A 62634-nucleotide genomic window follows, 5' to 3' on the forward strand; every position below is an offset into this window, starting at 1 on the left:
CATGATGTCTTCGATTTCTTGAGGATCTGTTGAAATATCTCTCCTTTCATTTGTGAATCAATTTATTTAGGTGTTTCCCTTTTTTGTTTGAGTCTTGCCAGCAGTTTTTCTATCTTGTTGTTGTTTTTTTTCTTTCAAAAAACCAGTTCCTTGTGTCATTGATTTTTTTTTTTTTTTTTTTTTGGTTTTTGGGCCACACCTGGCATTGCTCAGGGGTTACTCCTGGCTGTCTGCTCAGAAATAGCTCCTGGCAGGCACGGGGGACCATATGGGACACCGGGATTCGAACCAACCACCTTTGTTCCTGGATCGGCTGCTTGCAAGACAAACGCCGCTGTGCAATCTCTCTGGGCCCTCATTTATTTTTTTGTATTTTTCTTTGTTTCTATTTTTTCTGCTCTGGTTTTATTATTTCTTGTCTTCTGCCTGTGTTTGGTTTTCTTTGCTCCTGTTTTTCCAGATTTTTAAGGTGTTCATTCTGTCATCTTGCTCTTTCATAATGTAGGCCTGTATTGCTATAATTTCCCTTAATCACTGCTTTTGCTGTCTCCCACAGATTTTGACTCTTCATTTGTCTCTTCATTATCATTCGTCTCAAGGAATCTTTTTATTTCTTCCTAGTTTCCTTTTTAATCTAGCTGTTGTTGAGTAGCATGTTGTTTAATCTCCAGGTGTTGAGTTTTCTCCACACCTTCTTTTTACAGTCTATCTTTATCTCTGTTGCATTGTGATTTAACAGCATGCTTCTTATAATCCTTATATTTGTGACTTTGTGCAAGTTAGATTTATAGCCTAAGACATGGTATATTCTAGAAAAGGTCCCATGTACACTTGAGAAGAATGTGTATTCTGCTTTCAGGGATTAAGGGCCCTTTATAGGTTAATTTTTCCTGGTTCTTCTAGTTTCTCATTTAGGGCTCTTACGTCTTTGTTAATTTTCTGCCTACTGAATCTGTCTAGTGGTGATAGTGGTATGAAGTTTCCTACTTCTATCACATTTCCTTCCATATGTTTCTCCAGGTTTGTGAGCAGACGCCTTACATATTTTGCTGTCTCTACATTTGGTGCATAAATGTTGATCAGAGTTAGTACTTGTTGGTCTAATATTTCCCTAATCAATAAGTAGTGACTCTTTTATCTCTGAGTACTTCCTTGAGGTTGAATGCAATTTGGTCTGATATAAGAATGACTGTCCCAGCTTTTTTGGTTTTCCATTGGCTTGAATAATTAATTTTTATCTTTTTATTCTAAGCCTGTTTATATCCTGTTCTTTTAGATGTGTTTCTTGCAGGCAGCAGAATTCCTGTTTTTGTTTTTTGATCCAACTCTCTACTCTGTCTTTTAATGGGGGAATTTAGTCCGTTGACATTTAAGGAGATTATTGACAGAGAGGCTTGTTGTGTCATTGTATTGTGTAGGGTTATTGTCATTACAATAAGTTGTTTGAATTGTGTAATTTATCTCTGAGTAGTTCATTTACAGACGGTTTGGTTAGCGCAAATAGTGCGAGTTCTTCTTTGTTGAGAATGTTTTTAGTCTTTCCTCCCATATGAATGAGAGTTTTCGCTGGGTAGTGAACTCTAGGTTGGAAGTTTTTTCATTCAGTAGATAAATATGACATTCCACTGTCTTCTTGCTTGAGTTGTTTCAAATGGGAGATCTGGTTTGATTCTTATGTCCTTCCTTTGTTATTGAGATCTTTTTTCTCCCTTATTGATTTAAAGAATTCATCTTTCTCTTTGTTTCAGCCATTTCGGTTACTATATGTCTTGGTGTTGTCTATTAGGGTCTGTTTTATTGGGAACTCTTTTCACCTCCTGGATTTGTACAGGTGTCTTTTTCCAGAGGGTGGGAAATTGTTCTGCTATTATTTCTCTCACTGCTTGTTCTTCTCCTATCCCCTCTTCCTCCCCTTCTGGTATTTCTACAATTTGTAAATTATTTATTTTGTCTTTTTTTATTAAGTACCACACATTATCCTCCAATGTTTTGTCTCTCATTTCTTTGTTGACTTTTTTGTTGTTGTTGCTGGCTTGTATTTATTCCTCAAGTTCATCCATATGATTTTTATGTTTGTAATTCTGCTATTGTGGCTTGCTGGCATGTTTTTTAGTTCCCTCAGTTCCGTTTGTATGGACTCTCTCACTTTCTGATAGACTTTTTCTTTGATTTGGATGAAATGTTCATCAATGGATTTCTTAATTTCTTTAGTTAGTGATTCTTTGAATTCCACTTTTAGTACAAATGCTGAATTCAGGTCGTCATCTATAAAGTTTGTATGTTTTGGAGGACTTGAGAATCTATTAGAATTTATATATATATATATATATATATATAGAATTTCTCTCTATATCCCCAGATGCTAGTGTCTTTCTTAGTTTACCCATTGTTCTTTATATAGGGTGGATGAGGGTACTGGGTTTTCTGGCTTTTTTTTAAGTGGTCTATTTGGTTGTGTAAGAGATTCTGGAGGTAGATATATTTTAGGGATTATTTTCTCAGGGTGCACATATTTACCCACGTATGGTAGAGGTGTTAGAATCTAGTTAGGTTTTGGAGCTATATATTTTCAAAGGGAGAAAAAAGTTGGACCTGCTCTACCTACAACTGTCTGGTATAGTCTTAAGTGTCAACGGGGTTTGTAGTACAGTAAGGGTACGACCAGGGTGTGTATGTAGAGCCATAGTGGTGGAGGCACAGTGATGGAGTCATCTGAGTCATCCTTATGCATGCCCTGGCAAGGTTGGATTTCTCCTCTCTATTTCCTGGTTCCACACTCACTCTATACCCATAGCTGTAGGGATCAAGGCACCTAGATGGTGTCACCCACATGCTTCCTCCCAGCCTTCTCTGGAAACTGTGTTTTGGTTTCAGCACTCTCTCTGTCCCTAGAGCTGTAGGAACCGAGGCAGTTATATGGTACCCCTTGCATGCCTCCTCCATGCCTTCTCAGGCAAGTTTGGATTCCCATCTTTTCCTTGGTCCTTGAATTCACTCTGTCTCCAAAGGCTATTTAATTTTTAAAGCAAAACCTATCACTTTATTTTTCTAAAGTTTGTTTCTCACTGATTTTTCCTTGACATCCAGGCTATCTTTTCTTGGTTGAATATTTCTAGTATCCTCAACTATGTTTAAGTATTATCTCCTCACTAATAGGTTACTAATGGTTGAACCCAAAATTGTTAGAAGTAATATTTATGTAGGTTATTTGATTATATTTAATACCAGGGATTGATGGAATAAACTATGTGCAATGCAAATACCTTACCTGCATATTATATCTCCAGCCCTACATAAATCTCCATATATAATAATATGAATATATGATATGTTCTGCACAATAAAGTTTTTTAGAGGTTTATGAGTGGAGTGGCCAAGTCCACTAATATAAAGAAATCATACAATTTATCACAACCTTTGTGATGGAGGAATTCACCACTCTTTCTTTTTAAATAAAATATACTACTAGAGCAGAAGAGTTCAAACTAGCTACAACTCACTTTCTTACTTAATCACAGAATAAACAATAGACCAGAAACTAAAGTCTCAACAACACTCAAGGGCTTGTTAGGGATGCAGAGACCATCCTGAGTATTTCCTAAACTAGTATCTGATTAGAAACATTATACAAAGTTGATCCTGGATTATATAAATGCACATTGTAATTGAAGAAATGGTGGTATAAAATAGACAATCTTACATTATCTGCTGGATATGTGAGTGGAATAATTGTGTTGTATGTGTTCAGTAGCCCCAGGAAAACATTATCTGTAATCACAGATAGACACACCTGAACTCTAACAAGTTCCTTTGGATATAGAAAATGAGCAGAGAATTTCCATTCTGCTCAGACTAGTGACCCACAGGGAAATCTATACTTCGTATTGATAATAACTAGATGATAATTTTCCCAAAGAGCAGATACCAGCAACTATAGAAAGTTCTTCTGATCAGTTCCTCAGCTTGTTCATCTGAGCTGCTCATGACATGATTATTGCTTTCCATGCTGAGTATGGTGATGAAACAGTGTTTCTCTCTTTTCTGATGTCTATTCTGGGCTTTAGCTTCCACCACCAAATGCCTGGAGGGATCTTTTAGAAACCACACAGAGGTCTTCCCCTCAAAAAGTCAGGATAATTAAGGCAAAAATATTTATCTCATGTAACTTTAGAGTCTCCCATCTTGGAGCAAATACCAGAGACACTTTTTGTGATGTAATATGATTAATTAATATGTCATTTATGATGATCAAAGACAGTTTATAAGTGGCTCAGTGATCAATTCTTTCTGAGCAAGGAAGTATACCAGAATAAGAAAATACTTCTTTCATATGCTTGCAGTCAAAATCCAGCAACACCCTCAGACTTTCTGACTCAATCCTTACTGAGTGGCTGAGAGATAAGAGTACCAGGAATCTCATAGTAAATATACAGAAGAGTTAAGATCAGAGCATTCTCCTTCAACCCAACTCACACAACCTCTTCCAACTACTACTTCCAATGCCTGAACCCCCAGAAAAAGGGTTTGAGATTAGGATGGACAGGTTTTGACCCACCAAAAAAAATACCAGGTATCCATTTACTATAAGGAAATTTAGAAGTAGCCATGCAAGTTTAGACTTCTGCAGTAAAAGTACAGCCCCAAACTAAAGGTCTTTGCAATTATTGAAAACAAGTAAATAATGAATTTGCTGTAATGGGTAAAGCAATGATGATATTTTTTGTTCATTTTGTTTGTTTGTTTTGGGTCACACCCAGCAGTACTCAGAGTATGTGGCTCTAAGCTCAGAAATTGCTTCTGACAGACTCAGGGGACCATATGGGATGCCAGGATTTGAATCACCATTTTTTTGCAATGCAAGGCAAGCACCCTACCTCCATGCTATCTCTCTGGTCCCTTTTTTGTTCATTTTTAAGATTAAACATAGGTGAAGTTCAACAACACCATATGTTTATTTTGTCAAATTTTTCCTATTTAATTATTAGCCTAGGTTCATATCATTACACTGTATCTCTTGTTGCAGCTGTCACTGTTCCACTGGATTCAGTGTTGTGAAGATATGTTAATACAGACTTGGATGTGAAACCAGAAAGCTAAAAACACTGATGATAACATGTACAATAGCCAGTCCATAACACACAATACATTCAGATATTCATCTCCAACAGTAACAAAATCAAATTAGTAAAACAAAAAATTAAAAAGCATCAGCTGAAATTACATAAAAACAAATGCTTTCTCACAATGGGTTGTTTTAAATTTATTTATTTAAATGCCAGGATTTACAAAATTGCAAGCAGCCGATCCAGGACCAAAGGTGGTTGGTTCGAATCCCGGTGTCCCATATGGTCCCCCGTGCCTGCCAGGAGCTATTTCTGAGCAGACAGCCAGGAGTAACCCCTGAGCATCGCCTGGTGTGGCCCCCAAAAAAAACAAAAACAAAAAAATGAAAGTGTCACACAGCCATATGCAGCTGAGCATTCCACGAGTTTGAAAATCTATGGAGCTGTGTTGATTATCTAAAATGGCAGCAGCAATGGGTCATGGGGCTGGTTTCTTGTAGTTTCTAAAAATATGAAGAAAGAAGGCAGGTTTCCCTACCCTGATTCAAAAGGACTCTAGAGTTTCAGCTCCAAAATCAATATGTATGAATATTTTGCAATCAGGTGTCTCTGCAGAGATCAGAAGAAAAATAGAAAAGTTGAGCAACTGGCCTGGCAGTGGTTGTATGTGCAGCTGCCTAGGTTTAGCAGGTTTGGGAACTTACCATGGTTTCCTCCCGAGTCTATCCAAAACATACTATTTAAAATAAAAAGTAATTTTATTACTTGAAAGAAAATATTTGCACACCATATTTCTGAGAAAAGATGAATATCCATGATATTTAAGAAACTTGAAGGCCTCAACACATAAATTATATCCTTGTTTCTGGGGCAATAGGACAGTGAGTAGGATACTTAGTTTTGCATGCATCTGACTTGGGTTTGATCCCAGCACCCCACATGATTCCAAACATACCAGGAATAATCCCTGAGTGCAAAGCCAGGTGTCTGCTCTGGGCACTGTTAGGTGTAGGATCCCAAAAATTAAAAAATAATGGGGCCGGCAAGGTGGCGCTAGAGGTAAGGTGTCTGCCTTGCAAGCGCTAGCCAAGGAAGGACCGCGGTTCGATCCTCCGGCATCCCATATGGTCCCCCCAAGCCAGGGGCAATTTCTGAGCGCTTAGCCAGGAGTAACCCCTGAGCATCAAACGGGTGTGGCCCGAAACACCAAAAAAAAAAAAATTAAAAAATAAGACACTCTCTTAAAACATGGGCAGAGAAGTTGCAACATACACTTCCCCAATGGGGCTAACCATTAGGCACACAAGGCTCATTACTAGGGGAATGCAGATTAAAACAATTCCTTATGTTTAATATAACAGGAACAGTGAACAAATAGCATTGATCATTGAAAAAATTAATAAAGTATGTGAGATACTTCATTGAGTTGAAGGAAACTATCCAAAAGTAAGATGCGTCTGATAGTTTTCATACAAAGTGAGTTTTCACACATTCTCTGCACTGATGCAGACATGCTCACATTGATACTCATCTCATCTTTCTTTCTTTCTTTCTTTCTTTCTTTCTTTCTTTCTTTCTTTCTTTCTTTCTTTCTTTCTTCTTTCTTTCTTTCTTTCTTTCTTTTTCTTTCTTCTTCTTCTTTCTTTCTTCTTTTTCTTCTTTCTTTCTTTCTTTCTTTCTTTCTTTCTTTCTTTCTTTCTTCTTTCTTTCTTCTCTTTCTTTCTTCTTTCTTTTTCTTTCTTTCTTTCTTTTCTCTCTTCTCTCTCTTTCTTTCTTTTCTTTCTTTTCTCTTTCTTTCTTCTCTTTTTCTTTTTCTTTCTTTTTTTCTTTCTTTCTTCTTTCTTTCTTCTTTTTTCTTTTCTTTTTTCTTCTTTCTTTCTTTCTTTCTTTCTTTCTTTCTTTCTTTCTTTCTTTCTTTCTTTTCTTTCTTCTTTCTTCTTTCTTTTTTTCTTCTTTCTTTTCTCTTTTTCTTTCTTTCTTTCTTTTTGGTTTTTGTTTCTTGGGACACACCTGGTGATGGCTGGCCATGTGCTCAGAAATCGCTCCTGGCTAGGGAGATCATATGGGATGCCAGGGATCAAACCAGGTCTGTCCTGGATCTGCCACGTGCAAGTCAAAAGCCCTACCGCTGCACTCTCACATGGCCTGATACTTGTCTAATCTTATCAGTTTTTTACTGGTCACTTGATGTGAAGCTGGGAAATATGGAACTGAAAAGATTGAGTGTTAATTTATCATGCTAAAAATATAGACATCAATAGTGAGAGTAGTACACTGGTAATGCAATGTATACTGGTAATTCATTCTGTGAATGAAACTCAACAATGAACGATTTTGTAATCATGGTGCTTAGATAAAAAAAAGAATATAGACACTTAAGGGGCAGAAGTGGTGATGCAGCAGTAGGGCATTTGTCTTGCACATGGCTGACCTAGAACGGATGTTGGTTCAATCCCCAAGCGTCGCATATGGTCCCCCAAACCAGGAGTGATTTCTGAGCGCATAACCAGGAGTAACCCCTGAGCATCACTGGGTGTGGTGCAAGAAAACAAAACAAAACAAAAAACAAACAAAGAAACAAAGGATATAGACACTTAAATGAAGGCAGGCAATTTCTGTAAGATGCTAAATTTAATTTATAGGACATTGAGATATATCTGTATTTAATTATAAATTCAAAATTGTATAATGATGAAAATTTATAGTTTTGAATGGATGATATAGGGTAATACTCCTCATTGTGTAGACAGTGTCCAGCTTCTAAACAATGCAATTAAAGCAGGCAATTAAATCCACAAGAATTTATATCAAAGAAACAAAGTATTTGCTGTAGTTAAAAAGAGAGAGAACATGGTTTGATTTGATAATACAGCTGTAAGGTGCTTGTCTTGTATGAGACTAGCCTGGATTCAATCTTTGGCATCCTATCTGGTCTCCTGAACAACAACAGGAATGATTCCTGAGGGCAGATCCAGGAGTATCCCCTGAACAGTGTCTGGTGTGACCTAAAAAAAATAACAAAAGAGAGAGAACAATTTTCCTAAAAATATGGATTGTGTCCCAAACACAATGTTACGAAGATGCCAGGAACATCAATTCCATGCATTTCTCTGTGTTAGGTTTTGTAAAAAATGGAAATTAATGTTGGGATAAAGTGCTGTTTGGCTAGATTTTGGAAAACAGTATAATTAATGGAGAAAGAATAAGAATAGAAGCCACTTGACTCCTAATCTCCTCTCTTGGGATAAAGTTATTAGAAGAAATTTTTCCTTTGTCCATAGAAGTGACCCACAGGGAAATCATGCACTTGGCAGTGATGTCAATGAGCCTAATGAATGAACAGAGGAGCTACAAATATCTCCTCTGCTCTGCCCTTCATCCTTTTCAACCTGATCTGGATTGGACAGGTTGTTCATTTTGGAGTCCCAGGTCTGGTTAGAGGACCAATGCATCTCTTTTTCCTTCTGTCTTGTCTGAGCTGTAGACTCCATCATAAACCAGCCAGGGCAGAATTTGTGTTTCCACTCACAGGTCTTCACTTCAGAAATTCCATTCAGGTGAGTCTACAAGTCACATAGTCATAGCAGAATTTTCAAAAGCATCTTATCTGAGGTCACCTGAGACTTAACTAAAGTCACCTGAGAGCCCATTCTGGTTTAGATTAGAGACTACTATGTGAGTAATGGTCGGATGAACTATTTCATGACTGACTCTGATAAATGTAAGATAAATTATTACTAAGAAAGCAAAATGTTGACAATTTAATATAGAAAAATTATAAGCTGAAACAAAGGTAAAAGTAGAGCATAAACTTAAACAACTTTAGAATTATGGACTATTGGGGCCAGAGTGATAGCACAGTGGCATGGCATTTGCCTTGTACACTGCTGACCCAGGACAGACCTAGGTTTGATTGCTGGTTCCCATATGATCTCCCTAGCCAGGAGCGATTTCTGAGCACATAGCCAGGAGTAACCCCTGAGCATCACCGGGTGTGGCCCCAAAAACAAATAACAAAAAAAACCAAAAACAAAAAAAGAATTAATGGTCTATTCTTGCTATGCATACTATAAATGGAATTCTTTTTACTTTTGAGATGAAACATCACTGTAGATCAGAAAGACCTAGGCTAAAGAAGTTTTCAAACACTATTGTAGTAGTTCATGACACATGGTATATACTCACTGTGGATATTGTACGAAATAAAATTATATAATGTGTAAAAAATGTCTGTGCTAATAAGCCTGGAATTAATTTCCCATATGCAGGTTCCCGAATTGCAGGTTTACTAGATGTGAACTTTTGGGAAATTTGTTTTGTTTATTGGGTCAAATCTGAGCTGCTCAGACTTATACCTTGCTCAGGGATCCCTTGTGGCAGTGCTCAGTAAACCGTAAGTGGTATTATGATTTGAATTATGGTCAATAGTATGCAAAGCAAGAGCCTTAATCCATACATTATTTCTCTGGCCTGACATGCCCTTGTTATGTAGAAAAATGGTCTGTCAGAGACTCTGCTTTTATTAGTGACATCACAGTGTATTTTTCCCCACATTGGATCAAATTATCCACATAGTAATAGTGATTTTTTTTTACCATCTGAGTGCCTTCCATTGAATCATGTGCATATTTCAGGATAACATGTGCAAATTTATGTTTTATGCAGAAGAATCTATCAATCTTCCCTTTATAGTCCTCTGTAGCTAAACACACAGGGCACAAACCCTGCTTTCCTCTAATCCCCCCAAAACACAGAACTCGCACCCTGCTAATCACTTAAACACACAAAGCTAACACCCTACTTTCTCCTAACCTGATTGATTTAGGCATTAAGTATTCCACTTTCACCTAAACTAAATCAACTTATCTCCTTGAAGTGACTTGTAGATGGTTAGAATCTGAATGAATTCTACTCACCCTGAAGCTGACGTCACCAGCATCATATAGAGTTCCCCATTAAAAGCAGTAATTTAGGCACTTAGTGTTCCAAGCCCAATTCCTCCACTAAAGTTAGCTTTCCTATACCATTGTCCCCAGATTCTCTTATCCTCTTGTCTACCTGAAGCCTTAGCAGGCACATTTTAAGTTTAGTTACTTGAATCTGGGTCCCATGCTTATACTAATGTAGATTCTATTAGCTTAGATATATACAGATATCTTGTCTCTACATTATCCATGTATCCAAGGCTACCGACCTTTGCTCCTATGTCTTTTCCAGCCTAGTTCTTTTTGCCCCCTCCCACTTCTCTCCTAATGATGAGCTTTTCATTTCTGTCATCTAGGTCCAGAGTTTCCCCAATTTTGACACCTGCCATTCCATTATCAAGTTCTTCTTCTATCACAGAGAAGTGATAATAACATCGAGTATTTATCCTTCTGACATACTCCCCTTTCCATGGCATATAGTTCCATTTGAACTGAATGTTTCCTCCTTTTCTTTGTGTGCCACACCTCACTGTGCTCAGGGGTTACTTATAGTGAGTCAGGGGACCATATGGGCATTTAGGCATTGAACCTGGGTTGATCACATGAAAGGCAAGTGCTAGCTTTCTGTACTATTTCTTAGGCTCTTCTACCTATTATTTTTAATTAAAAGAATTAAGGTGTTACTTAATGGAATTCACAGAAAAGTCTTTGTTTTAAACACAAATCTAAATGCAGGGTCTGCTACATACTTAGAACAATGTGTTACCTTCTATTGGGGTGGGTATTAGGACCTCCCTGACTTTGAACATCACGCCTGCTTATGTCCTGCTCTCTTGAGGATTTCCCAGGTGAAACTGTTTGAGTTGCTTTTGGAACTTGATGCTTAGATATTTCTCTGAGCGAGTAGAAATGTGACATGATGAGTGGTAAAGATGGTGGCAGATAGTTACTATACCTAACCAGGCCTGCTGCAGAGCTAACAAATATAGAGCTAACAAGTATAAATAAGAGCTAACAAATATAGAATCTATTTCTAGGACACTTAATACTATTACAGGCAGTAAAATTACTAGTTTTACAGCATATTGTTGAGTCAGAAATAATGTTTAAATGCTTGTGAGAAAATGTCTGGTTTTGAAAAGTAGTTCAAGACCAAGGTGGAAGCTAAAGCTATGACTTAAATATTCCCAAAAAAGTTCACCTTCATTTCGTAAGTCTGGAACATCTAAGACCTCCCCAATTTCCTTTTATCAATATGAATAACTAAATTTACATGCCAATCACTTTTTCACTTTTACTATATCACAGGCCACCAGAATTCTTGGGAAGACATAGATTTGGGGTGGAATGAGAAATTGCTCTTTGCAGCAAAAGGAAAGTCAGTCAAAAGTTCTACCCAGGTTTCCCAAGAATATAGTCTTTTCTGTGATAAAATGTTTCAGGAGGAGGAGAAATAGTAAAGCAAAAGAGTTTTATTTGAAATAAATCACTGAAATAAATGTAAGAAGAGAGGAAGGAGATAGAAAAAAACTGAAAAACAAGCAAGAAAGTAATATGCCATGTTTTACAATAGTCACAGTCACCATTTTAATTGGCTATAACATTAAATATTTTAAATCTCATTGCTACCAATTGCCAGTATTTAAAAATGTTTATAGATAATTGCTTTTAATAATATGTTATTGGGTTCTATTTGTCCTTCATAAGTTTTATGTCTTTTGCTTAAATATATATCTCTTATGAGTTTTATGTCTTAATATCCTTTTACCAAATTGTAGCTTTTATGTAGGCAAATCATCATTACTTTCATACTGAGCTTTCTTTTTTTTATAATTTTATTGAGACCAAGTGAATTACAAGTCTTCCGTGGTTATATTTAAGGTACATAGTGATAGGGAATTTGGGCAATCCCACCACCAGAGTTGACCTCCCTCCGCCACTGTTCCCAGCATGCATTTCATACCTCCACCTTAAGCCTCCTCGACTGCTAGTAAAACAGATCCCTTTTATCACACTGATCTTTCATCCCAATGTTTGTAAAGAGAAAGTATTTTTATTTATTTTGACAGCTGGTTGTGCTTTTGAACAGAGTTCCTTTCCATCTAAATGGGAATATAATAATAGAAAATATTACTTATTCATATCAATTGAGACATAATTACTTATAATATTCCAGGATATTTGAATACAGGACAGAAAAAGATCATAACTACTTATCTTATTTGTCCATTTGAGAAGTTTAAATTAGCATTCCCAGGATCATATAAAGGATAATTCTAATCTTTAAAATAAAGGACATTTCTGTCCTTTAAAATAAAGAATATTTCGGGGCCAGAGAGATAGCATGGAGGTAAGGCATTTGCCTTTCATGCAGAAGGATGGTGATTCGAATCCCAGTGTCCCATATGGTCCCCTGTGCCTGCCAGGAACAATTTCTGAGCATAGAGCTAGGAGTAACCCCTGAACGCTGTCGGGTGTGACCCCCAAAAAAAACAATAAATAAATAAATAAAATAAAATAAATAAATAAATAAAGGATATTTCTATCCTTTAGGGCAATGAGAATGTATCTGACCAACTTCCTGGTAGTCACTGCTAACTAGTTTGGCTTTAAGTTGAAATTGCAGGTCTCTTACATTTATCTTCATTACTTTTTTTTAAAATAAAACTCATTTGCTTCACTATTTCTCCTCGCCTGAAATTCTTTTTACTCAAGGGTTTATTTTCTTCATGTGTGTGCATGCTTTCTATTGAGTGAGAACTTTCCTACATCTGAAATCAGATCTTCCAAGGTGGCTATCACAAGAAAGAGATAAGTCAGCAGATGATATGCCAGAAAGGATCTCCTTCAACTCAAGAGCAGCATATGTGAAAAAAATTAATGACCTTCAAGAAGAGGGCCTGGAGAGATAGTACAGCAGTGTTTGCTTTGCAAACAGCCGATCCAGGACCAAAGGTGGTTGGTTCGAATCCCGGTGTCCCATATGGTCCCCCGTGCCTGCCAGGAGCTATTTCTGAGCAGACAGCCAGGAGTAACCCCTGAGCACCGCCGGGTGTGACCCAAAAACAAACAAACAAACAAAAAAAGAATGCTTACTGATCTTACTTAAACACTAGTTAAAAAAACAACACTCACTATATAGTTTTTTTTAAATAAGTTACCTTTGCATTATAGGACCTCTCAACACACATGAGAGGTCACATGAGATTTTTATCATTAGCTTGTAAATTGTTTTGTACTTTACTTCATCATCCTACAGTCTATATAGACCTGGAGATACAGTTTGCAGTAAATTAATAACCCCAGAGATATAATATTTATCTTAAAAATGGTAGACTATATATATTGAAAAGGCTGTGTATAGGATAAAAAGATTGAAAGACTAAGGAATTTCTTGAGGATACATGACCCATCTGCAAAATAATGAAGTTGAATTATTTTTATAAAATACAGAAGTTAGAATATAAACTGTGTCGTCACTGTCTCTATGTAAAATTCTCATGTTTTCTTTATTTCTTTAAGTCCACTCAACAAGATGAAACCAGGGAACATAACAGGAATCATAGAATTTATTCTCTTAGGATTCTCAGAGGAACCAAAACTGCAGCCCCTCATAGTTGGACTTTTCCTCTCCATATACGTGATCACTGTGCTTGGAAACCTGCTCCTCATCCTGGCTGTCATCTCTGACTCCCATCTTCACACACCCATGTACTTCTTCCTTTCGAATCTATCCCTTGTTGACATCTGTTCCACCACCACCACCGTACCCAAGATGTTGGTGAACATCCAGACACACAGCAAAGTCATCTCCTATGAAGGTTGCCTCATCCAGATGTATTTTTTCACAGTCTTTGGAGTGTTGGACAATTTTCTCCTGACCTTGATGGCCTATGACCGATTTGTTGCCATTTGCCACCCTCTGCACTATCTGGTCATTATGAACCCTCAGCTTTGTAGACTGTTGGCCCTGATGTGCTGGGCACTAAGTTTTCTGCATTCATTATTACATAGTTTAATGGTATTGAGGCTGTCCTTTTGTGCAGAACTGAAAATTCACCACTTTTTTTGTGAACTCATTCAGGTGGTCCAACTTTCCTGTACTGATACCTTTCCTAACACTTTGGTTTTTTATTTATCATCTGTGTTCCTGGGTGGTTGTCCCCTAGCTGGTATCTTTTATTCTTACTATAGGATACTTTCATCTATACGTGGAATCTCATCAGCTCAGGGGAAATACAAAGCATTTTCCACCTGTGCATCTCACATCTCAGTGGTCTGCTTATTTTATGGTACAGCCCTAGGGGTATACATGAGCTCCACTATTACTCATAGCTCCCACTCCAGTGCAATAGCCTCGATCATGTACACCGTGGTCACGCCTATGCTGAATCCCTTCATCTATAGTCTCAGGAATAAAGACATAGAAAAGGCTCTAAAAATTATTTTTGTCAAAGAAACAAAAAAAGCCTAATTGTTCCATGGCTGAAGAAAGTTCTTAATTTTGAAGCAGGTAGTTAGATAGAGGCAGATTTTGGCAATGAGTTCTTGGGAAATAATAAAACCAAGATGGTACTTGAAGAAGCACTATTATTGAACTCACTTTGTTAACACAGGGAATAAGGTATCAAAGGACTAACTGTTGCCAGCACAGGCCCAGAGAAGGCTGAACCCTCTCTGGAGAAAAACTTAAGCAGAAATAAATGTGATAAGGACATGGAAGAAGACCATAGAAAGTTTCAGGTTCTTCTTGTCCTGAGAAGCAACAAGCTCTTATCTAGGTATATAGCCCCAGATGGAAGAAATTTGAGGGGAAACCTAGTAAAAAACTGAGGCAAGTACATACCTAACGATTCTGGGAGTGGCTCACATCTCCACCTAAGATATGGAGTCTCAACTTTCTCTCATTCCTTCTTCATAAGTAAAATTGTATTACTTCACTATTCATGTCCTCCTAAAATTATTTTTTGTGAAGGAAAGAAGATAAACCCAAAAGATCTGGGTAAGTTTTAGAACTGACTTTCCTTTTCTGCAAAGAGAAATTATTTACTCCAGCCTGAGTCCACTACTACTCTCCAAGATATCTGGTGTAGGGATTTTTTCCCACACCATGTAGAACAAGTGGACCTCAGCTTCAGCTTGACAGCAGCCTTGTGCAACTGGCGAGGTATGAATTATGTGCCATGTAGAGCTCATGGAAGACTTTTTTTTTCCAGACTTAAAATTTCCAGGCAGCTGATATGGGTAGAGAAGGAAACAGCAGAATCTCCTCTTTAGTTGTCCATTTCTTTCTTCTCCCCATTATACACAAGTTACCTGCAATAATTTCATGGAGTAGAGGATAGCATTAAGAGTTATGATCTTTTTCCTGAGTTACATATTATCTGTTTTGACATTGATTTGTTCCACAAATTAGAATGGTTTGATTTCAGTTACTCTAAATGTTATGTGATTATCTTTATTTAGCTTTTTTCTCTGGTCAGAAGATTATTTTCTACAATTAATGCTCTCACATTTTGTTAACTTTGAACAAGAATATTTGAAAAGTTACATTTATACTATAGACTGTATATATGTCATATAATTATATTATTCTATTTAAATATAATAATTTATTTAAACTCTAAAATTTAAAGTAAAATTGTTTCCTACTTTTAAATAACAGTCATACTGTATGACTGTTAAAATAAAGATCTGTACAAACTTATTTCTCATAAAGATTACAAGTTTACTGAAGATTACTAAAAATAATAACTAAAACATCAATTTATCAGTATTGTCTTACACTATAAATTTCATAAAAATAATGTTTTGCAAGTGAAGTGGGTACATTAATCTTTTCTAAATAAATGATAATTTATTCATATCACATACTAAATGCCTTCCTTTATTTAATGATTTACTTTCATATTATTCAGGGACTGAAGAAATATAATAGTGTGTAAGGTGCTTCCCTTGCCCATGCCTGAGCTGGTTTTAATCTGCAGAACATCGTGTAGTACCATCAGCATCAAAAGTGATCCCTGAACTAGGTTTTTTTAAACCAACTTCCTCAATAACTCAAAGTATAATAATACAACATTGGCATCCAGAGAAGTATCTTCATGTTTTGCATTTATTATCTTTTCTAATTTAATGATTAATATGATTAACTTATTTTTGTGGGTTTTGGGTCACACCCAGCAGTGCTCAGGGGTTATTCCTGGCTCCAGGCTCAGAAATTGCTCCTGGCAGGCACGGGACCATATGGGACGCCGGGATTCGAACCGATGACTTCCTGCATGAAAGGCAAATGCCTTACCTCCTTGCTATCTCTCCAGCCCCCACTTCGAACTCTTAACATCCAGAAGCGCCCTACGGAAAAACCTGCAGACAAGTTGTGTTGCAGCAGCTGTGGCAGTGAAGCCAGCTTCCAAAGTGTTTTCTGGAAAAAACGGCGGCTGCTATCAGCACAGAACGCCCATCCTGCGGCAGATAAGCGGCAAAAAGCTATGGATAGGCCAAAAGTGGTGACACGTGAGGCCTGGCTCGGCTCAGCTCGGTTCTGCTCCGGTAAAGTTACGTGGAAACAGTGGCGTGGAAGCAGCTTTTTGCAGCAAGCCTGGGACGCGTCCTCCAGATCAGGAGAATGAAATGGCTCAAGTTAACCCAGTTGAAACCCCATGGAAGAAAGCCACGTGGAGACATCAGTGTGAAAGAAGATCAGCGTCTAATGGTTTTTAGGTGAAGGGATTAAGTGGGTAGCCATATGTTTTACACATAGTTGGTGATGGGGTAAGTTCTAGTTAGTGGTGTAAAAAATTAGTTAAAAAAGGGGAGAAATAACAGTAAAGCCCAAATGAACAATCTAATTTAAAAATCACCGCATTTAACTTTGATTCAGGTGTATCTCTTGATTAAGTCAGGTTCTTGCCCATTTAAATGTGTTTTATTGTTTTCCATAGTTAATATTTTTAATTGCAAAATGTTTTACTGTGTATTTTAATGTATTAGTCTGTTTTCAAAATGTATTTTCTGTATTTATGCCTTTGTGCTTGTGTGTAGGGAAGGTTAATAGGAACAAGAAGTTCCCAAAATAATTTAAAGGTATAGGAACAAAAAGAGTTCCAGAATAGTGCTTTGTAGAAAGCATTGAAAAAATTTTAAGTTACAGGTGTATGGTATATTTTGCAGAAATGTTATATTTTTGAAAAATGCTAGTCTGTTAATTTTCTCTTTATTACATTGTTGCTTTGGAAATATTACCCGCCTTTGGCTAAAGGTGGAGTCAGGATTGCAAAAGCTTATTATCATTCATTTATATTAAAGGAGGGGCACCCTGTGTTTAGGTTAGAAGTTCTTTACATTTTCCTATGATTCGCTTATGCAAACAGCCACTCTTATTATTGACTAGTTTTTCCTTTAATAATTGTAGACAATATTGTTTGTTTACTAAAAACAAATGGGGGAATTGTGTATGTAAATATTTTAGGGGATTATTATGTTACTGACCCTACCCTGATCGGTGATTGTGCCCTACCCTAGGGTGTGACCTGGCATTCTGCCCCACCCTAGGATGGTACCTGATTCTGCTTCCACCATTGGGTGGTATCTGATCCCACCATTGGGTAGTACCTGATTCTGCCGGGATAAAAACAAGGGTCTGTGGAAGGCGAGAGGCTTTTGGCTGGAACTTATGCTGAGTCTTTGGACTTCAGTCTTGTCCACTGAATAAAGCTAATATTTCCACAAGCCTGACTGTCTGTGAGCTGTTTACCCACCATTTCACCTCAGAACCGTTGGCTGGACAGGGTGGTAGATGCGTGTTCCAAGCTGGAGGGGAAAGACCTCATCCTCCATCCCTCCATCAGTCAACCTCTTCAGGGGCTGACTTGCAACATAAATGTATAGATTGTTTATATTTTTCTTTTATTTTGGGGCCACACCTGGTGGTGCTCAGGGGTTACTGCTGGCTAAGTGCTCAGAAATCACTCCTGGCATGCTCAAATGACCATATTGGATTCATGGGATCAAACCTGCATTGGCTGCGTGCAAGGCAAATGCCCTCCCTACTGTGCTATTGCTCTGGCCCTGTTTCTGTTTTCTGATGCTACATTTTGTAAAATGTATTTGTGTTAAAGTCATTATTTGATACTTGATTTGATACTTATACTTTTATTTATCTCATAAATACCCTAGTTCTTAAAGTAAGTGCACATACTGTTATACAAACACAAGGGGAAATAAATTCAGAAAATCTACTGCTTTCTAACTCCTCTCTTCAATACAGGAAAGAAGAGTCATTTTCTGGAAATTATGAGTGGGATGGGATCCGATTAATCCCATATGCATGAATGTGTGTTCATGCAACAACACATGGAATAAGGTTATTTAAATCTGCACAGTATATGGATCATATCATCTAAAACAGTTGACATTTCAGAGAGCAAAAATCATGCAATAAATGGTATTTCAGAAAGGATGCTATTCAGTTCATAAATTTTTCTGGTAATAAATTAATAATGAGCATAAGAAACATTGTGAGGGAGAGAAAATTCCTTTTTCTGGAAGTTTCCATAGTAGCAGTTGGTGGATGACCTCCTTCCTTCACACTACTTGTCTATCCCTCATCATACTTCTTCCTGTTTACTACTCTCCTACATTTTTTCTGAAATAAGCTCCCTGTTCTGAAGTTGCTTTTTTTTGGGGGGGGGGTGAGTCACACCCAGTAGCGTTCAGGGTTTACTCCTGGCTCTACGCTCAGTAATCACTCCTGGCAGGCTCGGGAGACCATATGGGATACCGAGATTCGAACCATCGTCCTCCTGCATGAAAGGCAAACACTCTATCTCAGGGGTCTCAAACTCAATTTACCTGGGGGCCGCAGGAGGCAAAGTTGGGGTGAGGCAGGGCCGCATCAAGGATTTCACAAAAAAGTCCTCAAACATCATTATTAACAGTTTTAATTATTTCTTCTGAACATGAATAGAACATAGAGTGAAGATCATGAACAGTTCTTCTGAACATGGCATCTTTTGCCTTTTCCTTGCTGCCAGAGACTTGACAGCGCTTCTTCTAAAAATCTGAACCACATTTGGCTTTAGAGAGGAAGCAGTTAAGACCCTCAGTATGGCTTGAAGATGATCATCATTGTCTATACCTGTACTTTGACTTATTGAAGTTCAATGTGGAGAATAACTTTTCACACAAATATGTGCTCCCAAAAAGGCACATGGTGCGCTTGAACATTTGGGAAAGCTCAGGGAAGCTGAGACATGCCCATGCATGTCTGCTTTTCCACTAATCTCCCTGAACTTGGCTTTGAGATCAGAGTTGCATTGCAGGTCAATGAGCTCCATTTGAAGCACAGGAGGGGATCTTGCACATCAAAGGAAAAAAGGTCCACAAAAATTTGGAAAGTGGCTTTGTGCTTTTTGAAGTCTGCAAATCTGTGATCAAATTCCTTCTCTAGCTTAAAAATAGCATTAACATATTTCTCACTACTGAATGCATCCACAAGTTCCTTGCATGCTGGGAAATGGCAAAGGTTTGTCTGAGAGAGCTGGGATTTCTATAACACAAGTTTTGTGGAGAATGCTCTCAGGTTGTCATAGGCAGCACTGATAAGCTTGTAACATCTTGTTTAGTACATTCAGCTTATGTGTAATGTCAACAAGAAAAACTAAGTCCATGAACCATTTGTGATCACTCAACTCAGAAACAGCATTCCCATCCTTCTCTATGAAGGCTTTCACTTCTCTCAACTCAAAAAAATCTTTTCAGGACATTTCCCCTGCTGAGCCAATGTACCTTGGTGAAGTAGAGCACATCTCCATATTGTGACTCCATTTCCTTTAAAAAAAAAAAAGCATGCAACCTCCTGTGCTTTAAGCCCCTGGATCTGATTTGGTTGATGCATTTCACAACAACAGACATCACATTGTCACATGCAGGCATTTACTGCAAAGGGCCTGCTGATGGGTTATGCAGTGAAGAGCAATGGCCTTCTCTACACCCTCCTCTTCAAGTTTTTTTTTTTGAGCAAGTGCCACCAGTCCATTTTTCCTCCCTGTCATCTATGGCACTCCACCGGTTATTATTCCAACAAACTTCTTCCATAGCAAACCTGCATTCTCAATGGCATCACACAGATGCCGAAATATCTCATTAGCAGTGGTCTGGCCATGCATTGGGATGATTGTGAGAAGCTCCTCTGTCAATTCAAAATTGCAATCAACACCACAGACATAAATTGTGAGCTGTGCAGTATCTGTTATATCTTTGCCCTCGTCAAGAGCAACTGAGTATGCATCAAAACATTTGGCTCTCTCACACAGTTAATGATAAATGTCACTTGACATGTCAGAAATGTGCTCTGCCACAGTGTTGGGAGAAAGGCTGATTTTGCTAAACTGACCTTTCTTTTCCAGACATATAATACTTGCAGCCTGTAACATGCATTTTTTCAACAAACTCTCCTTCTGTGAATGGTTTCCCTGCCTTAGCAATCATCTCACTAATCAAGTAACTAGCTTCGACTGATGCAATGTTCTCTTTGGTTGCTTTCTTGAAGAAATCTTGTTGCCTCACTAGACATGCTTTAAGACTGGCAACCCACTTGGCTCTATCATTTCCTTGATATTTTGCACATTCCTCAGCATGTTTAGTTGAATAATGGCGTTTCAAGTTGTATTCGTGTGCACTGCAACTTTCTCTGAGCAAATAAACATGTGGGGATGCCCCTGTGCTCAACAAAGAAATACTGCGTCTCCCACTTTTCCTGAAATTGTCCATGCTCGTCATCAATCTTTCTCTTCACTGCAGGCTTTGATGAAGTCATGATGAAAGTATGACAAAATCTAATTCTGCAATAAACTTCTCTCCCTTCTCTCCCTTAGGCCTCCGATAATGCAAGGGACAGCAGGCAGGAGCAGCGAAAATGACATCTGTGCTAGGCACAAAGTATTCACGATTATTCGCCTACAAATATTTGCAATAAAAATCGCATTAGTAAGAAAAAATCGAAAAAATCGCATTAAACATTTGCATACCCCAAATGAAACTGCTCGGGTATGCGAATGTTTAATGCAATTTTTTCTTACTAATGCGATTTTTATTGAGATTATTTGGTAAGCAAATAATCGCAAATACTGTAATATTTGAAGGCCAGCTCCGGGCCATAAAATGTTGTACAGAGGGCCGCAAATGGCCTGCGGGCCACAAGTTTGAACCCTGCTCTACCTCCATGCTATTTTTCCGGCCACTAAAGTTGCTTTTTAACTATCCCCTGTGCATTTCTGAACACATAAATAGGTATATCTTCTCCTGGATCTTGTATTTATTTATATTCAGACATGCTGAAAATGTCTCCTCAAAATAGGTATTTTTAGTATTTTGAAATAATAATTCCAATAACAGTAGGTATTCTTTTTTTAAACATGGTTCCTTTTATATAAGAGGTTACTCTCACATTTGAGATGTTAGATAATTAAAAAAAATTTTTTTCCATCATTAGGTTATACTCTTGCCATTCAACTTCATAACTCATGTCCCTGATAGTCTTAGAAGCATACAACCAATTTTTCAACTATTTTTCATATGGCATGAGTTAGAAGAGGAAATAGTATAAAAATTAAAGTTGGCGGGGGTCGGGTGGGGAGGAGGGAGACTTGGGACATTGGTGATGGGAATGTTGCACTGGTGATGGGTGGTGTTCTTTACATGACTGAAACCCAAACACAATCATGTATGTAATCAAGGTGTTTAAATAAAATAAAAAAATAAAGTTGTATGCACATTTGTTTGGTTTTGGGGAGTGTGTACACTTGGTGATGCTTGGGGATTGTTCCTGGATCTACTCATAAATTATTCCTGGTAGTGTTTGGGGGACCATACGGTGTGCATGGACTTGAATCTGGGTCAGCTGCACATGAGTCAAGATCATTTCCTCTATACTTATAATCTCATCAACTCTGGGCAAGTATAAAGAATTTTCCAACTGCATCTCACCTCTGTGCAGTCTCTTTGTTCTATTTTTCAGCCATAGGTATATACCTGAGCTCTGCTGGTACCTACAGCACACACTCCATTATAAAAGCCAGTGATGTAAGCTGTGGGCACTCCCATGCTAACTCACTTTATCTATAGTCTGAGGAACAAAGACATCCAAGGGGCTTCTGAGTATTCTTATAGTTAAAGAAAGAACACATCAGCTTCTTGAGGATAAAGAAATCCAATACAAAACTGCCCTCTGCACTCCTATGTTCATTGCAGCACTATTTTCAATAGCCAGAATCTGGAAACAATCCAGGTGCTTGACATCAGGTGTGTGGTTAAAGAAACTGTGGCATATCTACACAATGGAATACTATGCAGCCATTAAATTTCATATACATAGTTGGACATGGATATTATTATGCTGAGTGAAATTAGCCAAAGAGACAGGCAGTGGTGGGTGGAGGATTGGAGGGAAACAGGGGACATCAGTGGCAGGAAGGGTGAAGGATGATGTACATTGTGAGACTGAAACCCAACAATGAACAATTTTTAACCATGGTTCTTAAATAAAACAATTAAAATAAAAACATTGAAAAAAGTAAAAATATATGGTTTGTTTAAATAAATGAAACAAATAACTATCTTAAAGAGGTGTCTGCACTATCATTTTTTGTTGTTGTTTTTGGTTTTTGGGTCACACCCAGCACTGCTCAGTGGTTACTCCTGGCTCTATGTTCAGAAATCGCTCCTGGCAGGTTCAGGGGACCATATGGGAAGCCGGGTTTGAACCAACATCCTTCTGCAAGCAAGGCAAACGCCCTACCTTCATACTATCTCTCTGGCCCCTGCACTATCATCTTTATGGTGGTATCATTCACACAATTCAAGAATCATGGGAGTAATTTAAGTGTCAATATTTGGTGAATAAATATGGGTATGAAGAAATATGAATTTAGGCTGAAGCGGTGGCACAAGCAGTAGGGCACATGCACATGTTAACCTAGGACGGACCTCAATTTGATTTCCCAGCATTCCATATGGTCCTCCAAGCCAGGAGCAATTTCTAAGCACATAGCCAGGAGTAATCTCTGAATTTCACCCTGTGTGACCCAAAAAGCAACCAAAAAAAAAAAAAGAAATATGAGTTTGCATATGTGTTTACATATGAGTTTCCTTTTATTTACTTAATAGTGAACACCTAAGTATTTCTTTGAGAATGACAAACTAAGTGAAACAAGATATAGATATAGATATAGTGATCCAAAAATATAGGGCATCTTTAAAAGCCAGAGTACAAGAATCAAGAATAGAATTATAGTTTCTACTAACTGGGGTATGTAGGCAATGGAGCTATTTTGGTCAAAATGCACATATAGTTAGCAGATAAATATTCTTTGAATATCTACTTGATATTACAATGACTAAAGTGAACAGTTCTGTATTATGCACTTAGAGACTGCTGAAATATCTCTTACTAATTTCCCAATAGAAAAATTGCAATTGTGTGGGTCATGAAGGAGTTAACTACTCATTGTTTTCAACATTTCATCATTTATATATATATATATATTCCCTCGTATATATTTTTCAATGCTATATGCAATTATAATTCAGTAATAATAAAAACATTAAATATAATGATGTATACAATTTGTAGGATTAAAAGACCTACTAAAAAGTTGAGACAGTGTCTGATTCAGTTTTCAAGTAGTTGGTTGGGTCTTGGAACATACTGGCAGTACTCAGGGGCTACTGTGGTGTCTGTGCTCAGGTACCACTTCCACCAATTCTTGAGAGACAATATGCAAAGCAAACTTTTTAACTCCTCTATTTCTTTTTTCTTTTTATATTTTTAATCTTTATTTAAGCACCATGATTACAAGCATGATTGTAGTTGGGTTTTAGTCATAAATAGAACACCCCCCTCACCAGTGCAACATTCCCACGACCTACCCTACTCCTATATTTGAGATGGGCATTTTACTTCTTTCACTCATTGTTGTTGTCATGCTAGTTGTTAGTATAGTTATTTTCCTAACTGCACTCACCACTCTGGCGAGCTGCATATTGTGAGCTGATCTTTCCGGCCCTCATCTCTATTGTCTCTGGGCACTATTACAATAATGTCTTTAATTTTTCTTAAAACCCATAAATGAGTGAGACAATTCTGTGTCTATTTCTCTCCTGACTTTTTTCACTCAGCATAATAGATTCCATGTGCATCCATGTATAGGAACATTTCATGACTTCATCTCTCCCGATAGCTGTGTAATCATTGTGTATATGTATCACAATTTCTTTAGCCATTAATCCTCAAAGGAAATAAAAAAACCCACAGAATGGGAGAAACTATTCACCCAATACCTATCAGATAAGAGACTAATATAAAAAATATACAAGGTACTGACAGAACTCAACAAGAAAAAACATCTAACCCCATCAAAAAATGGGGAGAAGAAATGAACAGACACTTCCTCAAAGAAAAATATAAATGGACAAAATACACATAATTCTTGTATTTCATTGGATCCCAGTTTTGATTTTTAAATTAAAATTTATTATTTGATAATAAGTACATTATAAATTATTATTTTTACCTATATAAACTTGAAAGTTAAATCCTTGCACTTAGATTTTCTTATTTCTAAATATATTTTGAATTATGAATACATCTTTAGGGATCTATTTGGAAGAAATATGTAGAAATTATTTGCTGAGTCCAAACAAAGTATTTGAGAAAAAGATATGTGTGCGTAAAAAAAAAAAGGTGAGTTTCTATAAATTGTCTTTGAAAATAGTTCACTCACTTATAGGCATGAGTGCATAAATGCATGTGTTATTCCATCTATTTTACTAATTTTTTGCAGAAATTTGTAAGCATAGAATGAATTTTTATTAATTTACTTAAAATAATTTCAAAATCGGGGGACCAGAGAGATAGCATGGAGGTAGGGCATTTGCCTTGCATGCAGAAGGATGGTGGTGGTTCAAATCCTGGCATGGTCCCTCGAGTCTTCCCGGAGCGATTTATGAGTGTAGAGCCAAGAGTAACTCCTGAGCACTGCCAAGTGTAACCCAAAAACCAATATATATATATATATATATATATATATATATATATATATATATATATATATATATATATATATATATATATATATATATATATATATATATATATATATATATATATATAATTTCAAAATCACAAACATGTTTGTAGCTGGGCACGAGTCATAAAAAGAACAGCCCCCTTCTATTAAAGTAACAAATTTATAGAATGTAGAAGCTTAAATTTAATAAAAAGTATTTCTTTTTTAAATTTCATTTTTGAACTACATTCAGTAGTGCTCAGGACTTACTCCTGGTTCTACACTCAGGAATCACTCCTGATGGGCTTAAAGCCAGAAGACTTAGTATAAAAGATAGAATCCCACTTTGCCTTATGCAAGGCAAGCATTTACTATCTCTATGGTCTCAAATTAAATAATTAAGGTTTAAATATCTATTAATATGACATACCATATCTAAATACATCTTAGAATTAACAAAAATTTCCGAATGAGGGACATAGTGAGGCAAATGTGGCCTGAACCAAGCAGTTAAGGGACAAAGATTATTTAATAAAAGAAAATGATTCTTTCCTAGATAAGGGTTGAAGAGCAATTTTCTGTTGCTATGGCCTGAAAACCCAATGCAACTTAATGAAAATCCAAGGAATGTGTAAAAGCATCCAAGTAGCTTCCTTTTAGGTATTAAGGAAGATGCAAACTCATGTTTGGCAGAAGCTTCTCAAGGTGAATCCTCTGGAAGAAATAGTAAGCAGAACTCAATATGCTCAACATGCTGTTCTTCAGTTTCACCCATCGTGAGATTTGCAACTACCTAGACAGACTTGGATGTTATCCTGTTGAGTAAAATGAGCCAGAAGAAGAAGGATAAATACAAGATGATCTCACTTATCTGTGGTATATATGAGAGAATGAAGTATTGTAAAGGGGGAATTCCTAGATAACCCTTGGTACAGAGTACAGTGGGGAGGACAGAACAGGAAAGAAATTGAAAAGGAAAGGAAGAAGATGAGAAAGGAAAGTAACGGGGGAGTAGGAGACATGGCCATGGATACACTGGTAAGATGGGGTAAGTGCATTCTAAATACCAAAACCACAGATGCAATAATGCTGGAAACTTGAGTTTTAAATTATTACAAACACCAAATTTAAAAAACGTCCCTCTTAAGGTTGTAGATTGGGGAAGTGCATAATTGGAAGGTGTGGAAGAGCACCTAAAGTACCTGATGAAATAAAGATGACATGAGTGATGGGGCTGGTATTGGAACATAGTATGTCTAAAACTACATTATCATTAACTTTGCAAATCATACTTCTTTAATTAAATAAATAATAATAAAATCTGTCCTTTTTGATACTATATTCCCTATATACAATAGAATACTACATAGCTGCAAGTAATAATGCAATTATACAATTTACTGCAACATGAATGGAAATGGAAATACTATGTTAAATGAAGTAAATCAGAAGAAGGATAAATACAGAATGATATTACTTATGTGAGGTATTTAGAATAACTACATAAAGAAATTCAATGGTCTAAATGATAGTTGTATAAAAACAGTCTTGGCCTTAGAGTATAGCAAGGAGAAGGAAAGAAACTGACTAGAGGATTAGAAAAAAAAATATGGAAGGATGGAGCCCAGGGGCAAGTAGTCTCAAGTGCTTTGGTGGTGCTAAAAAAAGGACAGACTAAATATCCAAGCCAAAAAGCAACAAAATAGAATCAAGAGGCTTCAACTTTAACAATCTAAAGTTAAAATGGGCCTGTTATACTTGCAGTCTGGGGGGCAAGGGAGAAGTATGGAATGGGATACACTCGGGAACATTGGTGGAGGAAGGTTGACACTGATGGTGGGATTGGCCCTGATTCATTGGATATCTGAAATGCAACTATGAAGGACTTTGTAAAGCACAACGGTTTCAATAATAAAAAAAAAATCCATTTGATTCCTAGCCTTCTCTCTTGGGAATATAAAATCAGGAGAAAAATATCCTTTTGTCCAGAGGAGTGACCCACAGGGAAATTACCTACTTAGTGGCCACAGTCACTGAATGAAAGGAAGCCTATTGAGCAGACCTAGGAGCCATAAATATCTCCTTGGCTCTGTCCCTTAGCTTGTTTAATCTGTGCTGGTAAGATCAGGCCTTATCTTGCTTTGGAATCTAGAGTCTGTAGGTGGAGGGTGGGTTTCAATGCTTCCCTCCTCCCTTCTGTCTTTTCTGGGTTCCAGTCTCCACCATCAAGCTCCCACTAAAGAATCTGCATTTCCACTCAGAAGTCTTCTCAGAAATCCTAGCCTGGTGAGTCCACATATTCAGTAGGTGAAGGTCAGAGAGAACAAAAACAAGAACATTTGTCTGAGGCCACCCGAGAGTCCTTTCAGGTTATACATGAAATAAATATTTGATTATGGTTTGATTATTTGATATATTTTAGTGATGATCAAGCTATGAAATGTTCACTGGATAAGCAATGGAGGGTTCACACTGGGCAAATAAATATGAAAGTTATTCCTATAAAGTAAAAGTTAAGGATCTTTATTGGTGAAAATAATCTTGTTTTTATTGACCAATGTGAATTACAAGTCATTCATAGTTATATTTCAAGATACAGAGTGACAGTGAATTAGGACAACTCCACCACCAGCGTTGACGTCCCTCCGCCCCTGTTAGCAGCATGCTTTCCCTATCTCCACCCTGAGCCCCCTGAACTGCTAGTGTAACAAGACCCTTTTGTGTATAGCTTGTTGTAGTTTGGGTCTCTCGATTCTATTGTCATTGACTTTGGGTTGGGTTCATGGGACTCTTTGGTCCTGTACCAACCATCCACTCCCCCCTAAATTTATTGTCTTCAACATTACCAGGATCCAAGCCTCTACCAGGGAAGACCTACCACTGCTTTGGCAGTGACTTACTCCAAAGAGTGCTCCCAACACCCAGACGACTCAGCAACAGTCTGCATGCAGGGCAGATCACTCCGCATTTAATGGTATGCTGAAACTAGAGGATGCTCCACGTCAGCCTGACATCGATGAAAGAAATGCACAGAATCCAGAGTCTTTAAATATAAGACTCTGATACCAATAACAGCTAAAGTGTGAAAAAGTTTCACCGGGACCTTGAGAATGACTGGAGTTGGATGGTCTGGTTTGCCTGGAACCCAGAGTCTATCTTATGCCAATAAACTGAGGTGAAGCCATTTTAGTAATCAGGTCAAGGATTTTTTTCCATTTTCCCCATATTTTTGGACCTATGCAAACAACGGCTCTTGCTACTATCACATCTTTACTTTTTTTTACTTTTATTCTTTAAGGAAAAAAAATACAACTTACTAAACTTAAAAACAATTGTAGTAGAATGCCTGTCTTGAATACAGTTGAGGGATGGGAAAGGGGAAGGGGGTAATGTTACACTGGTGAAGGGGGGTGTTCTGGTTATGACTGTAACCCAAATATGATCATGTTACTTAAAAAATATATTAAAAAAAAGAATGAATGAGGGAACTGGAAAGCCTGTCTAGAGTACAGGTGGGGGTGGGGTGGGATGGAAGGAGATTTGGGACATTGGTGGTGGAATGTTGCACTGGAGATGGGGGGGTGTTCTTTACATGACTGAAACCTAATCACAATCATTTGTAATCAAGATGTTTAAATAAATAAAAATATTAATAAAAAATTTATGAGGCAGAACAAAATGATTCATGTTCTATGGTTCTGTTGAAGAAACAAAAAAAGGCAGGGAGGAGCCCCTGACAAGAAGCCATGAATATAAATTTAAAAGAAGAAAGAAAAAAAGGAAGGGGTGACTGGTGTGGCAAGCTTTTTTTTTTTTTTTGCATAGGTACAGTAAGTATTGGGAAAATCTTTATTTGGGTTTCTTCTGGGGTCATTTCTAGTGATACACAGAGTTTACTCCTGGCTCCTGGCTCTGTACTCAGGGATCACTCCTTATAGGATTTGGGAGATCATCTGGGGTGCTGGGCTGGCTTTATGCAAAGCAATCAAAGCAATTATCCTGCTCCTTGTATTGTCTCTCCAGCCCCTGGAATTATCCATTTAGCTACTGAACAGAGAATTGTAATATTGAACATTTTTCCTAGGGCCGGAGCAGCGGAGCAGGTGGTATGGTGTTTGCCTTGCACGCGCTAACCTAGGACGGACCACGGTTCAATCCCCCAGTGTCCCATATGGTCCCCCAAGCCAGGGGCAATTTCTGAGCTCATAGCCAGGAGTCACCCTGGAAGTCACCAGGGTGGTCCAAAAATCAAAAGCAAAAACAAACAAACAAAACTAACACCATTTTTCCTTTTCCTCTTTATTTTTCCAAACTGCCTGCATATATGTATTAAACACAATGAGCATTCTAAAAGTTTTTATACGGTGCATATTAAACTATGTAGCCCTAGAGATTAAATGATTAAATGTATACCTAATTATTAAAAAGGCACAGAATATGAATGTTTGAATATAAATGTGCACTGGTAAAGGGTGTTATACACTGTTGACTGAAACTCAATCATGAAAAACTTTGTAATTGTGAAAAAATCCAACTGTATTATGAACAACCTTATAACTATGGTATTTTAAATACTTTAAGAACTTAAAATACTTTCATTAAAGAAAGAATGTTTGAAAATAATATCTTGCAAGAGCCATCCACAAAGCTACATACTTGTAGATATTTATATTAAGAAAATTAGCCAGCGAGGTGGCACTAGAGGTAAGGTGTCTGCCTTGCAAGCGCTAGCCAATGAAGGACCGCGGTTTGATCCCCTGCCATCCCATATTGTCCCCCCAAGCCAGGGGTAATTTCTGAGCATCCAACGGGTGTGGCCGAAAAAAAAAAGTGTTGGGGCCGGAGAGATAGCATGGAGGTAAGGCGTTTGCCTTTCATGCAGGAGGTCATCAGTTCGAATCCCGGCACCCCATATGGTCCCCTGTGCCTGCCAGGAGCAATTTCTGAGCCTGGAGCCAGAAATAACCCCTGAGCACTGCCGGGTGTGACCCCCCCCAAAAAAAACACCAAAAAAAAAAGAAAAGAAAATTAATGGGTAATGTGAAAAGCGAATACAAAATACATAATTATGTAATGTGTAAAATACACAGTGAGGCTTGTATAAAATTATTTTTCTTTGTACATGGCTTTTTATGTCTATTGTTTGTTAGACATACACTTTCTGTCTTGCTCTATTGCAAGAGTCTTTGCTATCTTATAGTTAACTTCAAGTGTTTGGTTGCTAGATTTGATTAATTTTATTCACAGATAATACTGGCAATCATCGTTTATTTTTATCTGGTTCTTATGTATCTGTACAATTAGCTTTGAAAATATGAGTGAACATATTTTGAGCATTTAACTCTACTATTAATCCATAATGTACCACCTTCCCAGTTTTAATCTATTTATTTATCCTCCTACATACCTACATACCTATCTATTACCTATCTTTAATTTAACTTACTTTAGTTTTTGAGCCACAGCGGTAGTACTCAGGGGTTTTTCTACACTCCGGTCTTACTCCTAGTGGTGCTTAAGAAATAATATGATTGCTAGGGATCAAACCTGGTTTAGCAACATGTAAATCAAGCACCTTACCAATATACTTTCTCTCTAGCTCAAAACTTTTCTATTTTAACCAGATTAATTGACTGTGGCTTTAATATTCTTTTTTTGGGAGGGTCACACCCAGCAGTACTCAGGGTCTACTCCTGGCTCTATGCTCAGAAATTGCCCCTAGCAGGCTTAAGGGACTATATAGGATGCCGGGATTCGAACCACCATTCTTCTGCATGCAAGGCAAACTCCCTACCACTGTGCTATCTCTCCTGCCCCTGGCTTTAATATTCTTACAAGAAATCACTTTCTTTGAGCAAAAATCAAATTCAATTTTCTGTAAATATTGACCCAATGTATCAGCCTTTATATGGATTCCACCATGATTTTATGAATTTTTATTCAATTATTCATAATATTTTCTAATGATAATTCACTTTTCTCAACTCTAATAAGCAGATCTATTGCTAAAGGTTTGACATTAGGCCATTCTTCAGAAAAGATATTTGATATAATATTGGTTTATATACCTTATACCTTTATATAAGATAATATCTTAGATTTGTTTTTATCTTGACTATTAGAATGTATTTCTGTATTTTTCCCATTTATTTTGTCTTTACAGTTCTATCAAGAAGTAGAGTTCCATGTGGATGTCATTATGTTAATTTTTAATATGGTAATTTAATTTTTGTTTGGGCATCAAACACAACTGTAATCAGGGCTGATTTTGGCTCTGATCTCAGGCTCTCTACTCAGTGGGGCTCAAGGAACCATTAGCATGGTCAGGGATGAAAGTCTGGTCAGGTCTGTGCAAGATCTTATCCATTGTACTATCTTTATTAAAATTTTTAGTTTTTCAATATAATCTAATACACACAACTTTTAAAATGAGTTTTGAATGAGTACAATTGCAATTTTTTGCATTACTTATTTATTGATTGATTTTGACTACATCTGACAGTTTTCCTTACTCTTTACTCAAGGATCATTACTGATGGTGCTCAGGGGATAATATGAAGTGTCAAACCCAGAACAGTTACATGCACATGCAAGACAAGCACTGTCCCTACTGTATTATTACTCTGGCTCATGTCTAGTTGCATTCAGACTGACACTATTCGTTTCCTATGTTCATGACTCCTTTACAGATAGTGTTTGTTTCTATTTGTGGTACACACATATTCATTCTCTTTTGATTCAAACACAAATGGAATCGATCATCATGATCCTTAGGGTTGTGGGTCATAATCTAATTTGTTTAACTTGTTTTGCCCTTTACTTCCCATCCACATTATGGATATTTCTCTTAGCAATCAGTGTAGCATGCTCTTTCCTTATATTTCATATATATGTTCACATTATTTCATAGTTGGAACTTTAAACCTTTGATGGCATTTCATGTTGAAGAAACATAAATGAAGATATTTTCAGGGGTCTCAAGTGTTCTCCAAATAGTTGTGTAGTTTTTCAATTTATTTTTGAAAAATATATTTTTCAATATTCTTTCAATATTGCGAGATCTGTGATTGCAAGAGATTTTTGGCAGTAACAGTAGCAAGGGATAAGGGGAGGCCAGGGAAGCTCTAAAATCTTCTAACGCACAGGGACCTTAATTGTATCCCACACACCAAATGGGCTTACTCTGCCAGGTGACAGAGGTGTCCACCACCACCGGGTCTGACCACTGAATCATCAGACCCTCATAGCACTGCAGAAAATTATTGAAAGTATCTATGTCTCTTTGAGTATTGCTTTAGAACCCAATCTCCAAATACAAGAAAACATTTTCAAGTATTAAATATTAAAAGTAGGAGACAGCCATTTTACTACATGGTAAGAGGGGTGTCACACATGAGAGAAGGAATGCAATAAAGTAATTATGTCCAAATGCAATGTTGTATTGCCTCTTTATACAAAAAAATATCTTGCATTTTCCCCATTTTTTAGTTTCATCCACCACATGAAACCCAGAAACCTAACAAGATACATGGAATTTCTTCTGCTAGGACTCTCAGAAGAAGCAGAGCTGCAACCCCTCATCTTTGGAATTTTTCTCTCCATGTATCTGATCACTGTACTTGGGAATCTATTGATCATCCTGGCCATCAGCTCAGATTCCCACCTAAACACTCCCATGTACTTCTTCCTCTCCAACCTGTCCTTTACAGACATCTGCTTCACCTCCATCACTGTCCTCAAGATGCTTCAGAACATTCAGACACAGACCAAAGCCATCGCCTATGAAGGTTGCATCACCGAGATGTCCTTATTTATACTCTTTGTAGTGTTGGATGATTTACTTCTGGCTGTGATGGCCTATGACTGCTACGTGGCCATCTGCCACCCCCTGCACTTCACGATCATCATGAACCCTCATCTTTGTGTACTGCTGGTTCTGATATCCTGGATCATCAGTGCCCTGCATTCCCTTATAGAAAGTGTAATGGCTTTGTGTCTGGCCTTCTGTACCAACTTGAAAATTCCCCACGTTTTCTGTGAACTTAAACAGATGGTTCAGCTTGCCTGTACTGATGCTTTTCTAAATATCTTGGTCATGAGTTTTGCAACTGGGCTTTTGGATGGTGGCCCCCTGGCTGGGATTCTTTACTCCTACACGAAGATCGTGTCCTCCATCCATAGAATCTCATCAACCCAAGGGAAGTATGAAGCCTTTTTCACTTGTACGTCTCACCTCATGGTTGTCTCCTTGTTTTATCGTAAGGGCATTGGAGTGTACCTGAGTTCGGCTGTTCCGCACAGCTCACACACAAGTGCAATCGCTTCTGTGAAGTACACTGTGGTCACCCCCATGCTGAACCCTTTCATCTACAGCCTCAGCAATAAAGACATTAAGAGAGCCTTGAGAAGTCTGGGTCAGAAGCAATGAAAGACTAATTGTCTTACAATTAAATAAATATCTCGACTTAGGAATCAGAGTATGAGGAATATAACTTGTAATCCTTCCCCAAGATTTCTTGAATTAAATTTTGATTTCAACATATCCATGATGTAGCATGAAATAAATAACGATGGGGCTGGATGGCGATGGATGGAGGCCTTTGTGCTTAGGCCCCAGCCACGTGGCTTCATCCCCATCCAGCTGGCGAATTCCAGGCCCAGGTAATCGGCGTAATCAAAACTCACTCACAGGCAGGCTTTAGGAAGCATTAACTTTATTCATGCCCTATTCACCACATGTGTGTGGCATATCTCATAACCTTTTAAGCACTAGTTATTCTTGGCCCTGCATCTAAACTCCTTTCAGCCATCTTCCCTTTGGGCTCCATGCTGGTCAAAGACCAGAACACAGAAACCCAAAAGCCAGAGCGCCCAGCAGCGCAGAATGGGCAAAGAGCCAAAAGGGCAAAAAGCCAAAAGGGGCCCAAATTCCCTTGGTTCAAGCCTTATATAACATTTCCCAGACCCCTCCCAGGAATGGGAGGGTCTAGCAGGTAAGGTTACACCTACTATCCGGTTCCCAAGACCCCTCCCAGAAGTGGGTGGGTCTAGGGTCTTAAATAGGTACACCCACATTGTTGTGTATGTAAATATTTTGGGGGATTACTATGTTGCTCACCCTAATCTGTGCCCTACCCTAGGGTGTGACCTGGCATTCTGCCCCCACCCTAGGGTAGGACCTGATTCTGCTTCCACCATTGGTTGGTATCTGATCCCACCATTGGGTGGGACCTGACTCTGGACTATAAGAGCAAGGGTCTGTGGAAGGTGGGGGCTTTTTTGCTGGCTGGAACTGAAGCTGAGTCTTTGGACTTCAGTTTTGTCCATCCGAATAAAGCAAATATTTCCACGAGCCTGACTGTCTGCGAGCTGTTTACCCGCCGTTTCACCTCAGAACCGTGGGCTAGACAGGGTTGCAGACACGTGCTCCGAGCTGGAAGAAAAGGGCCTCATTCTCCATCCCTCCATCAGTCAACCTCTTCAGGGGCTGTCCTGCTACATAATGGCGCCCGGACAGGGACCTGAACCCTGGACCCTCAGAACTGTAAGTGAAATATTTCATTGGAAATTTCCTATGCTGACCATCAGATGGTTTCTGTGGTTAGTCATGTGGATTTTACCACCCTTAGTCTTACGCATTGGTGCTCTAGTATATGAGTGGATCATTCCATTTTGTTTAAAACTAATTGGTTTTGATCTAAGGACAATCACTGCAGTTGGATGGTTGTGGTCTATATTTCAAATGAAAAGTGTAGTGTCTCTAGCCATCATAGTTTGTGGAATTTCTGTGTTGACTAACGTTATTATTATGAGCATAGTTATTTGCTGTTATTTCTATTTAGGAAATAGAAAGTGTAGAAATGGTGAGGCTAAAACCAGTATAGATAATAAGGAAATTTATCTGATGAAAACTCAGACCCAGGTGCAGGCTGACGAATCCAGCCTCACCATCAACAATATAGAAATTTTTGCTGGAAGAAAAACAACTCAGAATGTTAAGCCTGATTCTAGTGAATTGCTTGACAGTAGTGACTCAGATAATGATCTACCTCCAGTGCTAACTCCACGAAGTATGCCTCCTTCTAGTCACAAAATTGAATCGCAGAGCAGAGCAGATTCAAAAAATGAACCACATGCTCGGTCTCAGAGCTCTATTCAGAGTAATTTTGCTAATCAGGCCTTATCCCCTATAGACGGGGTAAATGTTTCTAACTATGTACCCTATCAGATGGAAGAATTAGATCAGTTTAAAATATCATGTAAAGAAAATGGGCCAAAATCGCCATACAGTGTGGAGTTATTAAGACTTTGGAGTCATAACTCATCTTGGACTTTGTATGATTTTAAAAGAATCGCTGAAATATGCCTGTCGTCTAAACAGCGAACTGAATGGGAAATGTACTATTCAGAAGGCGTAAAAGCTAAATTATATAGTCCGATGGAATGAAAAAGCAAGTGGCAGGTGTTACTCTATCGTATGAATTATTGATGGCAGAAAATCAATTTGCAAATATTCAGACACAAGCAGCTTTACCTAAGGAAATCTTAAATTTAATCAGGGAGATTGCATTGTCAGCATGGGAAAAAATTGATTCTAACAGCATTGGTAGAGGAAACTTTTTAAAAATCACCCAAGGCCCTTATGAGTCATTTGCAGAGTTTGTAGGTAAGATTAAAGATGCTCTGAAGTTACAAGTCAAAGATGAGGAGATAAGAAACTTCCTAGTAAAATCTGTGGCCTATCATAATGCAAATTCAGCCTGTAGATTATTATTGAATACATTAAATGAAAAGTCAGATCTGAATGATTACCTTTATGCCTGCCGGAATGTCTATGTGGAACCCCAACCCCCACCCCACTCAGACTCAGTACAAACCTTCCCAGTTACCAAGGGAACAATGTCTTACTCCCCTCAAGGACAGAACACTTTCCGGAAACCAGGTCTTTGCCCAAAATGCAAAAGGGGTCGCCACTGGGCGAAAGATTGCAGATCCAGAAACCTCATTAATAATAACCTAAGTAGAGGTTTTAACACAGTCCCCAGGAGGCAAATCACCTGCTACCATTGTGGAAAACAGGGACATATCAAAAGAAATTGTCGTCTCCTTATAAATTCAGCTCCCCAAGAACACACATACAAGATGCAGGGAAACGCCTACAGGGCCTCCCCCCAGGCCCTTCCAAATCAGGGGCAAAGTTCACAGACAATAATCCTTTCAAGCCCAGCCCAAGAAAATTCATCACGATAAGGGAATTAATCCACTCTACTTCAGGGAGTGCCGGATTAGATATATTATGCCCAGAGGACATTACAGTTTACCCAGGAGCATGCCCTTACATGTTAGAAACTGGCATTGTAGGCCCGCCACCCCCAGATACCATGGGTTTGATCCTTGGCAGAAGTTCCCTCAACATAAAGGGTATATCAGTAATCACTGGTGTCATTGACTCAGATTTCATGGGAGAAATCATTGTAGTTATTACTGTACCAGTTACATGGACCTTTAAAAAAGGAGAAGCGATTGCCCAGATAGTAATAGTGCCTTATGTCAAATTTGGGACTTCAGATAAGACTAGAATTGGAGGTTTTGGAAGCACAGATCCGGGTGCTGCTCAAAACCCAATCGTGGCTCTGGTTACTAAATGTAAAGATGAACACCCAATGATCAAACTTCACTTGGAAGGCAAACCCTTTGATGGAATGATAGATACGGGTGCTCAGGTTACCGTAATTTCTGATAAAGAATGGCCAGAAAATTGGCCTCTTCAGGAAATCCCGTATTCCCTAGAAGGAATAGGAGGCCTGAGTTCCTGTCTGTTGAGTACGAGGACTATACTATTTTACGGCCCAGAAAATCAAAAAGCAATAATCAGACCTCACGTGGGCCCATTTTCACCATCCCTGTGGGGCCGTGACCTACACAAACAGTGGAAAGCAGAATTCCACATCCCATTATCTCCAGAAGAGCCCGAACCATCTTTTGATTTAAAAACCCAAAATTTTTAGTGGGGGCCACTACCGTAAAAACACCAGCACCAATAAAAATAAAATGGAAATCTGATGAACCAATTTGGACAGGTCAGTGGCCCCTTAAAACTGATAAATTAAAGGTGCTGACAGAATTAGTGGAGGAACAGCTAAGTTTAGGACATATTGAACCATCTTTTTCTCAATGGAATTCACCTATATTCACTATAAAAAAGAAATCCGGTAAATGGAGACTTTTGATGGATCTTAGAGCTATAAATTTATCCATGATACCTATGGGCAAATTGCAGACTGGTTTACCATCACCTGTAGTTATTCCAAAGGAATGGCCACTAATTATAATTGATCTGAAAGACTGCTTCTACCATATTCCTATCCACCCAGATGATAAAAAACGTTTTGCATTCTCAGTTCCTTCTCTCAATAATACCCATCCCTGCAGACGTTTCCAATGGACTGTTCTCCCCCAAGGCATGCTGAATTCCCCAACCATGTGTCAGTTTTTTGTAGATAAGGTTTTGAGCCCTGCTCGTGAAAAATTTCCTCAAGCCATGATATTTCATTATACAGATGATATCTTGCTCACAATGAACAACGAAACAGATTTACAGGAATTATACTCTTATGTTACTGACTGTTTACAAACATCAGGACTGAAAATAGCTTTAGAAAAAATACAGATAATGCCACCGTATCAATATTTGGGTTTTATTTTGGACCGGACGTCTATACGTCCACAAAAATTTTCTATCAAAAAAGAAAACCTCAGAACGCTTAATGATTTTCAGAGACTTTTAGGTGACGTAAATTGGCTCCGCCCTGCACTAGGAATCCCAAATGCAGAGTTATCTAATCTGTTTAAAACGTTGGAGGGTGATCCTGCTTTAGATAGCCCGAGAAATTTAACAACAGCTGCAAAAAATGAATTGGACAAAAATCGTTTCTCTCAAGATTCATCCCAGGAGAAAAGGTATTACTGTTAATCTTCCCTACTATAGAAACCCCCACAGGGGCCTTGATGCAACAGTCAGGACCTTTGGAATGGGTGTATTTACATAACAAACAACCTCGCTCAGTTGTCCCCTACTTGCAACTGATTTCAGAGATTATTATCAAGGCAAGACTCAGATCTATATCTTTACTAGGTTTTGACCCAGATATAATAGTTTTGCCAGTACCAAAAAAGGAAATTGAGTCAATATTGCCAATTAATGAATCTCTACAAAGGGCCCTCTCAGATTTCACAGGAGAAATATCCTCCCATTATCCAGCAGAAAAAATTTGGGACTTTTTAAAGAAAACTCAGTTTGTTATTTCTTCAATTGTTCGGGATTCCCCTATCCCCAATGCCAAGGTTTTTACATTGATGGATCCCAAAATGGAAAAGGAGGAATAACTGGAGACAACATTAATATGACCATAGATACCAAATATAAATCTGCACAGAAAGTTGAATTAACAACGTTAATTTACCTATTAGAAAATGTATCTGAAGCCATGAATATAGTTTCTGATTCTTTGTATGTGGTAAATTTATGTCATGTGATAGCCACTGCATCCCTTAATGCTAATAACCCGATCATACAGGACTTACTTAAACAATTACAGCAGCTTCTTCAAAAACGAACTGAGCCCATCTTCATCACGCATATTAGAGCCCACTCAGGTCTTCCAGGACCTATGGCTCAAGGAAATAAAACTGCTGACTTGCTAGCAATGCCTATATTTAAATCACCTGTAGAGGAACATTCAGCCCTACACACAAATGCTCGCCGTTTACATGTGAATTACCAAATTCCATGGAGGCAAGCTAGAGAAATTGTAGAAAACTGCAACGTATGTGCACCGTTAACAAAAAAGACTCACATAGCAGGAGCAAACCCAAGAGGCTTACAGTCTAACGAACTTTGGCAAATGGATATAACTCAAACAGATTTATTTCCAAGGACACCTTATCTTCATGTTGTGGTGGACACTTATTCTCGGTTTATGTGGGCAATTCCCATGTCTTCTCAAAAATCTAAGGCTGCTTGTAGTTTTCTTTTACAATGTTTCTCTGTGATGGGTATTCCATATTCTATAAAAACTGATAATGGGCCAGCCTATGTTAGCAAAACTTTTGAATTTTTTTGTAAGGAATGGCAGATAAGACATCTCAGAGGAATTCCTTACAATTGTAGGGGACAGGCCATTGTAGAAAGGACTCACAGAACCTTAAAAACTCAATTGCAAAAAAATAGAAAAAGAGGTTTACCACCAACGGATTTGCTATCTTTGACTCTTATCACACTAAATTACTTTAACTTACCCCAAGGGGAAAGCTACACTGCAGCGGAAAGACATTTTAAAGAAGATATTCAGAGACAAGAAACAACCCATAAACCTATTTGGATCAAGGAGGATGAAAAATGGATAGCTGGCTATCTTCTCCTAAGAGGAAGGGGTTATGCCTATGTTTCTATAAATGATGACCCTCCCAAGAAATTTTGGGTTCCATTACGTCTTGTTAGAAATCGGGCTAGCACAAATGATCAGGTTCAGACTACAAACTCCCCTTCAGAGCAAAAACAGAATACTTCAGACACTAACAGCAGTAATATTACTAAGGTCTCTGGGGCAGGGAAAGATTTAGCTGTCACACACCATACAATGAGTGAGACTGATGGTAGTGATAAACCCTTACACTCCGAGATGCAAAAGGAAAGACAGGAACCTGTCTTAACTGGGCTCCAAAATATAGGAAACTCTTGCTACATGAACTCAATATTGCAATGCTTGTATAATATTTCAGACTTAACTCAGTATTTTTATAAAGATCATTATAAAAAGGATATTAACAAGAAAAATCCGATGGGGCATGAAGGTAAATTAGCCGAAGAATTTGGTCGGCTCATCAAAACCATGGGAAATGGATTTCATAGATATATTAACCCTGAAAGCTTCAAAGTAACAATTGGTTTACTTAATGACCAGTTTGCTGGACACAATCAGCAGGATCCTCACGAACTACTGATGTTCCTAATAGAGGGATTACATCAGGACTTGCTTACTGTAAATCTAATGACAGACAAAACTACACATCTCATGGGAAATGAAAATTATGAACAATTTAGTCCAGAACACCAAAAGGCTCATAAATCTATTATTTATGATCTCTTTCAAGGACAATTCAAATCTATACTCCAGTGTCTCACTTGCCACCAAAAGTCTGAGGTTTATGAGACATTTGTTCATTTGTCTTTGGCTGTTACATCTACAGATAAATGTACATTACAGGAATGCCTCTCTGAATTTTTTAAAGAAGAAGAATTAAGAAATGACAACAAAGTTCTGTGCAACAGTTGCAAAAATAGAAGGGATTTTTCAAAGAAAACGTATTTATGGAAACTGCCACCAGTACTTATAATACACTTGAAACGTTTTGCTTTTGATGGCAAACAAATAAAAAAATTGCATACTTATGTAGATTTTCCTTTAGAAGACCTCAATTTAGAGGAATTCACTTCAGAGAATAAAAGCAAGATTAAGAAATACAACTTATCATCGGTGTCAAACCATTATGGTAAAGTTCACTATGGACACTGTACTTCATACTGTAAAATTGCTGCAAAACAACACTGGATCAATTTTGATGACAAGAAGATCAAAAAAGTCCCTAATACATTGGTGAAATCCACAGCAGCATACATCCTGTTTTATACTTCTTAGAGATCTACAATGAACACCAGATAATCATTTTACTTCCTTATCAGTTGCTATTAATGCTCTAGGATTCTTTCCACAGGCATGATCAATGAATATAGATTGAAAATCATGAATCCCCAATGTGTTTCCTTGTAGGATGGATTTATGTCTTAATTTCATTATTGCTCTAGGTCTCAGTTAATCATGAAATTTTACAAATTAATTTAGTCAAGGTTCACCTGAAAGAGAAATTTCTCATCATATTAATGTAGTTTTTCTTTCTAGGTATACTCATTTAACGACTTTCACTCTTTTTATTTTAACATCATTGCTTTATTTCCCTCAATTTAGGTTTTAAGACGCTTACATAATGATAATTTTAGGTGGACTTTCTTCACAGTGCTTCTTTCCTATGATTGATTATCATAAAGTTACTGTTATACAATAACTTTGTATATATACTGATATACACGTATAGTAGAGTTGTCCATGTTTGTAATTTGCATGAAATTCTCTTTCAGATCTGCTAGCAAAACCATAAAAAAAAATTTTTTTTGTGAATTTGAAATGATTTATCTAAACAATTGCCGGCTATTACATTTTAAGGAGCTTTTAGTTGATTCAGCTGAATTCTCTTTTCTTTTGCTCTATTTTGGATCCTTTCCAACAAATATTTTTTAGTATGAGTGAGTGTTATGGCCATATTTTTTGTGAAGTCTGTGTGTGTATGTCTTGTTTAGTGTCTGTCTGTTCTGCATATTTTGTATATAGCTTCCTTTTTCCTGATTTTATCTTCCCCAAATTAGTCTTCCTTATCCTTCCTTCTCTCTTCCTAGTCCTTAACATTTTAATTTTCAGGATTTCACATGTGCAACCCATCTCCTTCACCCACAACTACAAGCTTCCTGATCTTGGCGGGAAGAAGAAATCCATGACTGTTGGAGTTTTACACCATATATGCTGCAAACTTGTTGGAAATGAAGCCACCTGGGATTTGTGTCACAATGTAACACCAGAGAAAAGATCCATGGACAAGACCCACAGTCTCTGGATCCCAGTTAAACTGTGCTATCTGAATTTCTGGTTTTCCATCCACATACAAAATGCTATTGTTGACCGTTTCTACAATGGCTACCCCAAGATTGCACCGATCCCAAAGGAAATGCAGAAGCCCAACCAACTTATGATGTAATGATGTAACGCTTGGGGATGCCCCAACACATGGATGACTGTACTGGCCTTCCTTCTTCATTCAGCTTGATGTTATCTCCTGTACAAGGCTTCAACCCGCTTTTCCAGACCCATCAAGTGTCTTCTGCCGGTCTTTTTGGAGTTCCAGACCCCTCATATTTACAGATTGGTATTGAACTCTGTAGAAATTACATCTGTTGTTTTTCCTATAACTGTAATCCTTTGAAGTTATGTTTGGTACTACACTTCTTTTGACTATCGTAATTAATGTTTTTCTATTTTAGTTTTTAATATTAGGAATCGATGTTGTATTACATTAAGGTTTTGCTTTCTTGACTTTAGGTTTGTGAGTTATATATTATTGTCTATAATTTCCCAAATGATATTTTTGTCTGTTCTCAGGGTTTTTTGCGTGGGCGCATCATAGGCAAAATACTAGGTTTATAGAAGGTTCCATCCATTTTGGATGGGCCCTCAAGTTGTTTATTTACACAGGGAGGGTCTCTGCCTTAAACATTTTGTTTTGGTTTGTGACTTAAGCTCCCATCTATAAATAGTCGACATCAATTTCAGACATCTTATGGACTTCAGACTGGATTAAGAACTTGGACTAAGTTCAGATACCTATTGATCATCATTGCAGTGGCTCCCCACTGTGCAGAGGGTGTATGTGCCTCTTCTTCCGAAATAAAGGCCTAGTTCAATGCCCTCAAAGATGGGCTTTCTGGTCTACCTGAACTTGAATGAAAATGGAGCTGGAGAGATAGCATGGAGGTGAGGCGTTGGCCTTTCATGCAGAAGGTCATTGGTTCAAATGCCGGTATCTGCCAGGAGCGATTTCTGAACGTGGAGTCAGGAGTAACTCCTGAGCACTGCCAGGTGTGACCCAAAAACGACCACCACCACCAACAACAACAACAACAAATAAAGAAAAGGTGCTTCTTCTTGCCTGCTACACAACCTTTCTGGTGTCTCTTCGAAAGATCTATGTACGTCTTAGATTTATCTTCTCAGGAGCTTGTAGTTGATTCCTTGATACATGTTTCTGGTTTTAGACACCCTGTGCTTAGGTTAGAAGTTTTTCTTTACATTTTCCTGTGATGCGCTTATGCAAACAGCCGCTCTTTTATTATTGACTAATTTTTCTTTTAATAATTGTAGACAATATTGTTTGTTTACTAAAAACAAAAGGGGGAATTGTTGTGTATGTAAATATTTTGGGGGATTACTATGTTGCTCACCCTAATCTGTGCCCTACCCTAGGGTGTGACCTGGCATTCTGCCCCCACCCTAGGGTAGGACCTGATTCTGCTTCCACCATTGGTTGGTATCTGATCCCACCATTGGGTGGGACCTGACTCTGGACTATAAGAGCAAGGGTCTGTGGAAGGCGGGGGCTTTTTTGCTGGCTGGAACTGAAGCTGAGTCTTTGGACTTCAGTTTTGTCCATCCGAATAAAGCAAATATTTCCACGAGCCTGACTGTCTGCGAGCTGTTTACCCGCCGTTTCACCTCAGAACCGTGGGCTAGACAGGGTTGCAGACACGTGCTCCGAGCTGGAAGAAAAGGGCCTCATTCTCCATCCCTCCATCAGTCAACCTCTTCAGGGGCTGTCCTGCTACACATATAATTTTTTGAAACCACGATGTTTTTTTTAGATTTAATTCATTTTATTATTTAAAAGTTTAACTTATTTTTTTAAAGCACATTGATTTAGAAAGTTATGCATGTTGAGTTTTAGACATATAATGGCTCCAGCACCAATCTTGCTACTAGGATTTCCCTTCACCAATGTTCCCAGATTCCCTTCCATACAATTGCCCCACCCACTCCTAATGTCCCTAGACTATCACCTTGAGAAGTACCTTTTTAAGATTGTTCATTAAGGTTTAGGTCTCATGATTTCCGTGTTATTGATTCTTGTTTGGATAGTTAGGTTTATCATTCCTTAACACCACCAATCCTTTTTACCTCTAATCCCATTATTTCTCATCTGTCTTTGTTCTCCCTCCACTCTATTTCTTCTCTTCACTATACTTTGGGGCCAAGGGTGGTTTGATTTAATTTAATATTCTCTTACTGTTTCCTTAAACTTGAATATAAAACATTTAGAAATTTCCATTTTTTTTTTTTTGGTTTTTGGTTTTTGGGCCACACCCGTTTGACGCTCAGGGGTTACTCCTGGCTATGTGCTCAGAAATCGCCCCTGGCTTGGGGGGACCATATGGGACGCCGGGGGATCGAACCGCGGTCCGTTCCTTGGCTAGTGCTTGTAAGGCAGACACCTTACCTCTAGCGCCACCTTCCCGGCCCCTATTTTTATATAAAATTTTTATTTAGGAATCATAATTACAAGCATGATTTTAGTTGGGTTTCAGTCATAAAGAGAATACCCCTAGCCCCTTCACCAGTGCAACCTTCCCAAGAAATTTCCATTTATATAAAGGACTCTGGTGATCTTTTGGGGTCATTTAAATGCTGTTACACTATACAGTATTTTTTCTGTTTTATTCTAGAATATTAATGATGTGTAATGCCTGAAAAAAGTTCAATTTTCTCTTTTAAAATATTTTACTAAGTCATTATGCTTTATAAATCTGTCCAGAATAGAATTTTAGCCACACAATGTTCTGATCCTAACCTCATACTCAGGTTATCCCTACCAAAGTTATTGAAAGTTTGTTGTTGTTGTTGTTGTTGTTGTTGGCCACACAGGTGGCCACTTCTGGCAGGCTCAAGGGACCCTATAAGAATGCTGAAGATTGAACCCTGGTCTGCTGTATGCAAGGCAAATGCCTTCCCCATTATATATAACTCTGGCCCTGATAGTTATGTTTTAGGCATATAATATTTCAACACCAATCCCACCAGCATTGTCAAGTCTCTCTACCTGTATTCTCAAACTCTATCCTCTCTCCCAACTTGCCTCCACCTATCACTTTGACAGACACATTAAACTTTAATGGTTGCAGTTTAGATCTCACATTTTCAGTGTATATTGAGTCTGTGCTTTGGATATATAACTATATCACACTCCTACATTTTATGGCAGTTGAACTTGAACCAATCTTGCTACTAGGATTTTCCTTCACCAATGTTCCCAAATTCCCTTCCATACAATTGCCCCTTGGATACCCCACTTGGCAGTTAGACTTGAACATGCTCCTTGAAGACCCATACTGTAATGACTGTTGAACCTGGACATGCCCCCTGGCCATATCCCTTGGTTATGCCAGGTATAAAAGAAAAAACTTGGACTGTTGTGGGGGTGCTAGGATAGTGACCAGAGCAGACCAGCTAGTCTGCAGGGGACCAGAGATAAAGCATTGGAGAGAAGTTGCCTGCTTTGTATCTATTCCCTTTTCTTTCTTCCTTGAACTCAGGCCTCCTCCTGCCACCTCTTGCCAGTGAACTTCCATTTAACTTTCTCTAAAACCCTCAGGCAATGGCACCAGGCCTCAGACACCAGGAGGACTATACTTAGTTTCTCCTCTTCTCTTATTCTCCTCTTCTCTCTCAGTCCTGGGTGGGTGGTTGCTATGTGTTGGCATCCCTGGGTGGGCATGAGGGCCCACCCAGCTGCTGGACTCTATGTGCCCCTGTGAGCCGATTGAAGCCCTGAAACCCTGGCAGTGTTGGGCCTTTGCACTACATCACCAGCATTGTTGAATCCCAGACCACTGCTCCCCTATTAACCTATTTCTTATCTTTTTCCTTTCCACAATGATTTCTTTCCTTCTCTGTCCTCCTCCCTAAGCTCTGGGGTCAGAGGTGACTTAGGCATCCCTCCTTTACTATATTAAATTTCCTCATCTAGTTATTCTACATACTACATATAAGTGAGATCATCCTATGTTTTTCTTTTTCTGACTTACTTCACTCTACATATCTTCCAGTTCCAACTGGATTGCAGCAAATGACATGATTTTATTGTTATTTGTATATGAATAGTATTTCATTGTCTATATGTACACATTTCATAACCCATTCATCTGTGGTTACACACATGTATCTTAATTATTCTATGAAGGCAACAATGAATAATGGTTCTGAATGCATTCCTTTTTGGGGGCGTGTGTGAATGCTTTCTGGGAGGTATCTGAGGGTAGATATCCCAAAGTGGAATTTCTGCATAATATAGCAGCACAATTCTAAGTTTACTGAGAACTCTCTGTTCCATTTTCCACAGGGTTTGGACCAGAAAATAATCCCACCAGAATGTTTAGATAACTTAAAATAAAGCATGAGGCACATTATAACTTTATGTGAATTCTGATTTTGTATCACTGACAGTTGTTGTTTTTAATAAGGTGACTATATTAGGTGAACTTGGATGATAGTCCATTGTATTCAAATATAGCACCTCAGGTAACAGAGCAATAGCACAGCAGGTAGAGCATTTTTCTTGCAAGCAGCCAACCAGGGTTTGATCTGCAGCATCTCATATGATCCTCCCAAGTCTGCCAGTAGTAATTATTGCATGCAGAGCTTCAAGTGTGGCTCAAAACCAAAACAAAATAATAATAAAAAGTCTGTAAGATACAGATTTCTAAAGATCCAAGGCTTATTTATAAGAATGAAAGAAATTAATAAATCTGCTTCACTTAAGTCATGGGAATAAATTTTAATGTGCTATTTAAAACACCAGCAACAGTAGTAAAGTTTTTAATTCAATTTGATCATTTTTAAAAACCAATTATAATTAAGTTGTCTGCAATTAGAATGCTTTCTTAGTTTTATTTCCCTTTTGCTAATTTAATTATGAACTACTAACCCATATTGAGATAATTGAATTAAACTTTTGCTTATCTTTTTATAAAAATTAATTGTAATTAAGATATATGCAATTTAGAATGCCTTTGTAGTTTTTATTAACCTTTTTTTGGTAATTTAGTTATGAACTAATAGCCCCTATAGGGATCATTTAATTAAACTTTTGCCCTCTTTTATATAAAATAATTATAACTAAGATATCTGCGTTTTAGAATGCTTTGTTATTTCTTATTTCCCATTTTTGTATTTTAATTACAAACTAATAACCCATGTTGAGGCCATTGCATTATAATATCTTGTATAGTGATTTTAAGTTAGCCTAAGCTTATTTAAAATAAGTTTAAGATTTGTATGGAGTTATTTAAAATATGCCTAATGTTTTGTTAGCTAGAGGATAAAGTAAATTGAGAAGCAAATGCATAGAAAACTGACCATAGTAAACAAAGCTACACTAAAAAGTTGTTAAAAGTATATACATTTATGTCCTTATACTGGAAAAATTTGTAATGGGATGAATAATGGAGTTAACTCCTTTTTTTATTTTTACATGTGAATTCTGTTGTATATACAGCTATAGTTGATACATAGTTGACAACACAATAGTTGACACGCATTAGTTGACATATGGCTATGTCAGTTCTATATTCAACAATCAAAAGAACTGAATAAACATAAGTGTTTAATGTGCAGCACTTGAATAAGCACACAGAAATAGAGACATTGGTAGTCTGATTCCATTTTTGTATCTTTAATAAAGTGCACATTGTTTCTCATGCTATTTTACAATTTTACAAAATGTAGAATCAACTGACCTTTACATTTTCTGGCTGTAAATATAAGTTGAATAATGAGCCCAAACTTACATGGCTACTTGGTGGAATAAATAAAATGTATTGAAGTACTTCACTGAATCCCGACTAAACACTTGAGGATAAGTTATGTTTGAGAAAAGAAAGGTTAGTCTGTATATATTTTGATACAATAAATTTATTTGTACACAGACATATATAATGTCTAAATATGTTTATACTTATTGGGCTTTTGGACTTAGATTTTTAAGTGTAGAAATTAATGTCAATGTGTTAAAATATAAAAATTAAATTTAAAATTTTCAATAGGTTCTTATTTCAATTCCCATTACATAGCCATACCTTAATACATCTTATAAATAGCAAATATTTTATCATGAGAATCATAGTGAAGCTTTACCTCAGTCACACTGGAGGGGATCAAAATATCATCAACTGTGGCCTGAGGCAAGCAGGTAAGACCACCAAAATTTATATCAAAGGAATAGTGATCTTCACAGTAAAGAGAAGAAAAACAATATTCTGTCATTATGGACTGTGTCCTAATGCAACTAAGTACCTTGAAAACTCTAAGGAATAGTTGAATCCACATGTTGCTCAATTTTAAAGTTTTGGACAAAACTCAAACTCCTGTTAGGATAAGGTGCCAGGAGGTCAGAACTTTGGAATTTGGAAGAGTTCATGGAAAAGTAATGAACATACATACTCAGATACACTGAGTCCAAAGTTGCTGCTCTGTTGGGAATGGAAAATCAGGAGGAACATTTTCCAATGTCCAGAGCAGTGACCTACAGGGAAATCATGAACCTGTGGCCACTTCAAATAGATGGCTCTGTTCCTAATAAGCAGGCCTATGACTTTATATAAACTGGAACCTGTACATATCTACTCTGCTTTGTCTCTCAACTTGCTCAACCTACACAGGCCAGAACAGATTGTTCCTGTGGAATTCTGCATCTGTCGGAGGGCTCAATGGTTCCCCCTTTCCTATTCTCTTGCCGGGACACCAGTCTTCAACATCAACTTCTCAAGAAAGAATTTGTGTTTCTGTTCAGAGATTCTTATAAATCCCACCCAGGTGAGTCCATATGGCCTGAAATCCTAATGTATCAAGGAAAACAAAAGGCAAGGACAATTACCTAAATTTACCAAGAGCTTATTTAGCTTCACTGATAACTGAGCTAAGTGTTTGATAATTGCTTGATTAATTATTGGATGCATTTCTTATGATGATAAAACTATAATAAATTATCAAAGAGACAGCCTGATTCAATTATGACAATGAACTGATATACAAGAAAAAATATTTGCAGGTTGTAGTAAAGATTTGATGTCTAATTTGTCAAAGGTTTACCTTCTTACTTAAAAAATAGAATATTTTTACTGTTTATTTCTTTTCTCCTGACATGGATAGAGGAGCCATATATAGTGCTGGGGATAGATTGAATCTTGAGTTGACTGTTTGCAAGGTATGCATATTATACCTATTCTATCTGCCCTGCCTATACAACTTTTTAAAAAGCCTGAACCACTTGCATTCTTTCTTTTTTCTTTTTCCTTTTTCTTCCTTAGTACAGCTTCTTTATTATAGTTTAGTCTAGACTTACCATACTCACTTATACATCAACTTTTAATTTAAGTGCACAATGAAATCCTGTGTACATGATAGTAATTCTTTTTTTTGGGGGGGGGAGGTTTGGGCCACACCCGGCGGTGCTCAGGGGTTACTCCTGGCTGTCTGCTCAGAAATAGCTCCTGGCAGGCACGGGGGACCATATGGGACAACGGGATTCGAACTGACCACCTTTGGTCCTGGATCAGCTGCTTGCAAGGCAAATGCCGCTGTGCTATCTCTCCGGGCCCCATGATAGTAATTCTTAGGTGTCAGGGCCATCATCTAATTTTCCAGTATCTTTTCCTCTTAACTAACTTATCACTCAGCTACCACATTGACTTTCTTTTTATGGCCAGTAAAAGATGCTCGTTTTCCTCCTATTCATGTATATGTTTGTGTTATTTCCTAGTGTGGCCAAGCCTTTAAAACTTTGATGGTATCTCATAATCTTTATCAAAGTTAGTTATACAATAATTTAATAAACATGTGCTTAGATTTTTAAAAAATATTTGTTTGAGCTGGAGCGAGTGCACAGCAGTAGGGAGTTTGCCTTTCATGTGACTGGCCCAGGACAGACACTGTTTCTATTTCCGGCATCCCATATGGTACCTCAAGTTAGCCAGGAGCAATTTCTGAGCACAGAGCTCTCTGCAGGGTGTAGTCGCCCCAAAATGCCCCAAAATTGTTGTCTATAACTCAGCTCTGAATAACTTTGTAAATCACAATGCTTCAAATAAAAATTTAGAGAACAAACTAAACAGTGGTTTTTATTTTACTTTATTTTATTTTTGGTAAATGAGGGTTTACAATCTTTGCTAAAATTTACTAGCTGAGCACATTTGTGGATATATTTGACAGCAACTCCAGTGAGAATTAGAGGATGCCAGGAAAGTTCTAAATTTCCAAGGTGTAGCATGACCCTAGCACAGAATGTGATGTAGACAGAAAATCAATAGTGCTATAACTGAGGGACCTGTCTTTTGAATGTCCACAATGCAAATATTCATTACTTTTTAAAAAATATTTCCCAATATTTCAGCTTTCCACAAATAAACCAAAAATGATAGTTTCCTTTGACCAAGTGTTTTAATTCAGCCAACAGTAGGTCAATAACCTTTTATTTCTGTTTGAATTAGTTGCTAAGAGATTTTTTTATTTTTATTTCCTAAAATTTATGCTTGACCTTATTGATTATATTTTCTGATCATTTTCATTTACAATTTCACTGTATGATGGTATATTTTATGCCCCATCTCTATTGTTTGCTTTAAAATATTTACAGATAAGTGTTTTAATGTTGGGATCTTTGTTCTTTATGATTTTTTTTGTTTTTTTTTTTTTTTTGGGCCACACCTGTTTGATGCTCAGGGGTTACTCCTGGCTATGCGCTCAGAAATTGCCCCTGGCTTGTGGGGACCATATGGGATGCTGGGGGATCGAACCAAGGTCTGTCCTACGCTAGCACTTGCAGGCAGAACTTTACCTTTAGCGTCATCTTCCCAGGCCCCGTTCTTTATAATATTTTATGCTCATTTATTAACATTTAATCTTAAGAAAATGCCTAAGTAGATGTTATGTGTTGTGTGCTAAATGTTTATGCAATGAATGCTCTTTACAATTACCTTTATATTTTTCATCCCAATCAAAAAATTTTATACTAAAATCCTTTATCTTGCAGTATCAGATAAGCATGGACAGAAAAATCCTAACAAGTTGCTTTGCTTCATCATTAAATGTCTGGGAATTTTTATTCTTTAGTGGAATGACAATGCACCTTGTCAACTTTAGTTGAAACTACTCCTTGTCTGCTCAGTGAGGCTAGAGTATAAAAGGCATGGTGCAGAACAGCTTGGTGGTATCACTTCTCTCTGTTTGTATATCGATCTACTCTATTTATCTAAGACTTATAGATCAGAACTTTCCTAATGGATGAGAGCCCGACTTCATGCCTCTCAAGGTGTTTTACATAAAAGTGACCAGAAATTTACTGATTACAGAGACTTCTGAAGAGGCAATCCCATTCAGAATAGAAGATGCTCTTAAACAAAACTCTATACACAAAAGGAAAATGGTGTTGATAAGGGTCTCCCTCTAATTTCCACTTTAGTAGTATATTGGAGATTGCTTCCAACATCTATATTCTTTAAGACCATTTCTCAAAGATTTGATACTCATTCCTCTCCACATTTTTCTGAAACTACACTTTCTCTGAGCTCTTATTGACTATGCTGCATAAAGTCATTGTTCTCTGTAGACAATCTCATTTTATTCTCTAGTATTTGTTGCATATAGGCCAATATCACCTTTTAGTCATATCCTCTATAATCACATGTAACAAAATAGAACTCATTCTTTGTTTTCCTATAGGATATCATTTTTATCACAGCATAGCTTTATCTCTGAGTTTTAAAATAATATTTGTATTGGATTGTATTTTCTCCACCATAATATTCTAAAAAGAACCAGAACCCAGCTTTTGATGCCAATGATTGTAATAGTGCTACAAACATTGTTTACTGATGTGGGGTTAGAGAAGAGATTCATGATTCAGAGAACATGTCTTGTCTGTGTTCTAACTTGAGTTGTAGCATCAGCACCAATTGTTATTATGAGTAGTTCTAGGATAAGGGGGATTGGTAGGCCCTCAGTTTTGCCCGACAGGAGCACTTGACCAGCAGATCTTCATATTATTGAGAGACCCATGGAGAGTTCTTGCCTTGCATGTAGTTGATGTGGGTTCAATCATGGCATTAATTATGGCCCTCCAGGAGTCATTTCTGAGTTCAAAGCCAAAAATAAGTCCTGAGCATGGCAGGTGTGATGTCCAAACTAAATATGAGTAAGGACTTGTCTTCCAATAGAAGTAAAATATAATTGGATGTATTCCAGGGATTCCTGGTTATTGCTTTGAAGATTAATCATCCCTTTCCCAATTAAAATATTTTAAAGGCATAAGATTTATGAGAAAATATAAAGTATTACACTATTAGAAAATGTTGAAAGTAGGAAGCAATCTTTTCCTAGATATAGCTCTTAGAAGAGACATGGTGCGCACACAGAACATTGCTGGCAAAATGAAAGGCAGCATTGAAATGACATTTGGAGTACTGCCTCTTATGTTCAAAGAAATCTTGTGACTTTTTCCTCATTTATAGTTCTCTCTACCACATGGAACATGAGAACATCACCAGACACATGGAATTTCTTCTTCTAGGACTATCAGAAAAACCAGAACTGCAGCCCTTGATATTTGGACTTTTTCTCTCCATGTACCTGATCACTGTGCTTGGGAACCTGCTCATCATCCTGGCTGTCAGCTCAGACTCCCACCTCCATACCCCCATGTACTTCTTCCTCTGCAACCTGTCCTTGGTGGACATCTTCTTCACCTCCACCACCATCCCCAAGATGCTGGTGAACTTCCAGACTCACAGCAAAGCCATCTCCTACAAAGGTTGCATCACCCAGATGTATTTTTTCATTCTATTTGCAACACTAGATGACTTTCTCTTGACTGTGATGGCATATGACCGCTTTGTGGCCATCTGTCATCCCCTTCACTACACTGTCATCATGAACCCCCGCTTGTGTGTACTGTTAGTTTTTTTGTGCTGGGTTGTCAGTTTCCTGCACTCCTTAATAGAAAGTTTAGTTGCTTTGAGACTGTCCTTCTGTACAAATGTGGAAATCCCACACTTTTTCTGTGAACTCAAACAGGTGGTCCTACTTGCCTGTACAGATATATTTCTGAACATCTTGGTAATGAATTTTTCAGCAGGGATTTTGGGTGGTATTCCTCTTTCTGGTATCATTTACTCTTATACAAAGATTATTTCCTCCATAAGCAGAATCTCATCAGCTCAAGGGAAATATAAAGCATTTTCCACCTGCACATCTCACCTTTCAGTGGTCTCCTTATTTTATTTTACAAGCATTGGAGTGTATCTTAGTTCTTCTGATACCCAGGGATCACACTCAAGTGCAATGGCATCTGTGCTGTATACAGTAGTCACTCCCATGCTGAACCCCTTCATCTACAGTCTGAGGAACAAAGATATAAAAAGAGCTCTGAAAATTCTTTTTGGGATAGAAACAAATAAATAAAAATATGTAAGGTGTTCCATCAGAGAAAAATGCCTTGAATTTAGGGAGTGAGTTTGAAATATATTTTTTCGATATTGGTAACAGATCTTGTCACTTTATATTTGTTTTTCTTTTGGTTTTGGGTCACAACGCTCAGGGGTTACTCCTGGCTCCATGCTCAGAAATCGCTCCTGGCAGGCTCAGGGGACCACATAGGATGCCGGGATTTGAACCAATGACCTTTTGCATGAAAGGTAAACCTTCATGCTATCTCTCCTGCCTTTATATATAAAGAATAAATTAAAATTAAATTAATTAAAATAACTTGATTTCAAAGTCTCTTGTCAATTTATCTTATGCAATTCTTTTTTGTTTTTATTGAAGTCATTGTGATTTACAAAGTCCTTCAAAATTGAATTTCAAACATACAATGAGTCAGGGCTAATCCCACCACCAGTGTCAACCTCCCTCCACCACGTTTCCCAGAGGGTATCTTATACCATCACCCTTTCCCCCTGACATGCCAGTATAACAGGCCCATTTAAAGTTTAGATTGTTAGAGTTTGAGTCTCTTAATTACATTGTTGTTGACTTTGGCTCAGATATTTAGTTCTGTCTTTTTTATCTCCACCAATGCACCTGAAACTACTTGGCCCCTGGCCCTCCATCTCTTTCTTTCTTTTTTCTTTTCTTAATTTTATATAAAAATGCATAAATATGAGGTACAACAGAGTAATTAGTAAAGTTCTATGAAAAGGTGGGAAAAAGGCGGGAGCCCCTATATAAAAGATTCTTTTATAAAAGAGCAGTTTTTATTTTTCATAGGTGCAGCAAAAGTTAGGGAAAATAGAAATACCAAACCTTTGGCCTAAAACAGGGTATCCAAACCCATAAAGTATCCTACCATAAGACAAATAAATGTTTTTTTTTGGGGGGGCCACACCCGGTGATGCTCAGGGGTTACTCCTGGCTGTCTGCTCAGAAAAAGCTCCTGGCAGGCATGGGGGACCATATGGGACACCGGGATTCGAACCAACCACCTTTGGTCCTGGATTGGCTGCTTGCAAGACAAACGCCGCTGTGCTATCTCTCCGGGCCCCAAATAAATGTTTTGAACATACTAAATTGTTAAACCTCAAAGTCTTTTCTTCATGGTCTCAGAAAAAGTCCTCCTGAATCTAGGTTTTCTTGTTCAGGCTTCAGTAATTAGATCTTTGTTTTTGTAAAGATCCTTAGTCGAAGTCAGGATGTCACAAAGTGTCTTCTAGTTTCATCGTATTGTTAGGTGGAGAGTCAGATACACCCACACTGAAAGCAAGTTGTTGTTTCCAACTAATCAGGATGTCATATGAACCCACTCTGGAGCAAGTTGGTGCCAGGGCAGCATTGGGGCCTTCACTGGTAGAAGTTGGATTCCTGGTGCTGGTGCAGAAGAATACGGTGCCAGTTCCAAAGATGGAATCTAAAATTTGGGGGTGAACAGCTGATGTCCAATTAACTGAAGCCTAGGTCAAGTCACTATGACACCTCTTCAGGGTGGAAGACTCCCCCTGCATTAAAACATTTATGAGTTCCTTTCCTGATTAGATAAGAATTTCCTCCTAGGCATAAAATTTCATTTTATTTTATTTTATTTTTATCTTATTGATTTTGGGCCACACCTGGCGATGTTCAGGGATTACTCCTGACTCTGCACTCAGAACTTGCTCCTGGCTCTGGGGACCATATGGCACATGGGAGGATCAAACCGCTGTCTGTCCTGGGTCTGCTGTGCAAGGCAAAAACCCTACCACTGCACCATTGCTCCAGACCCCCATATTTTTTAAGATTCCCCCATTTTGATATGCCTATACAAAAAAGAACAATGCCACAGGATACTACTGGTGCATATGGGGGTAAAAATAACAAACTAAACAATTCCCATTATTTGGTTCTAACATGAACTCAGAATCCAAGAGAAACTTATCTATTAGAATTTCATATTAAACAATTCCAAAAACAGGGTGGAGAAATTATATAAGGATATACACAATAAGAATTATACCTATTAAGGAAATATACCTAAGGAAATATATATATCCCCTTAAAGTCTTTTGAAATAATCAGGAGCACATCTTCAGCCTGTGATGTGGTCTTGTGGGTCTGAATAAAAGAAGGTTCAGAGCAACCCTGTATCAGGAAATGTCCTTGAGCCAAGGGTTTCTCAAAAACTGTATCCACAGCAAAGGGAAATGGGAGAAAAAGGGCTGCTGAGAGGAAATCAGCAGGAGTGACAATGGCAGCTTCTGCCCAGGCCAAGGCAAGGTGAGTTGGGAAGTTGTCATTTCAGTTTGTGAGCTGTCTGGAAGCAGGTTGGGGTGGAGGGAATATTCTGGTTCCTGAGTAGTTAATAACTGAGGGTAAAAAAGGGTTAATTAGGGAGAAATTACAAATCAGGGGTGAGAGAACAAAAGTATAGAAAATAATTTGTAAAGTGGTAAGCAGGGGAGGGGGAAAAGTATTATATATAACAGGGAAAAGACTATATACAACACAAATGGACATTATGTATAATACAGATGGACATTAGACAGACAGGAATGATAAGCAAACACACAGTTGCAGACGAATGGAGACAGGCAATGAAAATGGGTCTATAGGTTGCAGTTGAAAAACTGACCCAGGTGACACTGGTCAGAGTGCTTAAAAAAGGATGGCAAGTCAGATGGAAAGGTTTTCCAATTCCTAGGCAAATAATTATTGAGTAGGGTAAAGCTGAAAACAGTATTCTACAGTATTATAAATATTAAATCTAGAATACTAAGTAATATGGTAGAGAGGACTGTAAAAGGAGTCTACATCATGAAATAATGTCTAATGGATCTTGAGCACCCTAGTTCCTTTCCTGAAAGCAAACTGACAATATGGACATTATGATATAATTGTAACTTAGCTTGAATTGAAAATGAAATGCAAAAACATACTCAATGAATGAGCACTGTAGCTACAGGTTATGCCTATTCTAGTGTTATCTGTGGACATAAATATTAGATCATATTAGCAGGCATAATCATATAAAACATTAATAAATTAGAATATTTGTCAAGACATTACCATAATGAGCAATGTATTTGGAGTCTAATATAATATAACACTATAATGAGAGACTAGGGAGACCTAACTATATATCCAAGAGCCATTGTGAAAAAAATTAAAGACTTATTATAGACATATTAAAATTCAGACATACTTACAGTGAGCACTGGAGTGGGAAACCCTGGTTTCCAAATACACTCTAAACTTGTTTCTGTGGGTAAAAATCATTAGAACATTATTATAGATGTCTTTGAAGAATATTTAATTGAAAACCTGCTCAATTTAAATAGCTGTATTAATTTTGCAGATCTCTTTGAAGTATCAAAGAGAATATAAACTTTTGTGTGTCTCTTCTTCCGCTCAGTTTCTTTCCTTCTCCTCGATATACTCTGAGGCCAATAGTGTTCAAGACAATTACCATTTATACCATTGTGTTTCTGCATGCAGTTATTCTAAATACCACATATAAGTGATATTATTCTGAATTTATCTTTCTGGCTTACTTCATTTAACATAATATCTTCTAGTTTCATCTATGCTGCTGCAAATGAATGATTGCATAATTACTTACAGCTGTGTAGTATTCCATTGTATATATGCACCATATATTAAAATCTACTTGTCTGTTGTTGGACACCTTGGTTAATTATAAGTCATATCTATTGTATTGAGTCCTGCAATAAATAGCAGTGTGCATATGTACTTTTGTTTCTGGTTTTGAAACTATTTGGGAGTGTTACTGATTCTTAAATTTTATGATACCTAGGATACAAAAGCCACCCACAGAATGGGAGAAGCTATTCACCCAATACCCATCAGATAAGGGGCTAATATATAAGATATACAAGGTACTCATAGAACTTAACAAGAAAAAAATCTAACCCCATCAAAAAGTGGGGAGAAGAAATGAACAGACACTTTCTCAAAGAAGAAATACAAATGGTGAAAAGGCACATGAAAAAATGCTCCACATCACTAATCATCAGGGAGATGCAAATCAAAACAACAATGAGGTACCATCTCACACCACAGAGACTGGCACACATCACATAGAACAAGAACAAACAGAGCTGGAGGGGATGTGGAGATAAAGGAACTCTCATTCATTGCTGGTGGGAATTCTGTCTAGTCCAGCCCTGCTGAAAAACAATATAGAGATTCCTTAAAAAAAAAAAAACAACTGGAAGTTGAGCTCCTACTTGACCCAGCTATATCACTCCTAGGGATATACCCTAGGAACACAAAGATCCAATACAAAAATCCCTTCCACACCTATATTTATAGCAGCACTATTTACAATAGCCAGACTCTGGAAACAATCAAGATGCCCTTCAAGAGATAAATGGCCAAAGAGGCTGTGGTACATATACACATGGAATATTATGCAGCCATCCAGAGAGATGAAGTCATAAAATTTTCCTATACATGGATGTAGCATGGAATCTATTATGCTGAGTGAAATTAGTCAGAGGGAGAGAAAGGCACAGAATAGTCTCACTCATCTATGGGTTTTAAGAAAAATTAAGGAGATTGAAATAATTCCCAGAGATGAGGGCCAGAAGGACTGGCTCAAGTTATGAAGCTCACAACAGAGTGGTGAGCACAGTTATAGAAATAACTATGTTGAGAACTATCATAACAATGTCAGTGAGTGAGGAATGTAGAAAGCCTGTCTCGAATACAGGCAGGAGATGGAGAGGGAAGAGATGGGGGCATTGGTGATGGGAAGGTTGCATGGTAAAAGGAGGTTTTCTTGTTAGGACTAAAACCCAACTACAATTATGTTTGTAATCACGGTGTTTAAATAAATAAATTATTAATAAAAGAAACACATCTGAATAGTCAAAACAAACACAGATTCAAAATCAAAGTTGCAAGCACACATCAGGAAGGAAGAAGGGGACTACATAAATAGCTTAATGACATAGCTTATAAAATTATAAAACAATCAACAAAATGAACCCAAAATAAGTAGTCAGAAGGAAATAACAAAGCTTAGAGAAGAAATTAATGAAGTGAAAACCCAAAAAACAATCCAAAAGATCAACAAAAGCAAAAGATGATTCTTTGAAGAAATAATCAAGATTAATAAACCACTAGCAAAATTCAAAAAGAAAGGGAGAGATAGAAACTTAATAAACCGGTTTAGAATTGAAAAGGTGGAGATCACTACAAATAAAACAGAGATCCAAAGGGCAATTAATTAGAAGACTACTTTGAGAAACTCTATGCCACGAAATGTAAGATTCTGGAAGAAATTGGGGGGGGATATAAAAGAAAAAGAAAAGACATTATTGTAATAATGCCCAGAGACAATAGAGATAAGGGTTGGAAGGACCAGCTCACAATATGAAGCTCACCATAAAGTGTGGTGACCTACCATGACAATGTTGATGAGTGAGACAGTAGAATGCCTGTCTCAAATACATGCAGGGGGTGGGGTGAGGAATGGAGAAGGAAGGCATTGGTGGTGGAAATTTGCACTAGTGAAGGGAGTGTTCTTTCTATGACTGAGGCCCAAACTAGATACCAGAGCCAGACAGAGATGCTGCAAAAAAAAAAAAAAGAAAGAAAAGAAAAGAAAACTACAGACCAATATGCTTGATGAACACAGATGCAAAGATCCTCAACAAAATCTGGCAAACAAGATCCAATGCCTCATCAAGAAGGTCATTCTACACGACCACGTAGGTTTAATCCCAGGAATGAATGGATGTTTTAACATCTGTAAATCAATCAACATAATACACCATATCAACAAAAATAAAAATAAAACCATATGATCATATCAATAGATGCAGAGAAAGCATTTTATAAGGTCCAAAACCCATTCTTGATAATAACTCTCATTAAGATGGGAATAGAAGGAACTTTTGTCAATATAGTAGAGGCAATCTACCACAAGCCAATGGCAAATATTCTCAATGGAGATAAGTTAAAAGCCTTCCCTTAAAATCTGGTACAAGACAAGGCTGCCCTCTCTCACCATTACTATTCAACATAGTGCTGGAAGTTCTTGCCATAGAGATTAAGCAAGAAAAAGAAATCAAGGATATCCAGATAGGAACGGAAGAAGTCAAGCTCTCACTGTTTGCAGATGACATGATACAATATTTAGAAAGCCCTAAATACTAGACCAAAAGACTTCTAGAAATAATAGACTCATATAGCAAAGTGGCAGGCTACAAAATTAACACGCAAAAAAATCAAATGTGTTTCTTATAGGCAGCAGAATATTGGATTCAACTTTTTTTTTTTTTTTGATCCATTTCCCACTCTGTGTCTCTTAACTGGCACATTTAGCTCATTAACCTTGAGAGAGATAATTGTCCTGGGATTTAGAGCCATCTTTGTATAGAAGTTTGATGTGTCTGGATGCTCCTTTGAATGCAATTTTCTTTTTCAATCTTGTTGCTTTCAGTATTCTATCCCTATCTGTGGGATTTATCATTTTTACTAGGATGTGTCTTGGGGTGCTTTTCTTCGGGTCTCTTTTATCTGGTATTCTTCAGGCATATAGAATTTGGTTGCATGCAGTCTTTAGCTCTGACAGTTTCTCTGTATTTTTGTCCTTGACTGGTGATTCTTTCTGGGGATTTTCTTCTTGGGTCTCTGGGACTCCATTGATTCTTATGTTGTTTTTGTTGAGTTCACAGGTATAACTTTCCCACTACCAATGCCCCCATTTCCCTCCTCCCCCATCTCCTTCCTGTCTTCAAGACAGACACTGTTTTTTTCTCTCTATTATTGTCATTGTAATTGTTACTGTAGTTATTTCTCTAACTGCACTTACCACTCTTTGTGGTAAGCTTCATATCATGAATTGGTCTTTCTGGCCCTCATCTCTATTGTCTCTGGGTATTATTACTAGAATGTCTTTTATTTTCTTAATTCCCACAGATGAGTGAGACTATTCTGCTCCTCTCTCTTTCTGATAATTTATCTCAACATAGTAGTACTCATAATCATCCATGTGCAGGCTAATTTTGTGACTTCATTTTTTCTAAAAGCTGCATAGTATTCCATTGTGTAGATGTACCATGGTTTCTTTAGCCACTTCTCTGTTGTCAGGCATCTGGGTTGTTTCCAGATTCTGGTTATTGTAAAAAGTGCTGCTATGAATATAGAAATGCAAATGTATTGTGTTTTTATGGTCCAAGAATATATGTTAGTATATTATTGATGGGTCATTTGGGGGATCAATGTTCAGTTTTTTAAGAAATATCCATATTGTTTTTTTTGTTTTTTTTTTGTTTTGTTTTGTTTTTCAGAAAATCTGGACTAGATGGCATTTCCACCAGCATTAAATGTGAGGTCCTTTCTCCCCACATCTATGCCAGTAGAGGTTGTTCTTGTTCTTTGTGATGTGTGTCAGTTTCTGTGGCATTAGATGATATCTTATTGTTGTTTTATTTACATCTCCTTGATGATTAGTGATGTGGAGAATTATTTTCATGTGCCTTTTGACCATCTTTATTTCTTCTTTGAGGAAATGTCTGTTCACTTCTCCCCATTTATTGATGGGATTAGATAATTTCTTCCTTGTTAAGTTCTGTCAGTACCTTGTTTATCTTAGATATTAGCCTCTTGTCTGATGGGTATTGGGTGAATAGTTTTTCCCATTCAATGGGTGACCTTTTTACTCTAGTCACTGTTTCTGTTGAATTGCAGAAGCTTCTCAGTTTAACATAGTCCCATTTGTTTATTTCTGCTTCCATTTGTTTGGACAGTGATGTTTCCTCCTTGAAAAGATGCCTTTAGTCTCAATGTCATGGAGTGTTTTGCCTATGTTTTTCTTCATATATCATATAGTTTCAGATCTGATATAAAGGTCTTTAAACCATTTTGAACTGATCATTTTCCATGGTGTTAGAGGTCTGAGTTCTCTTTTTGCATATGGCTGACCAGTTTTCCCAGCACCATTTGTTAAAGAAAGAGGTTTTCCTTGCTCCATTTTGCATTTCTTGCCTTTTTACCAAAGATTAATTGAATGTATGTCTGGGGGTCATTCTCTGAATTTTCAAGTATATTCCATTGATCTGAGAGGGTCTGTATTTATTTCAGTACCATACTATTTTAATGATTATTGCTTTGTTGTACATTGTAAAGTTTGGGAAAGTGATGCCTCCCATCTTTTTTCCCCTATGGGTTGCAAATATTTTTAATTTTCAAGGAACAGCATACTATGCCCTATTGTGACCGCACCAATTTACTTTTCCATCAGTAGTGTGTTATAGTTTTCTGTTTTCAACACCCTTTCCAACAGACACTCTAGAAGCTAGAGGTAATTAATACCTTATTGTGGTTTAATTCGCATTTGCCATGTGGTTTGTGAACTCAGCATGGCCTTACACTGAGCCTCTGCCTGGCTGTGTATTCAATCCCTTTAGTTTTGAGAAAATAAAGATACAATGTCACTTATTGTCATTATTTTCATTTTCATTTTCTTTATTTTAAAAACATAGGTACTGGGGCCGGGTAGGTGGCGCTGGAGGTAAGGTGTCTGCCTTGCAAGCGCTAGCCAAGGAAGGACCGCGGTTCGATCCCCCGGCGTCCCATATGGTCCCCCCAAGCCAGGGGCGATTTCACATAGCCAGGAGTAACCCCTGAGCGTCAAACGGGTGTGGCCCAAAAAAAAAAAAAAAAAAAAACATAGGTACTTAAAAAGCTGTCATTAGATTTTTCATGCATTCATATTCCACCTCCAACCTCACCACCTGTGTCAATATTCCTCTACCAATGTCCCTAGGCTACATTCCACTCTAATCCCCATCAGCGCAACTCCTTAGCAGACACATTTTTAAAAGTTGATTCCTGGTGCTGCACTCAGAAATCGCTTCTAACTTGGGGGACCATATGGGACGCCAGGGGATAGAACTGCAGTCTATCCTAGGTTAGTGAGTGCAAGGCAAATGCCCTTCCACTTGCACCACTGCTCCACCCCACATTTTGCTTATAAAACGTTGTCTTTTAAATGTTGTCTTTGTTTCTTTATTTTCCCCTTATTTTATATTTTTCTTTTTCCTGTCCTTTGATATTTGCCTATTGTGTACTCATCAGCTTCCATTTGACATTTTATTGTTTGTTTTACTAAGTTCTGTCTTCAGGTTTGCATCTAGACATATCAATTTATATCCTGTCTTTTTCTTAAATATATTATTTAAAGCATTGGAATTTACAAAGTTATTCATAGTTATTCATACACAAAGTTATTCATAACTGTTAGCACATTGTTTCAGCACCAATCCCAATGTCAGCTTCCTTCCATAAAGTACTAAATATCACCCCATTCCAGGTAACTCCCTTATGAATATGCCACTTTCCAATTTTTGTGGTTCTTTTTGTTTGTCAGTTTGTT

General features: G+C 37.7%; 3 protein-coding genes across 3 annotated transcripts; all 3 read left to right on the top strand.

Annotated features, from left to right (window-relative positions):
• The first annotated feature begins 13523 nt into the window (after positions 1 to 13523).
• On the top strand, positions 13524 to 14462 carry LOC126030009 (olfactory receptor-like protein OLF4). Its single transcript, XM_049788222.1, has one exon. The coding sequence runs from the start codon at positions 13524 to 13526 to the stop codon at positions 14460 to 14462; it is 939 nt and encodes a 312-aa protein (XP_049644179.1).
• Positions 14463 to 32557: 18095 nt separating this feature from the next.
• On the top strand, positions 32558 to 33484 carry LOC126030010 (olfactory receptor 7A17-like). The gene has a single exon (XM_049788223.1). The coding sequence runs from the start codon at positions 32558 to 32560 to the stop codon at positions 33482 to 33484; it is 927 nt and encodes a 308-aa protein (XP_049644180.1).
• An 18901-nt stretch (positions 33485 to 52385) lies between these two features.
• LOC126030346 (olfactory receptor 7A10-like) lies at positions 52386 to 53186 on the top strand (the record flags this gene model as incomplete). Its single annotated transcript, XM_049788540.1, has 2 exons — positions 52386 to 52740; positions 53026 to 53186. Coding segments are annotated over exons 1-2 (516 nt in total), but the record flags the coding sequence as incomplete, so codon positions are not given.
• Positions 53187 to 62634: the final 9448 nt, after the last annotated feature.

The sequence above is a fragment of the Suncus etruscus genome, chromosome 15 (genome assembly GCF_024139225.1).
Source record: "Suncus etruscus isolate mSunEtr1 chromosome 15, mSunEtr1.pri.cur, whole genome shotgun sequence".
NCBI lineage: Eukaryota > Metazoa > Chordata > Mammalia > Eulipotyphla > Soricidae > Suncus > Suncus etruscus.

Bases quoted from the DNA above. Each gene is read 5' to 3' on its own strand.
- LOC126030010 (XM_049788223.1), top strand. From the start codon at position 32,558: ATGAAACCCAGAAACCTAACAAGATACATGGAATTTCTTCTGCTAGGA.
- LOC126030009 (XM_049788222.1), top strand. From the start codon at position 13,524: ATGAAACCAGGGAACATAACAGGAATCATAGAATTTATTCTCTTAGGA.